This window comes from Vicugna pacos, chromosome 16 (genome assembly GCF_048564905.1).
Source record: "Vicugna pacos chromosome 16, VicPac4, whole genome shotgun sequence".
Lineage (NCBI taxonomy): Eukaryota > Metazoa > Chordata > Mammalia > Artiodactyla > Camelidae > Vicugna > Vicugna pacos.
Genome location: NC_133002.1, coordinates 15,997,570 through 16,062,770, shown reverse-complemented (window position 1 = coordinate 16,062,770; position 65,201 = coordinate 15,997,570). Strand labels below are relative to the sequence as shown.

Below are 65,201 nucleotides of genomic sequence, written 5' to 3'. Positions count from 1 at the left end.
TGGCACAAGCGCCTGTTAAAGAACAAAGCTGAAGTGTAATTCCCGAGGAGACGGCGATACGGCAGAGGGCTGAGGGCACACACACTGGAGGCAGCCAGTCCAGAGTTTAAATCCTGGCTTCAGACTTACTAGCTGTGCACTCTCGGGCAAGGTAGATGATCTCTCTGACCCCTCGCAGTAACCTTCGGAAGGAGATACTACCTCCATTTTACAGATGAGGAAACTGAGGCTTACAGAATGTAGGAACTGACCCAAGGTCATGGTGCATCTAGTACACGATGGCTCCGAGATTCAAATCTGGAGGGCCTTACTTAGACTTACACTGTGGAGTACCACGTACATGGCTTCCCCAGTTACTTTCCCTAGTTACCTAGGGCACTGCCCAGTAACCCCTCGTGTCTGTGTGAGCCTCCTTGTACGGTCAGGGTTGTCCAGAGAAACAACCAGTAGGAGATATAAATTATGTCTATAGATTTGTATCTATGTTTGTATCTTATGGCTATATTCCTTGAAATAAATTCTGTGTGTCTGTGTGTGTGTGTGTATACAGTACACACAGAAACAAAGATTTATTTCAAGGCATCGGCTTACGGAACTTGGGAGCCGGCCAGGCCTGCTCAGTAGGGTGGGACAGCAAGCTGGGGCTTCAGTCTTGAGCCAACATTCTTCTTCCTCTGGAAACTCAGTTTTGCTCTTAAGGCCTTTTAACGAATCTGATGAGACCCGCCCACGTTATTGAAGGTCATCTCTTTAACTTAAAAGTCAACAGACTGTAGATGTTCATCACACCTAGAAAATGCCTTCACAGCAACACCTAGATTAGCATTTGATTCAAGAACTGGGTACTGTCACCTGGCCAAGTTGACACCTAAAACTACCCATCGCATTTCTCCACGTTGCCTGTGAACTGACAGCAGAGAGCGTCTCTCTCTAGGTGACTGGAGCCGGGCACCTGGCTGCACCCAGTAAACTTGGAGTGTGTACACTACGCACCCTGTCTAACAGCCTGGGCAAAAGTGAACTTTCAGCAGCAGGCCTGGCGAGGTGCAGACTTCCGGTGTTCTTGAGTGACGTGGTACTTTTCTTCGGGGCCCCCTGGGTAGCACAGCAAAGGATGACGATGAAGGAACTGATGGGCATGGCCAGCCGAGGCCACGAGCAGGGCTGCCGTCCCAGGAGCTGGTGGAGGTCCTGGTGGGACACTGTGCTGGCTGTCTTCTCTGTGTGCGACTTTCTGCTGACACCTGTTCCCGGCTCCTGCTGCTGTCCGCCTTTGTCTCTTGGTGAAAGGTTTTCAAACAGCAGAATCTGTATGGTTGGGCAAGAGTGAGTAACTGTGGGGCTGTGAGTGCCTGTGGCCGCACAAAGACCAGCCCTGTCGTGCCCTTCTGAGGCTTGGCAGCCTCTTCTGACAAAATACAGAGACGGGAGAGTGGGTGCCGCCCAGACGGTGGGAGCATCCACCAGAAATTAGGCTGCAAGTGCGTCCACTTGGGGAGCCATCTCGGTGTCTGGTTCCACACCTCCCACCGCTGGAGAGAGAATGGCTTCACCTCCTCCTTGAAGAGCCTTCAAACGCGTCTTGGAGCACGCGCTCACCCTCTCCGCCCTCCTCTCTCTGGGACCACCTCATGCTGCCTCCTAGAAGTGTGGGCGCATCCCTTCCTCAGCTGTCTCTACAGAAGTAGGCTGACGACAGCCAAGCTCGTCCTGATACTCTCATCCTGAGGACAGGGGTGGGCTTGTGGCCCATGCTGAGGACGGGCACAGATTTGGAAGATCGTTTAATAAAACACAGCTGTTGGGGGTAGACTACTTGGCAGGACTGATTCGTGTCCCCTGCCTCCCAACCAAATTCTGTGTTGAAGCCCTAAATGCCATTACGACCTTTGGAGATAGCACTTTAGGAGGTAATTAAGACTAAATGAAGTCCCAAGGGTGGGTCCTAAGTAGATAAAATTGGTGGCCTAAGACTAGGAAGAGAGAGAGCTTTCCACGTGCACACACGCAGCAGAGGCCACGTGAGGACACGGGAGAAGGTGGCCATCTGCAGGCGCAGAAGAGAGCTGTCGTCAGAAGCTGAGTGGGTTGGCCCTGTGATCTTGGACTTCCGGCATCCAGAGCTGCGGGAAATGAGTCCCTGTTGCTCAAGGCCCTGGTCTGTGGTGTTGTGTCACGATCGTCAGGGAGACTGAGACAATACTGATCATAAAGGACTGTAGGCTTTTAAAGCTTGTCTCATAGAGGATGTTAAGCATGAAGGAAGGAAATGCTAATTTTCAAGGAGTCTTTTCCACATCCAGGAAGAAAATAGGGAAAGGGCATTTTAAGTCAAAAGAATTCCTTGCGTAAAAGTGTGGAACGTGGCATGCAGGTGCGCACGCGCACACATGCACATACACAGAACGCTTTATGCTGCAGCCACAAGAGACAGCTGGTTGCTCTCCAAACATGCCAGGCTTTCTCCAGCAGGACATCTTTTACATATTCTGGGTAATTCTCCTTTGTCTGTGACATGTGTTGAACATACTTCCTTCCAGTCTATAACTTCATTTTTAACTTGGTTTTGGATTTTTTTTTAAACTTACACAGCTTTTGAAAAATACAGAGTCAAATTTGTCCACCTCTCCTTTTATGACTTGACTTTCCAGTATTCATTTAAAACACAATGTTTTACATCAGCTATACTTCAGTAAAAAAGGTTATCCTCCATTTATAGTTATTGTAACATATTGGCTGTGTGCCCTGTGCTGTGCAATGTGTCCGTGTAGTTTATTTTATACGTTGTAGTGTGAACTGCAGAGTCCCCTCCCCCTGCCCTCTCCCCACGGGCAACCACTCGTTTGTTCTTTACATCTGTGCGTCTGTTTCTTTTTTTAAAATTACATTCACTAGTTTGTCGTATTTTTTAGATTCCACGTGTAAGCGATGGCATATGGTATTTGTCTGACTCTAACTTATTTCACTAAGCATAACACCCTCCAAGTCCAACCGAGTTGTTGCTGATTTTGTATTTTAAAAGTTTTTTTTCACACATGGTCATGAATGAGACTGATCTGAGGTTTTGCTTTTCCAAGCTAGTGCTGTCGAGCTTTGATAACACGGGTCATGACCGCCTTGTGAAGCGAGCTGACAGGCGCCCCTTCCTCCCCGGACGGCACACTTTGTGTAACATCGGAGTCACTGCTTCTTTAATGGCTGCACAGCATTGGAGGAACTGCCCGAGCCTGGCGTTTCCTTCGTGGGAAGGCGTCAGGGTCAAGGTAGCCTCATAAAAGCAGCCTGGGAGCATTTCTCCTCCTTTCCTCTGGAACAGTGGGTGCAAAACCTAGATGACCCGTTCCTTGAATGTTTAGTAGAAACTGCTTGTCAAACTCTAGGCATGGTGATGGTGTGTGTGTGTGTCTTAAATTCCTGATTTGATTACTTTTATTTTTATTTGGCTTTTCAGCCAATCTGCTTTTCTTGAGTCTGTCTGGTTTGTTCGTTCTTTCTTTTCCTTCCTTCCTTCCTTTCTTTCTTCTTGTCCCTTTCGCCCAGTTTTGAAACACGGGAGTGAAATGTGATCAGGCTGGAAATTTTAGAAAGCTCTTTTGGCCAGGTGTAGTTGCAGGCGCTATAAGGCACACGTGTTTTCGGTGGAAACGTTAATTCAGGTTCGTGTTTGGGAGGTTGGGACTTGGAGGGAGGCTGTCTGTCTTCGTCTTACCTGGGCCCACCTTCTCTGTTTCCAGATTCCCTTCTGTGGGTGGGGGCCCCATCCCTTCTCACCTTGCTGATCTCTCTGAGCCTCACCTGGTTTCCTCAACTGCCAAGTGGGGATAATACCACCCACCTGAACTGTGGGGATGAGATGGTAATAATGGACCAGCGCCAGCTGATAGGCTGATCCAGATTCAGACGTGAAGACCTTCGGAGAGCTCCCGGCGCAGGCAGCCCCGCCCGTGGTGGTGGGGCCCTCAGCCGGGCGCGGCTACAAGCGCTCGGCAGTAACTGTCAGAACCGCCAGTGTTCCAGCCGTGCTGTGGTGACGGGCTGGGCTTAGCCTCCTGGGGTAGATGCTGGTGAGCTGCACGGCACGCATAAAATAACTTTTCCCCAGGCATCAGACCGCAGGCCGCGTGAGACTGTGGTGCCCAGAAAAGGGATGGACAACCAAGTGAGCCTTCTGTGCCCTGGCTTTCTTCCTGGGGGCAGCTTCTGCCTGCGGATTCAGGGAGGCTGGCGGCCTGTCTGAGTTGTGGAGATCGAAGACCATCCAGAGCAGCCTGCCCAGGGCGAGTCAGGTGAGCTGAGGCGTCCGCTCACCTGGACCGCAGGGGGAGTCCTGGGGCGGCCTACCTGCGAGTGGGAGAGACTCGGGCACCTGGCCTGTGGAGCAGGATCACTCATCCTTGCGTGGCCCTGGAAGACAGAACCTGGAGGTTGAATGGAAATTAGAAAAAGAGGCTTTGGGCCCAGCCCAGGGGAGCGCTTCCCAGTAACCGCGGTTGATTGGGTTGGAGGGGCTCCCGGCCCCGCGGGTCCGCCCGAGGGCCTGGAGAGGGGCCACTTGTTGTGGAAGGAACTTCTGCAGCGGGCGGGGGCTGGGCTCGGGTGTGTGCAGTTTGGTTTTTATGGCCTGGCTTCTGTAAGAGGCAGGGGACAATGACAGACTGAGTTTTTAACATCGAGAGAACTAAAAGCCCTGAAAAACCTCATCCCATTAAAAAAAGAGAAAAAAGAGAGGTCACAGGGTTTGAAAATAGAGCAGATTTCCCTACACATCATTTGTATTTATACTTTTTATTCTTCTTCCTTTGGGACCGGAGAGAAGGTCATTAGGTTTACTTGTTTATTTATTTTAAGGGAGGGCCTGGGGGTGGAACCCAGGACCTTGTGCGTGCTAAGCACAGCTCTGCCCTGGGCTGTACCCTCTGCCCTTGTATTTATATTGTCATTTGATTTCTCACCTCTGTGCGTTTCTTCTTGGAGGCAGGACCGTGTCACACCCATGTTTTCATGCCCCCCCCCCAATAAACCCGTGGATACCAGGTCCCTCCTCAATAGCTGAGCATTTGCATGCACAGAAGTTTGGCCTGAGGAACGGCTGGCAGACGTGCCTCTCCTGTGCTGCCCTCCCTGCTGTGCCCCCAGCACACTTCACTGGCCAACCAGGAGCTCTTTTCCGCCGAGCTCAGCCTTAGCCAAGGCTCTAGGCAGTCTTCTGATGACCTGGAATTAGCACTGACAGCATCTCGCTGCTGGCCCTCCTGGGCTGAAGGAGTGCTCGGGCTTCGGTAAGGCACAGCGACATCCTGTCCTGGTCACCGTCTGTGCTCTCCACCAGCCGCCGGGAAGCCCCGCCGTCACCTGCTGTCCAGGCGGAGGGTTCCCATGGGCACTGCTGGCACGCTGGTGGTCCGGCTGAGAGCCAGGGGGGCACTGTAGGAGCGTGGAATGCTGGTGCTGACGTAGCGGAAGGGCTGTTGAGTTGGGATGTGAAGTTGCTGCCATGTCCAGGGCTGCAACCCTGCAGGGTGGGAGCTGGGGCATGGCCACATCTCTGAGCCCCTCATTTCCGGGGCGGAGCCCGATGCTATCCGTCCCCACCTTCGGGCTCTCAGTGCCTGTGGGGTCCCCTGGGATGCCTGCAGCCGCCTTCTCGGCTGTGGTATCTTCAGCCCAGATTGCAGTGCAGTGGAGAGAGAGCAGGGGTGAGACTCAGCTCTGAGCTTGCCTCCTGTCTCTGCCGCCCGCCAGTGGAGCAGCCTGGCTTCCCCTCTTTAAGGAGGGGGTGGCAGCATCCACTCAGTCATTTGGAGCTGACTGGACCGACCTCGGTAACGCGTGGAGCCCATAGGCGGTGTTAGGTGTGACCGGCGCTCGCATACTGCTCGCTGTGCCCACGTGCTGCCCCGTGAGGCGTGACCAGCACAGGTGTCAGCTCATTCATCGCTCATCACGACGCTGTGAGGCTCTGCGAGTGTCTCCCTAAGCGGATGAGTCGAGGACACGGAGGCTCAGAGCACTAGGTTCTACCCAGGGTCACACGGCCAGTGCTCGGGAGAGACGGGTCTGACCCCGAGCCTGTGCTCCGACCTGCTCCGCGGTGCTCCCAGTGGAGGCCAGGCCCCGCCTCACCAGCAGGGCCATCAACACATAGTCAGTGGCCGTCTGCTCCGGGCAGGATGCTGTGTTAGGTGCTGGGCGGGTACAAATACCAAGAAGCCGTTGGGAGGGAATGAACGGGGATGTCAAATCGAGCAGCACACAGTCCGGGGCCCACGGAAAGCTTGCGATGGGTTTGGGGTGATGGGATGGGGGAGAGAAATCCAAAGAGCAGGAGAGATGACTGGCTCTCATTATCCTTCCAGAAGTCTCCGTGAGTAGTCACTGGACAGGCACTCTCACTCACAAAGCCACCTCTTCTGAGTTTGCTGGCTGTGCACTGACTCCCTGGGGCTCGGTCAGCACTTGGTGAACGGCTGCCGCCGAGTTCTGAGCTTGCACACCTGGGGTGAGGTGCTCAGCCTGCTGCTTCCCTGGGCAGCGCACACCTGAGGTCCCGAGTCAGGCAGGCAAGCCGGCTCCTTCTGTTTTATGCTGGGATCCAGGCGGTGGTTCACCTGCTTCAGTTTTCAGGATCATGAACTTCTGCCTTTCCAATGTCCCCAGATATATTTCAGTGTGAATGAGGGAAAAGTTTCACAGACCCAGATATCCATTTTACCTGCTTCGGACCATTTACAAATCTCTTGCTCATGTCTTGCTGGGAGAAGGCAGGCAGTTTCAAGAACTAAGTGTTTGGTAGATGCCAACTCCTGCTTGAAAAGAACCCTTTGTCCTGTTAGTTGTTGCTGGAAAGAGGATCCCAAACTGTTGGTCAGGAGGAGAAGAACGCACTTGGCCTTCTTGCTTTGGAAATGTAAATCGTCTGAAACATCTAACATTATAAATCTTGGGCCTCTGGGTAGAATCCTGGCTGCTTGGATAGACTCTTAGGACTGGACGGCCCTCTGGGCCCTGACATCCAGTCCCCTCTGAGGCTTGAACTGCTCTATATTTCTTATTATTTCCAGTAGAGAAAACCTAAATAAAGAAAACGCATGACTGTTTTAAGGAAGAAATGCCCAATTGTTTTCACACAGAAAGTTTCTTAAAGCACAGTTTAAAATTCAGTCCACTCTCGGGATATTTTTAGTCTCCTGAGAATGTTCCAGATCGCTGACTCAGTAAACCCAGGCTCTTGAGAATGTGTGGTGTTAATCCCCACAATGTAACATTGTCTAAGCTCCTTGCCATTTGAGTCTGGCTGGACGGTCTGGAGTCGGCCCTGGTTTCCTAGGGGCCGTTCTCAGCCTTTCCAAGCATCCAACACCCCCCAACTCAAATGTGATGAAACAGCCCGGAGAGAGGGGCACCCGGGGCGCATGTGAAGGGACAGAAGGTGACTGTGTGTGGGCAGCAGAGCCGCCAGGCTCCTGAGCTTATGCCAGTCACACCCTCGCTCCGCGAGGGAGGAGTGGGAGCCCTGAGGGCCCGGCGGGCTGCCCGTTCCTGTCCCCTCCTTCAGCCCTGGGCTGGGGCACGGGCCAGTCGGCTCCCTCTGGATTCCGTGCAGCTCCTAATCCCAGCACCTTCCCCTGGTGCCACTAGGTGTGGTCACGGTGGTGGCTTTGGTTTGCTTGACACACGTGGCTGCTTTAGGAGGTGATGAGAAGGAAGTGTGGCCCTGTATTTCCAAATCTGAACTGTACTGCATTAATTAAAAGAGCTCAGTGATCTTCTGCGGGCTATGTAAAATTATCTATGTATCTATGTATCTCTGATGTATCTATCATCTGTCTGCCTGTCTGCCTGCCTGTCTCTCTATCCATCCATCCATTCATCCCTCCATCCCTCCATCCATCCATCCACGCAGTAGTCAGTGTGCACAGTGGGAATGCTCCCAGGAGTTTCAGATTGTAGCAGCGCAGATCACTTCCCACTCAGGGGCTGGGTGCCACCAGATGGGGCAACTTCGTCTCCTTTTTATGAACCCCGAGTGTGGCAGGGGTTGTGTGGGCTCTGTCACGGTCACCAGTGCTGGCGAGCCCCCCTCCCCCGAGCCTTGGCCTCTTTGAGCCGCACCAGGGAAGGTCCCTCTGGGATCCCAGGGAGACAGACAGAACTTGCACTTAAGAGGAACACCTTGGGTCTCATGGTTTCTAGCCCGCTGATGGAGAGTGCCAGGGCAAGTAGCAGCCTGACGCAGAGACACTGGCAAAGGTTCTGCACGTGAGACCTGCCCAGTCTGTCTCCCCTAGTCTCTTCCTAACCCCGGCTCCTCTGTCCGTAACAACCCACAGCCCAGGAGAAGCAGAAGAGGAGGCTTCAGTGATCTGTCTTTCCCGGCTCTTCCAATAACCGTTGTTTACATCAGTAGTTCTCAAAGTGGGACCCCAAGACCAGCAGCTCCGGGGTCCCCTGGGAGGTCCTGAGAAACCCCAGTCCTGGCATCCCACCTCAGCCCTGGTGGATCAGCAGCTCCCAGATGGGGCCTGGGGGTCTGTGTTGAGCAAGTGATCCAGCGGTCCTGACGCTCGCCGGAGTCGAGAACCAGGACTCCGGATGACCACAAAAGGGGAAGTGAACAGCGTAGCAGCAGCTCCTGGGCCGTCAGCTGGAGCCTAGGGAAGCCCACCTTGTACACTCAGGGCCATTTCAGTCTGGAGAAAGACAGGGACTGAAATGAGCTTCTGATTAGAACAAGGAGAGGGGGGGATCTGCGGAAACATTTGGGGTGCTTTTCTATTAACGACTTACGACTTGGACGTTCTCTGAAGGCTTCCATGGGGGCAAATTTATGCCTTGAGGTCAGGGACTCTGTGTCTCTTCTGGTGATACACAGAGTGAAGCAGGGCCCTTGTTCTCGGTGGCAGTGAGCACTTCCAACTCTGTAGTGTCATTGTTTACCATAATAACCTCTCACATTTGTCTGGCTCCACGGTTTTCAAAGCTCTTTGATGTTCAGTCTTGTATTTTGTCCTCATGAAACACCTCCGATGTGGATGGGGTACCTGTGAGTAACTCCTGTGACCCTGTTTCCTTAGCTGTGAAACGCAGAAAGTGTCAGTCTAAGGTCACGTGACCCAGGGGTGGAGGTGCCACCCATTATCCTTCTTAAAAGAAAAAGGGCCAGTGACACTGGCTTTCCATTTTTAAAGAAAATACATTAATGTGTGTAAGAGCGCTGGCGTGCAGTTAGGACTCGGTAAAGGTCAATTGTTCCGAACTTGTATTCGTGCAATAGGGGGCATGTCGGAGGGATGAAGTGGCTTTCTGGGGACACCCAGGCCATCACAGAGCTGGGACTGTGGCTGCGGTGGCTGGGCCCTGGGCCCCAAACTCTTTCCCTGAACCACGGGGAGCAGACATATCTGACGCATGAGGGGGGCTTCCCGGGCTTCAGCTTGTCTTCCTGCAGCCCCGGCTCTGCTCTCCGACTTCCTCCCCTGGACGCCGATGCTGGAACCTCTGACAAAGCACGGAGGTATTTACAGGACACGTACTGCATGCACAGCACCGTCCCAGACATGGGGTAATGCACGTACCAGCCGGGCCCCGTGTGCCATCAATTCTGAGTAGCACTTAAGAAAAATTCCAGCATCTCTGAAATCAGGGAGAGTTGTAGGCTGTGGCAGGTTCCTTTCTTTCTTAGAGCTGCATAAAATGATGATGCATCTTTTATCTTTGGCGCTGGCTTACATCTTAGGTGTGTGGAAATACAGCTTTTCCTCTCAAGGAGCTTAGAGTGCTTCTTTAGGGTTAAAAGTTAGAGAGAGAGAGAGAGACATGGCAGGGACAAGAGGTAACCATGTGGGGCGCGGGGGAACACAGTAGGTGCTCAATGAGAGAGCGCAGTATGAGCGAAGGAGGAGGGCTCAGGTCTAACTGGGAGCCCCCCAGGGTTTTCTCTGAGGAGGGAGAGTGTGAACCAGGTCTTGCAGGATGAATGTTTAAGAGGTGGAACACGGTGGCGGGGCGCTTCACCCTCAGGGAAAGCACAGGCCCAGGCTGCGACTTGCGGCGGTGCAGCCGAAGCGAGCCCCTCGCTGGAAGGAGGGTGAGGCTGCAGTGGGAGTGGACGTGACTGGCAGCTGCCCCATGTCACCCAAAGTGCATCCCTGACACCGGGCTGCCCCTCTGTCCTCCGCAGTCAGCAACTGAAGGGTTAATGCGGGCTCAGCCCTGAGCCTCCTGGTCCTTTCTGATGGGGGCTGGGGCAGTGACAGGTGGTGTTCATACCACCCTGGATGGACAGAGAACCCCCACCTCCACCCCAGCCAGACCGGAGAATGGCAGGCAAGAGCAGTGGTCCAGCCACCAGGTCACCAGACATTTAACGTTGTGCACCTCGTGTTTGCACACGCACCCCAAAAGTTGTGCGCTGATTTCTGGATGTAAATAAGTATCATGGAGCTCTTACGTAAAACCTAAAATACACAAAAGTGGGAGTTAAAATTAGAGAAAAACAAACAGAAATTGAAGTTAGAGCATCTTCTGACCGTGGTGATGCACCTCGGGCCCCCGCCTTCCCCATCCCACCCCGGTGAGTCCACCCACTGGCCGGGGCGCCATCTAGACTTTTTGGAGAAGCTGGGGCTGGGCAGTGAATTTACCCTTCACACTAGAAAAAGGCAGGAGGAACTCAGGAGAGAAAATGGCTATAACATAGGCCCAGAAATGCCTGGAATGTTTCTACACATTGCAAGGATGTCCTGTCCTGGACCCAGTTGTCAGTTACCATTGGGTCTACGATTGGGCCATTTTCCTGGCCCCAAGGCAACATCTCAAGGTGCAGGTGCATGACTCACTAAGGTGATGGAGCTCTGGGCACAAAAGGAACAACAGGAAGCCACGGGGAGGGGCCCGGCGCTTTGGAGCCCTGTGGAAGAGCCGCTGGGAGCCAGGAGCCCAGGGTGTGAAGGAGGGGAGGGCGGCTCCTGGCCAGGCTGGAGCAGGCACGTGGGCAACTCAGGGCCTGAGCAGGACAGCCCCCCTGGCCCACGTGCCTGGGGTCTGGGTGGCCTGGCCGTCTCCCCGCTCCTTCAGAGGCTTTCTAAGGGCGCAGGCCCACGTGTACTTCCCCTGGCTGAATTTACTTCGGATCCCCTCCTCCTCTGCCAGCGAGGTCTCACCAGGCTGCACGCACAGCAGTTAACTTGCACGGAGTCTTCTCGTCTCGTTTTGTTTCACACAGGATCAGAAGCGCACATCTCCACCCTTCAAAGGACTGGACGCTAGAAACAACTCAGCTGGGCTCCAGACTCGAATTAAAAAAAATAGCTTAATAGAACAGAAGGAAGTAGCACAACAGGGTGGTCCTAACGCCCGATGCGTCTTTAGCCCCCTTCGTCGTTCATTCCTAAGGACGGAAGCGTTCTAACTCACCTAACCTTTCACCCCGAGGACTTTCCATCGGACAAACGGGATTCTCCCACCAGGACCGGCGAATTGTTGCCGGGAGCCTCCCGCCCCGCCCCCAACCCCCGTCCTCCTGGCCGCGCCCCAGGCTGCGGCCAGCAGGTGGCGCCCCCGGCCCGCTGGGCGGGGAGGCCGGAGGGCCGCGGTGCGGAGGCTGCGCCCGGGGGAGCTGCGCCCTGTCCTGCCGGCATCTGGAACGCGTTAGCCGCGGCCCGCGGAGCCGAGGCTCGTGTCCTCGGAGGGGAGTGAAGGCCTGGGGCGGGGCGCGGCGGGAGGGCGAGCCGCTGCCGCACCCCCGGCACGTCCGCTCCGCTCCGGGGGACGCGCGCGGCCGCAGGAAGGAAGCGGTGCGCCGGGGCCTCCAGGCGGAGGACGGCCGGGCGGCGGCGCAGAGCGCGCGGCTGGCCAGCCCTCCGCTTACGGCACGGCTGACCCTCCCAGGCGGGGCAAAGGGAAGGGTGGGGGCCGGCCACCGTCCTGCTCTGCGTGACGTGCCCTTTCTTCCGAGGGTGACTACGGGCGAGGCTGGAGGGGTCCGCTTCCAGAAAACGTCCGCGTCCTTCAGCCACCCCTCCCCGCCCTTGTTGTCCCCTTTTACTCTTTTCTGGGCCTTGAGGATGCAAACTGGTCCTACTTAGTGCTGGGCGGGCTGCGAGATCCAGGGGCCGGGAGGTCCAGGCGCCGCTCCGGGTGGGGGCGGGGGCCAGAGGGGGGCGGACCTGGAGGCTGGTGGGGGGGCCGGGCCAGCCGTCACCCTCTCGGGGTTGGGAGTGAGGTCAGGTTCTCCCTCCCAGTGCTTCAGCCGGAGCCGCCTTCGTGGCCAAGGTGGACTGGAGCTCCGCCTGGGGCCCCGCCCCTGAGGGTGGCCGCCGCTGCATCGCATCATTCCGTACCTTTCCACATAAACCACATTGTTTGCAGCTGCAGAAGCTGGCTGCCCCGCCTGGACGGCCTCATCGTGTGATCTGGGGGGAGGGTGTGGAGGAAAGTGTTTAGAGCTGTCGCGCGCAGGGCCCCCAGGCCAGGCCCTTCTCTGTCCCACTTCCCCAGGGCTCCCTGAGGAAGGGTTACTAGCAGCAGGTCAGGAGACGGAGGCATACTGCCGCCGGCCCCACAAATGTGATGTCCCCTCAACCCAGTGAATGAAATAAAAACTGCTGTTAATAGGTCGCCAAGGTCAGCTCAAGATTGGGGAGGTAGGCTGTGTGTATATGGAATTAAATGATCTGCAAGCGCTCGAAATGAACTCCAAGTGGAGTAGAGGACAGGAGAAAACGATCTAGTGATCACAGTGGATCCCAAGTTGAAATGAGTCATTGGGATGGGACAGTGATGACTAGGGAGGGACACTGGGAAAAGCGCAACGGAAATGCTTCGTCTGCACCCGGCACCTCCCCTCTGTTGTTACAGGACGCCCAAGTCCTGGTCTCAGAAATTTAGGGGAAATATACCTTACACGATAAAACAAGTCATAAGCTCCTTGAGGGCAGAATTGTGACTTACTTCTTCTGCGTCTCCCAGTCTTAACATTTACCAGTCGTGTACAACCTCAGTCGTGTACAACATCATTTACAAGATGTTTTCACTCACGATGACTTTTCAACAAATTCTTATTGAAAGAACGAATGAATCAATCCCAGAATGAAAAACAATTTTGCATGTTGAAAGAGGCTAAATCATTAAGAATCTACTGTGATGATAGTCAGACATCGTGTGGCCTGGATGGTCAGCGCTCCCATTTGGACTGCATGCAAAACAGATTAGTCAGAACAAATTGTAACCTGCTGGGTTGATGTGCTGGACAATTAAAAAAATCAAAATAGAGGCAGAGAGAGCTCATAAATCTCCTTCTCTGCGGCTGGGGCCCTAGTCCAGGCTGGCTCCCCAAGCAAGATGAGGGCTCAGACCAGCAGAGGCTTCCCTCTGGAGGAGGGGTCGAGGCCAGCAGAGCAGGGATGCTCTGTGACCCCGGGGAGGCCTGAGTCTTTCAGTGTTAATTACCCCCCGACAACGGGTCCTTGAGGAAGGTCTGTCCGTCCACTCTGATAGAGGACTTGGCTGTTTCGAGGTGACAAGACACAGCTGCTCAGGGATTTCCCTGGGGCTTCGCGCTGTCAGGTCGGGGCAGGGGGTGGGGGTGGGATAGGTGGGCCCCAGAAGGGTTTGAAAATCCTGCAGGAGAGAGAGCGCGCCTCTGCTCTCACCTGGGCCCGCGGGCTGTGCCCCACTTCCACACTCCCTCCCCTCCAACTGCAAGTGCAGCTTCCTTGAAAATCCATCCTCAGTGACATACACCACCCTCGGGAGCTACTTGCAATCCTGCAAATGATCTTTCCTGGATGTATATTCACCCAGAAAGCTTAAACTTAAGTACTCCTTTCAAAATGCCAGGGAAGCACTTCCCCTTGGAGTGCTTGCCTTCTGCAGGGTGGAAAAGGAGAGCCTTGAACTTGGGCTCATTTCCTCGCAAGGGGAGCTTCCAAGGTGAGCTTTCAGTGACCACGCATTGACCGTATTTACCGTTTCCATGATTTTCTTCCACGCTGAGTCATGAGCGGCAGGTAGGTGGCCGCACCCCCAGCTGGGCACCGAGAATCAGAACGGAGTCACCATCTTCATAGTAACACCTTCTCCTCTACAGCCTGGATTTTCAAGAAAAGAGAGAACAAAGCGTCTTCCCATCCTTCCTCTCTCTCTTCCTATCGCTCCATCTACCTATGCAGCTGAACCACTTTCTGCTCATTAGTGGCTTAGACCAGAATTTCTCAACTTCGGCATTACTGACATTTGGGCCAGATAATTCTTTCCTGGGGGGACAGCCTTTGTATTGTTTTAGCAGCATCCCTGGTTTCTACACACAGACGCCGGGAGCACCCTGCTCTCTGCCGGCTACAACCACCGCCAGCATTTCCAGCTATTGCCAGCTGTCCCCTGGCGGGTGGGGGGGGGGGGCGTGTAAAACCGACCCCAGTTTAGAACCACTGGTTTAGACAAATTAAAAATGGAAGTTTCTGCTGTCACACTCAGTAGTAACTGTTCTCACACGTTATCACGACAGCTGTGGTGTCCCCAGGATCACCCGATAAAGGGATTTATTGATAAAATAAAAGCACGCTTCTCTTCCAAGGCCAACATTTGTCATTATCTGTCTCCCTCCGCCCCAGCATCTTTGAAACAGTGTGAACTGTTTTGCTACTCAGAATGATGTCTCTGTGTTTTGGTCTCTACCATTAGTGACAAAATAAGTTTATTTTCCTTGGGAAACATGCTTTTGCATTTTTTTCTACAAAAAATTGATTTACTTGGAAGTGATTTAAGAGTTTCTTAACTGCCAGTCTGCTGGAGATTGGGATGAACCACTGTTCCAAGGAAATTCAATTATGAAATGTAAAGTGCCCTAATTCCGATTCATGTGTTAGCGCTTTTCCCGGTTTTCTCTTTTTGGCAATCTGTTGGAAGTTAGTGAGTTCAGATGTGCCGGTCCCACTGCTTACAAACTCTGGTCCAGATTCTCCTCAAGGCCAGGTTTACAGTCAAGGACTGTCGTGTTGTCCCGAGACGCGGTCTGTGTGTCAGTCACGCTGTTCTGTGGATGCTGGGTGCCCTGCTGTCATCCTGACCTTGTTCCCCCGTGAACTACTTCTGGATCCTTGATCCATTTTGTGCTTTGGGGCTATTCCACGAGCCTGTCGTTACAACAACAGAAAGGAAAGCTAAACGTGAGGAATAACCTGCCGATAGTGAGAAAGGGTTGGTGAGAAGAACCACACCTCGGCGGGTGAGCGTTAGCCAGGGTGAGTGAATAACCTGTGCAGCCGTGTCAGTCCCCGCCGTCTGACGATTCAGGTTGTGACAGTGACTAGGAACGCACCCCTGTGGTGTCACCTTTCACGTGTGGGAGATGCGGTGAAGGATGCTTTCAGGACACTTTCCCCCAGAATAGCGCCGCCGGCATTACGGCCTTCAGGCTCCTGCCAGGCGGCCTCCTGGAGGACAGGTGGCGTTCAGCCCCTTGCAGGAAAGGCTGAGCTCGAGTCAACAGTGTTAATTAGACGAGGATGGCAGAGTGAGAAAGCACTTTGTTCTTGTGACTCCGGACGCTCGGGGGTCCTTCCCCTGCGGAACGGCAGGCCCCCCGTGGGCCGGAGTCTGGCTCCGGGAGTCTCCCCGCTGCGCGGACTCCCGAGGGGCTCTGGGCGGAGGAGGGTGAACGAGGCTGCCGCTTCCGCCCGGACGCTGTGTGCCCGGAGGGGCACTTTCAGCAGAGGGTGAAGCCTGGAGCTGAAATGCGGGCGGACAGCTCCACAATGCCGGGCCCTGTGGGTTTGCGCCGCACAAATCCGTTCTTTTGACAAAGACCAATGTGCCGGGGCGTGGGACAGCTCAGCAGTGGCCCCACAGTGGCCCTAGGCGCCACCCAGAGCCAGGGCCTCCGGACCCCCAGCCAGCGGCTCCCAGCCTTCGGCCCAGAACCAGGCTTGGGTCAGGGGGCGCCTGCTCCCTCCGGTGCAGGGCCTCCAGGAACATGCCTGTCCCCGACTCCCTCAGCCCCGGGGGCTGCCTGGTCGCACCTCCACGCCCGTTTCTCCCCGGGCGCGTGGGTTCGTTGGCCGGGGAGGGTGTGGCTGTGGCATCAGCGCTCCTTCAGATGACCCCCAGGGGACCCCCACGGAGCGGGCAGGATTGCAATGGGCTGTTTTCCCTCTTTAGCACAGGCAGGTCTGGGGAAATGGACGCGAAATACTGAGGTAGATTCATTTGAGAACGATTTTTATCTCACCTCCATTTTTGAAAAGCCTCACAGACGGGTGGAGCGCGCTGGCTGGGGGGTGCCTTAGCCGTGGCCCCCGCCCCCCGGGAGAGCTGCGTGCACTCGGCCACTGTTAGCGCTGCTCTTGCCACTGTCACCGGCTGACGTTCCCGCGCGCTTGCAGTTGCCAGACGTGGTGCACGGGCTCCTCCGTTCCTCACCGTCCTACCACCATCCCCGCTTGGTGGCTGAGGAAACTGAGACCTGACAGGCTGGATGTTTGCCCAGAGTCGTAAGCGGCGAGCTGGGGTTCCGGGCACCCCTCCTGGCTGTGAGGACTTTGCTAGGCTGGGGCTGGTGGTCTCCCTGCTGGAAGCCCCCGGCAGGCTGGCCGACCTCCAGTGGCTGCTTTTTGCCCTCACACATGTTCCCTTCGGTCCTCATCTCTGGAAGCCCCTCCCCCAGGCCACACCCTGAGAAACGTGTGAAGTGGAATCTTCCTCCCCGAGGCTTCGAGGCTTCACCCGGGCGGCTCCAGCCCCGAGGGGAGCCAGTGCCTTTGTGGAATTTATGGTTAGTTCTGCTCCGACCCTTCGCGGACACCACAGAGGACAGGAATGGCCACAGCTCCAAGTCATTTCCTTCCCACGCAGTGATGGAGTGTGGCAGCGTCAGCCAGCAGCCAGCGCCTTGTCTGCAGGCGGCGTGACGTCCTGGTATCAGCCCATTCCTAGGCGTCTGCTTTCCCCAAGCCGTTCCCTCCTGCCCCCACCCCTAGTTAGGGAAATGAGGACATCAAGGCTTACAGGGGACCTGGACCGCGACTGCCAGTGGCTGGCAGACCTGGGCCAGAATTCAGCTCCCTGGATCCCCATCGGGAAATCCCACGGAGGGGTGAGTACTGTGAAGCTTCTCCCACCCCAGAATGTTCGGTTCCCGGCACAGGGTGCTATGGGGGCTGGAACATTCCAGAGGAAACACACACAAGATGAGAGACAAAGATCTGCGAGCACCAGACTCACCAGAGTCCGGGTGAGGGTGGCCGCCCAGGTCAAAGGACTCCCGCAGGAAATGCTGGCTCCCAGGCCTGCAGGCTGGGAGGAAGCCCGGCTTTGTGCCCTGTCTGCGCTGCTCAGAGCGCTCCCTGCCTCCAGGCAGAGTCAGCCCAAGGTGACTCAGACTTCCTGAGAAGCCTCTTATCTCAGCCCGCTCGGACATCTGCGCCTTCCTCGCCCAAGTGTCACCCACGCAGGGCCACCCCCTCTCCCAGCCAGATCAATGGCCCTTTGCCGCTCTGCAGGGAGGGTCCCAGGAACATCCCCATGACGAAGGGCTCGGTGACTGTCCCTTGAGGATTTCTGTTTGTTTCTGCTTCCCTGTCCTCCTCTCTCTGCTCAGAGGCTCCTGAGGGTCCAGGAAGAACTGACTCATTCTCCCCATGAACTTCTCGCTTGCAGGAGGAACAGAGCCATCGCTCTATTTTTTCCATTTTTTCCCCCAGACTGCATCAGAACGAGAGGCTGGCTGGGGAGAGTGTACTGGCGGGACAGGAGGACCACGCGCTGTAAACTGGCCTCATGGATGAGTTCTCTGGTTACGGCTCCCCGGGGGAGGCGGTGCAGGGCGGGGGCAAGCCGCACCCACGCTCCCTCAGACCTGAGCACGCGTGTCCCAGACAGAAGACTCCCGCACATCTCGTCAAAGGCCGTCTGTGAAGGGGCTGGCAAGGGGGACGAAAGTCCCTTCTGAGTTTTCTTGTTGATCAGGATGGTGGAGACCCTGGGGCTTCCCTGCACGAAAGGGTTCTGTGCGGTCATCAGACGCTGTAAGAGAAAGGCCTCAGCAGGTGTGTTCCCTGAGGGCTGTGCCTTCTCAGCTGGGCTTGGTCTTCTGCTGTCAAGGTTCCCCGAGGTCCTTTCATTTTAGAGTTGAGGACATTAGAGTCTCAAAAGAGTGAAGTGATTGACCTAAATCCTAACGACATTAGTGATGTTGTTCGGACTCAAAGTTAAGCTTCCCGGCTCTGGCCTGGTCCCTTTTCCAGCAGATCACCCCTCCTGCCGCGGAGCGGCCAGCTTGTCTTTTCTAAACAGCTCTCTTTCCAACGTGTGAGTTGCTGGAAGGCAAATGGTACCACCACTTTGGAGGACAGTGTGGCAGTTTCTTACAGAACTAAACATACTCTTACCATGTGATTCAGGAATTGTGCTTCTTGGAATTTTTCCAAATGAGTTTAAAACGTGTGTCACACACGGTCCTACACACGAATGTTCATAGCAGCTCTATTCAAAACTGCCAAAACCTGGAAGCAGCCAGTGTATCCTTCAGTGGGAGAATAGATAAATAAACCCTGGTCCATCCAGGCAGTGGAATATTATTCAGTGTGAAAAAGAAGCAGCTATCAAGCCATGAAAAGACAAGGAGGAATCGTCAAGGCATATTGCTAAGTGAAGGAAGCCAAGCTGAAAAGGGAACATCCTGTATGACACCGATTATATTGGATATTTGAGTATTATAGAAAAGACAAAACTATGGAGACAGTAAAAAAAAAAAATCAGTGGTTGCCAGGAGTTTGTGGGGGAGAGAGGGATGGGTGAATACATGAGACTCAGGGGACTTCTGGGGCAGTGAAATTATCCTGTGTGGTGCTGCAGGGCTGGCTATGTGATGTCACACTTAGGCAAATCCCACAGAACTGCGCAACACAGAGAGTGAAGCGTAATAATGTTTCAACACTGATGCATCACTTGCAACAAAGATAACCAGATGAGGGCAGGGTGTTAGGGGGAAATTGGGAGAGAGAGTGGATGGGAACACTGTATTTTCTTCTCAATTTTTCTGTAAAACTAAAACCACTGTAAAAAGTAAATTCTATTAATTAAAACAACAACAAAGCCACCAACTTACTTCTTAAAACCTGTTCCTCTTCCAACGTGCCTTGGCTCAATCAGCAGTTCCATCAGCCGTCCAGTTATAGGAGCCAGAAATCCAGAAATTGACCTTGATAACTTCTCACAAAAAATTCTGCAGCCAATCAATCAGCAAGATCTGCCGCTGTGACCTTGTGAATGATCCTGAACTTGACTCATTCTCTTCCCCTCCACCAGCAGCCCAGTTCCTCCGCCTCACGTGGGCGGCTACAGTGGCCTCTTCTAGCTCCACCTGCTTCCGCCCTGACCCGGCCATCTCTTCCCATGTTGTATCTCCCTTGGCTTTAAGACACAAGGCTGAGAATATCACTCCTGCTTAAATCCCTTCTGCCTTCTTATCGCTCCCAGGATGAAGACAAAGCGTCTTCGTGTGGCTTCCCTTCAGGGTCTGTTCCTCCCAGCCTTTCTGGGCTCATTTTCCACTGCACCCTCATGTGTGTTTCAGGCACACTGAGGGTCCTTCCCCCCTACCCCCACTATTAACCTTTGTGCATTTTGTTCCTTTCCTTGGAATGATTGCTTCTCCCTTCTCATCATCGGGTGCCTTCTGCTCCATCCTTTAAATTTCAGTTGAATGATCACTTCTTCGGAGACGCCGTCCCTGATGCCTTTGATTGGGTCAGATCTCCGTATTTATGCTCCACAAAACTTGATGTTGTATGTTTACTTATGGTTGATGGAGGCCAGCCTGTCGGCTGTACAGACTGTAGTAAGGTAAGACAGGCCGTAAGCTCCATGGGGTAGAGCTGGGTCTGTTTGTGCTGGTCACGCTCCCAACACAGTGCTCAAAACACTTTGTTGATGGGTGAATACAGACATAGGTAAAATGTCGCTGCTGATTTGGAAGGTGGTGAATTTCCACTGAAGCCTCCGCCAGTGGCACCGTCTTTGCCCTTGGTTTAAAGCAAACAAAGAGACTGTGTCCTTCGCCAGGGGAGCAGGGACCTGTTTGAGTGATTCAGAATTTCAGAGGGAGCACATGTATTCTCTGAGAATTCTGCTTTTTCTGAAAGCTCACCGACCCAGCTACACGGACTCACTCCATCCGTGATCTCATTAGGGAGGGAGCGTTTTGGATTGAAATGCATTTGGCTGTTGAAGAATCCTGATTGCAAAATAGGGTGACTTCATTCTCCTCTTTTTTTCCCTCAGAAGAAACACAGTCTTCACACTGGGGCGTCTGGGCAGGATTCCCTGAAGGAACAGAAAAACAGTGTTTCAGAGACACCCAATTTTTGCTCCATAAAAGGACCATTGTCAAGAGGGCTTTTTGTGTCCACTTTGGTCACTTTTCTGTGTGTCTGTCATAGAATGTCACACCTCCAGGTTTTGGGTTCTCCAGTTTGGGTGGTTATTTATTATTTATTGCCCTCCCTGGGGTTCAGAGCCCCACCCACCTCTCTCTGTACTGAAGTTCCATCCCAAGAGCTTCGGGAATCCCACAACCCCGCCTCCATGGGCTTTCGGACGCCGCTGAACTCAGGTGGCAGAGCCACTCATTCTCATTTCCACTCATTTATTCATTCAACAAACACCCAGAGATGGGATGACAGGCACTGAATTTGCCGCAGCGATTTCCTTGGCCTCAGTGACTTGCTCTTCCTCCCCCGAGGGTGTGAGCTCTGGGGGGCCTGGGACCCCATCCACTCTGCTCACTGGCGTGTGTACCGTAAGTGCCTCGAATGACGCCTTGCAGTCTGTGAACACTTGTCGGGAGGCTGTGTGAATCCTTCATGTTAGAGTGTGTTCCAGACACCTTCCTATGTTTTGCCTGCCTAGCTTTCAGCATCCGTTTCTCCCTTTTTGGGGGAATTAGAACTGTTGACATAAATAATCCATAAACAATCAATAATAAGAATAGGAAAGAGTTTTATCTGAGCCAGAGTGAGGACTGCCTGGAAGCCCGCTTCCCAGACAGCTCGAAGGAGCTGCTCCGGAGAAGCAGGGGTCTCGGCACAGCTTTGTGTCTTGTTAGAATAAAGGACTTCACAAGCCAGGGATACATTCTTTCAAGGTTTCAAAAAAAAAAAAAAAGGACCGACCAGCATGTCCACAGCGAGGCATGTGGCCTGGGCGCCTGGGAAGGGAGTCTTGTCATCAAAGGAGGACCAGCACTGGCGTCCCAGGAATAGGGGCATGTCGTCTTTAACACAGACATCCTTTACTTCTGGCCCAGGTGCCCTTTTCTTTAATAATCAAAGCAGATGTACAATGCATGTTTGATAGGCCACAAACAGGCTCTTCTAGTCAGCATAAAATTCAGGTTAACTCATGTGTAAGCCAGAGTGACTTCCCTAAATTTCAATATGTGAAAGTTTCTTTTTATCAGAACCCTGGTTTTCCAGGAAGAAAAGCTGTTATTCCACTGACTCTCAGACTCTGGGGTGTGGGAGGAGGCAATCTTACCCTCAAGATTCAGGTCACTAAGACTGGCTCCCAGATCTTCTGGTGGGTTTCTTGGGCAGAGAAGCCCCCACCCACACTCCGACCCCAGAGGACTTGAAACAGGAAGGCTGTTATGTCTGTCGCTGTCGGGGCCACCATGTAGTGGCAACCTGCCTGGGAGTGGAGCCCAGACGGGGAAAACAGTGCTTAGGAGAATCAAGGAAACCAGTTCTGATGACATTGCTGCTTCTGCTTCCGCTGGTGTCTTTCTGTGTCAGCTTCTCCAAGCTGTCATAACAAAGCACCACAAACTGGGTGGCTTAAAAATCCAGTCATTTTGGACCAGGGCCCACCCTAATGACCTAATTTTAACTTGATTACTGCTGTAAAGTCCCAGTTTGCAAATAAAGTCACACACGCAGGTACTAAGGATTGGAACTTCAGCATCTTTCGTGGGGGACACAGCTCAGCCCACGGTGCAGAGCAGCTCTGGCGGCTGAGAGCCTTACATGCTTACTGCTTCAGTTCCCTGACGCAGACCAAGAAGTACCAAGTTTGTCTTCCTATGGAAAAACCACCCTTTTCTGGCATTGGTCCGTCCAAAGAAAGTTTGCAGTTAAGTAGCAATTGATCAGCACTTACTTCCTGAGCAATTCTCTGATGGCATATAATGTGGATCATGAATCATCACTTTTTATCCCTGCATTTCCCAACCACTCTTGCGACTACATGGCCGTAAGACTCAGTTCTGGCCTGGAAAATGTAAGTGGAAGTGGTATGTGCAACTTTCCAGAAAGGTCCCTAAAGAGAGGGACTGTACTTTTATCCTTTCCTTTCCTCCTCTGTGATGCCTGGAATGCAGACATGATGGCTGGAGCTAGAGCAACCATTTTATACCATGTGATGACTTTGGGAATGGAAGCCACATCCAGCAGAACAAGACGGGGTCTGCGCTGTCCCTCGGCGGGGCTCTGCATGAAGGTCCTGCAGGGAACATCTGGAGGGGTGAGGACGTGTCCAGACAGCCAGGGAGCGAGGCTCCCTGGAGCCTCCAGCAGCCACTTCTCACCCGAGGAAGAGGGCTCCACAGGGAGATGGCTTATCTTGGGTTCTAGATGAGCCTGGAACAGCTTGTCGTCAAAATAGCAGGGATCAAAGATCTCTCAGGTCATGTCAGAAGGACTCAGGAACCAGAGTGAAAAAGGTTCTGACTGGCTAGAGAAGTGGTAATTTGAACATTCCTGAGAATAAGAGCTGCAATGAATTGAAACACTTCCAATATATTTAAACCCATGAATTCATTACAGAACCCGAGACCTCAGTCACTCCTGGGGCACGCAAAGCATTCTGAAAACTGGTAAGGGGAAAAAAATCCAGAATTTGTCCTGCTTTTCCCATGAACTGCAGCTCAAGGTCGCCAAAGAGTGGATGAGAAGTGTCCTTTATAGAAATGAAGATGAAAAATGAAGGAGTGAAGTGTTAGACTAGAGCCAATTTGAAGCTGCCCAGGAAATGGCTTTTCTGGTCACCCATCGTCCGCACTTGCTCACATCGCAAAATGTCAGACGACAGGCAGTACGTGCCACTGATGTTTACATCACCGTCTCTGGAAAAGTAAACCTGGACCTGGTTCTGGACCTGGTCGAGGCTCTAGACCTTACAGCCAGTTTATAGGGGACAGAGAGACGAGTGAAAGGACACCGTGGGGATGTGATCAGCACAATCCTTGGGAAACTCAGTTCTTTCTACAAATAAGGAAACAGTGAGAGAGGGAAGAGGAAGCGGACAATCAAAGAGACTTACAGGGGTGGGTGGCCCTGTGGCAGCCCGGGCCTCACCTGGCTCTGCCGCGCCCCCTCCTGGCCTCGTGCTGCGCAGGGCTTCCTTTCAGCCGGGCTCCCCCTGCCTAGTGCCGGGCCTGTCTTTACCTCCTCGTTGCATTCCCGGGAGAGCTGGCTTGGCCCGGGCCCTCTCTCTGTTCCAGGCCAGGCCGCAGGTCAGAGGCCGGGCAGTGGACCGCCTGGCTGGATCATCTGTCCATCTTCGACTTACTCAGGTGGCGGCACAGGGCCGGGGGGCCTCGCAGGGAGGGGTGACACGTGCTGGGCTCTAACCCGGAACGGCAGCGCGAGGACCCCAGGGGGCTGATCGGCTCCCACCGAAAGCGTTGGTTTCCCCCTGATTTTCTTCTTAGTTTTCATAGAAATTCTGAGTGCCAGAGACACACGTCTGAGACCCTTTAGCCAGTGATTTTGGGGAGGGGGGAAGGGAGAGGGGGTGGAGAGGAGAGGTGGGGTGGGGGTGGGGCCAGCCCTCCGCGGGTGTGGAGGGGGTTCTCCCGTTGCGTCGATGCAGGCGCCGCCTGGCTTCCCCTTCTCGGTGCCGTACGTGCTGGAGTTCGCACACCTGATTCTTCTCCTTAGGAGCTGTGTGTCCAAGTAGAAGATTCTGAATTTTGGATGGGTTAGCGCAGGAAAAGTCAAGAAGAGTCCTGGGCACAGGGGGGGGTGACCTGGAGCCGGCTTCCGACCCCCTGGGTGCGGTTCCATCTCATACACTGAGTGAGGGACCCTGGGAACCCTTGGTCGTCTGGCTGGGGCGCCAGGAGGTACAGAGGCTCGCACCGCAAGCCCGCGAGGCTGGTCCCTCTCGCAGTGACAGCAGTGGGCGGATGAGCCCAGAGGCCCATCATGCTGACTCGTGGGGAATTTTCTGCCCACAGAGGAGGGAAAAATGCATCTCCCTAAAGCTGACAGTCAAAGGCCAGGCAGGCCCTGTGGGAGGGAAATAACTCAGGCTGTAGATTTTCTGTGTGAGGCTTGGAGCCCCGCCACGAACAACATAGACACAGATGTGATTAGAGCATTGTGGCCTCCCGAGGCACCACCTGTGTGCTGGCAGGTGGCTGGGCCGAGGTCACTCCCAATGGCTCTTTAACTGGTTGGTCCGGGGGCCTGGCCCCCAGCTGGACCCTGGTCCCCGTCACCTGCAGCACTAGGAGCTCAAAGGGTCGCTCAAGCTGTGCAAGGCTTTCAGTCTGCGTCTTCGCGGGCTCTTGTGGAACTACGTGTAGGTCACCTGCCGCCCCCTGCCTGCCCACGACGGCTGCCCTGGCCCCTGCACACAGCGGGGCCCACCGTCTTCCCTAGATTCCCCCAGAGAGAGGGCACCACCTTCTGAGAGCTCGCTCCCTGCCTGCCCAGGCCAGGCCTGCAGCGCCCGCTGCAGCCAGGCCCCTCGGGCTCTGTCTCCTGTCACTGACCTCCTTGCTGCCCCAGGAAAGGGGAGAGCCAGGCCCCACGGACTCGGGGTTGCAGAGAGGGAAGGATTCCAAGGGAAGGATTCCAGAGGACTGAAGAAGCAGAGTCCCAGAGAGAGGGGAGGGGGAGGAAGGCTTCTGGAGGAGGAGGGGGGCCACCGGCGAGGGTCAGGGCACAGCTTTGGCTCGTGCGCGGGAGGGAACGTGGGTCCATCCAGGGAACCCTCAGCTGTGTGCTTTCCTGCCACTCAGCAAGGATGCAGTGACACAGAGACACAGCCACCTCCCGGTCCTGGGCTCTTTCTAGGATGTACCTGAGAACCCTGGAGATAGGAGGCGGCTGGAGTCGCTGTGAGGAAAACAAAGGGCTTGCTGGGGTGCAGAGAGGCCGGAGCACGCTGGACTCCTGGCTGGGCAGGCCGTGGGCAGGGGCAGAGCACGGGGGGAGGGCAGGCCGTGGGCAGGGGCAGGGCACGGGGAGTGGGCAGGCCGTGGACAGGGGCAGAGCAGGGGGGAGGGCAGGCCGTGGGCAGGGGCAGGGCACAGGGGGAGGGCAGGCCGTGGGCAGGGGCAGGGCACGGGGGGAGGGCAGGCCGTGGGCAGGGGCAGGGCACGGGGAGTGGGCAGGCCGTGGGCAGGGGCAGGGCACGGGGGGAGGGCAGGCCGTGGGCAGGGGCAGGGCAAGGGGAGTGGGTAGGGGCAGGGCACGGGGGGAGGGCAGGCCTTGGGCAGGGGGAGGGCAGGCCGTGGGCAGGGGCAGGGCACGGGGAGTGGGTAGGGGCAGGGCACGGGGGGAGGGCAGGCCTTGGGCAGGGGGAGGGCAGGCCGTGGGCAGGGGCAGGGCATGGGGGGAGGGCAGGCCGTGGGCAGGGGCAGGACATGGGGGAGGGCAGGTCGTGGGCAGGGGCAGAGCGTGGGTGTGGGGAAGAGGGGGTGCTGGGAGAGGAGTTTCAGAGGGACTACCCGGCGGCCTGGTGACTCTGGGGAAGAGAAGTCCAGCCTGGCCCCTGATGGCCCCGTGCTGAGCCTGCACGACACTGCTCTGTGCCTGCTCCTCCTTGAATCTCGGGGTAGGGGTTCCGGAGTATGAGGGGTTCTCCAGTGAGATTTGAAGCTGCACGTTGAAGGCTTCTTACTGAAACATGGACAGGTCACTGGAGTGGAAAGGGTGGGATGGATTCTGGAACAGCTTCTTGGTGACAGCAGTTCTCTGCTGTTCATCCAAAGAGCATCTTGTTTCCAAAGAATGCTGAAAGGAGCCTGTTGGAGAGGTGAATTCTCAGCCCCCACTCCAGATCTACTGAATCAGAAACTTGGGGGGGTGGGGGGGCCCTGGCAAGCCCTGTCTCAGAAGGCCTCCAGGTGACCTGGCACTGAGCCTGTTGGCGGCTGGCCTCCACCTGGCCAGGTCTGGCCCGGAGTGAGGGTTTGTATTTGCTATTCTGGGGACAGAGACCCCAGGTGAGGTCATGCACACACACACCTGGGCTACGGCATGGCTCACAGTGAACGACCACTATGGGGACAGGTTGGATTGTCCCAACACTGGGGTTTGAGGCCAGCGCCCTGGTGCGGGCTGAGCTCCCCTAGGAGGAAGAGAAGAGGGCAGGAGATGGAGGGGCGGGGGGAGCGTGGAACTGCTGATGTCACAATGCCCCCATTTACTCCTGACATCGGGCTCCTGGACCACCTGGGGCAGCAGAGACAGGACAGAGGGGGACGTGGGGTCGACGTGCAGGGGACATCTGCACCAAAAAATAAGCCCTGGGCAGGAGAACCCCCAGGACACTGAAGGAAGAATGGGGAACCACAGGCGCCTCTCAGGTAACAGTCGGGGCCTCCTCGCTCACCCGCTGGAACACCAGGTGTCCCTGTGAGACAGCTGGGGATGAAAGGAGAAAAAAGCGCTGCCCCAGCCACCAGGAGGTCGCGCCCTTCATAGCAGGAGAACCTGCGCCGGATCCAGGATCCCAGGGTCTCCGTGACCCCCGGGACTCCGGACTCTGTACAAGGCCTGATGTCCGGAGTCTGATTAACTTGGCAGAGGGTTCGTTTGTGGTTTTGAAAATGGTCAGGTACCTCCACAGTGCAGTCAGGGTGACAGCTCTCCTTGAACAGGGAAACAAACCAAAATGGGGCTCGCAGCCCGTTCCCCCAGAGCTCAGGACCAAGGGGATGTTAAGTAGGCTTGGTGATGCCCTCGCTGGTAAGAACCCGTCCGAACCTGCAGAGAAGATCATGGCAGCCACGTGAACAATGGTCTTTGAAAACGAAATGATGAGTATTCAAGTTGCTTATTTAAAAGTAGTTAAGAAGAGGAGTAAAAGGGGTTGGTAAGCAGAACAACCGTCAGTAAACCTTGTGATGGGGAAGGCACAGTGTAGATGGCAGGGCGGTGGGGAGGAGAGAGGGAGGGGCTGGGCCTGAACCCAGAGCCCCCGGAGGGGGGCTCTTTGCCTGCAGCCCTGGCAGTGGACGGCCTGGGGTTCCCTCCTCTCTCCAGTCTGAGTGGGGCCCTTGGCTGCCATATTGGAATGGGTTAGTGTGTGTGTGTCTTTGTGTGTGTGTGCATATGTGTGAATTTGTGCATATGTGTGTTTCTGTGTGTGCATCTGTGTATATACATGTGTGTGAGTGTGTGCACACGTGCGCACACGCCCACCCGCCTGCCCGCCTTCTAGAGCCCCTCCTTGGCTGAGCCGTCTGTCCTTCCTGCCGGGGGCTGTCAGTGGAGTCGGCTGCTGCACCCTGGGGTGTGAGGAGGGAGCAGCAGCTGGTACAGGCCACTCCCTGGGGAACTTTGGCAGAGAAAAAGAGGAAAATATAAGTCAGGGGAGCTTGGGGTCAGGGGAGGAATTTCTTGGAGGAGGAAGACTGGGGAGTGTTTGAATGTGGTGGGGGGAGCAGTTGGGAGATACTGGTGATGCGGTCGGGGGTCAGGCTGATGGGCGGAGCGTGTGGAGCGGGGGACCACGTGTGGATGGTTGGTGGGTGTCAGCGCAATGGCTCTCGATCCCAGGACTGGTCGCCAAGTGCCCAGATTGCCAGCATCCCCAGCATCTCGTGCTGTTGCTGGTGGGGACAAGCTCTGACCAGCAGAGGAGCGGAGGGAAGGTGCCAGACACCAAGCCGAGGTCGGGAGGATCTCTTGGGTCACAGATGTCTCAGTCTCTCACACCAGAAGGCTTGCCTGGCCCTTGGTCTTCCTCCCTCTCCAGTCCCCTCTCCAGCCCCATCCCCAGCCCCATCCTCACTTCACTAGAGAAAACCAGGGCCCAGAGAGGTTGATAACTTGCCCAAAGTCACACAGCTGATAAATACCAGGACCAGGCTCAGCCCCAGCACCCCCTGCCCCAGTATTCAAGCTCTGGACTCTGTAAGCACTGGGTTCCTGGTCCCTCTCTGACCCCTGACTCTGCTCCCTGCTGGATCTCCTAACATCGCTTTGCCTGCTCCTAGCTTGGTCCTTCTGTTCAAACCTCAGCCAGCCTGTGTCTCAACTTGGACGTCCCACCAGCTACTAGCCCTGGCCCCTGCTTCTTCCCCAGATCTCATGGGACATCCTCAGTCCCCATTTTCCTCAGGCCACTGTATCTCTGGTGACAGGGCATTTCCGGTTGGATGGGGACAATGTCATGTCTGATGGCTTCCGGGAAATGCGGTGGGGGGTCCGCTGCAGAGACAGGAGGTGGCGGGCAGAAGCCCTGGCTCTCAGAGGTCGGAGCTGTGGGGGATGTGCCAGGAAGTCAAGGAGAAAGGAAGGAATGGTCTGCCGAGTTGCGGTGAGCGCCTGGCTGAAGGCCGGCGTGGGCGGCGCAGCAGATCGGCGGCTGCCTGAGACACGTGGCCCGCTCTGATTTCCAGTGTTCATTGTTTATCCTTGATGTAAATATTTATTTCACCTTTGTAATTCTTCAGGTTTTTAGGAACATGGGAAAGAACAATTTTGTTCTGGTTTTAGACACTTTGGGCCTCAGAGAGACGAGAGCCAACTTGCTAATTACAGCCTAAAAGTCACCGGCGGAGGGCCAGGGCTGCTCCCCGCCGATGCGTGATTTCACTCGTAAGCACCCGCCCCGGGGCCCGCTTTCCACCACTGCTGATCCATTTTTCTCTGCTCCCCTCACCCTTCAGCCCAAGTCTCCACTGCTGCTACCGAGACTCTCTCATCCACCCCCGTGCCCCCCCGCCCCCTGCAGACTGGTGGTCCTGCCCTCCTGCCCTCCGACAGTGGCTGGGTCGTAGGTGACCCTCGGCCTGTCTACACAGTCTCCAGTCTTCTGTCTCCCTTTCCCCTTCCAACTTCTGCTCCACTCCCCCACCCGCCATCTCCCTCCCCAAACCCTCCCATCCTTATATTTTTTATTTTTTTGTTTTGCTTTTATTAGTTTTCTTTTACAGAAGAATTTTGTTTTTTTAAATCTGTTTTTATATATAGTGGTTAACATTTGCAAATCTTCAACTCCTAAGTTGATCCCTTCCCACCCCCTTTCCCCAGTAACCGTAAGATTGTTTACTATGTCTGTCAGTCTGGTTCTGTTTTGTAGATGAGTTCATGGGTGTCCTCTTTTTTCTTTCTTTCTTTTTTTTAACTGAAGTACATCAATTACAATGTGTCAGTCTCTAGTGTACAACACAGTGTCCCAGTCATGCGTATACACACATATATTTATTTTCATATTTTTTCCATTAAAGGTCATTATAAAATATTGAACATAGTTCCCTGTGCTGTATAAAAGAAAAGTTTTAAAATCTATTTTTATATGTAGTGGCTAACATTTGTAAATATCAAACCCCCAAATTTATCCCCTCCCACCTGCTTTCCCCAGTAACCATAAGATTGTTTACTAAGTCTGTGAGTCTGTTTCTGTTTTCTAGGTGAGTTCATAGTGTCCTTTTTTTTTTTTAGATTCCACATATGAGTGATATCATATGGTATTTTTTTTCTTTGTTTGATTTACTTCACTTAGAATGACCATCGCCAGGTCCATCCATGTTGCTGCAAATGGCGTTATTTTATTCTGTTTTATGGCTGAGTAGTATTCCATTGTATAGACATACCACAGCTTCTTTATCCAGTCATCTGTCGATGGACGTTTAGGTTGCTTCCATGCCTTGGCTGTTGCAAATAGTGCTGCTCCTTAGGTCTCTAAAACACTAAAAAAAATTTTTTTTGGAAATACACATCAAGTACACAAAGACATACACCTTTCATCTTTGTGATTTGTCAAAAGTGGCCGCCTGGTAACACCCACCCATGTCAGGAAGTGGGACTGTGCCGGCCCTGGGCACCCCCTCCGGCCCCTCCCATCCCTTCCCTCTCCTTTCATCCTCGGGGGTAACTGCTGTCTTGAATTCATGGGAATCAGTGATGCCCTCGCTTTACGTGGAGGAAACACAGTCCTAAATGCTATATTTTGCCCGCCTTTTGACCTTCATGTAAATGGACTCACATTCCGTGCGCTTGCTCATTGTTTCCTGGCTTCTTTCAGTATTTTGTTTGTGCGGCTCGTTCGTGTGGTTGCACCAGGGTGTAGTGTGTTTGTTTTCATTGCTGCGTAGTACCCCGTGGAATGACTGGACCGCTGTGTTATTTACCCATTTCACCTCAGAAGGCCATTTGGGTTGTTTCCAGTTTGGGGCTATTTTATAAGCAACGCACTTGTAAACATTCCTGACTCTGCACTTTCTTGCTACACGGCTCTGAACCTGGGTGTGGAATTGCCGGGGCACAGGGTAGGGGTATGTCTGTCTTCAGCAGGTGAAGTCATGCTGGTTTAAAACTCTCTCCCACTGCTGACTGTGAGCTTTCTCATTGCGCCCCATCTTCTCGGCATTGTCAGCTTAAAAAACTTCGGCTGTTCTTGCGGTGGGTCTAGCAGCATCTCATTTTAATGAGGTTTTAATGAGAATTTACCCAAGGTTGAGTACCTTCTCATTTGTTTGTTTTGCCATTTGAATATCATCTTTTGTGACATACCTAACACTGCTTGACCAATTTTCGACTCTTTTTCATCTTTTTCTTGTTGACCATAGGTATTTAGAAAAAAATTGAAACATACTCTGTTTAACAAGCCCTCTTTTGTTACATGGAGTACAAATGGCTTCTTCCTCAGCGAAGCGTGCCTTTTAGTTCTCTTAGTGGTGTCTTTCAGTGAACGGAAATTCTTACCTTTAAGAAACCTTTTCCTACCTTGAGGGTGTGAAGATTCGTTATCTCCTAGAAGTTTTACCATGTCCCTTCCCACATACAGAAGTGCAACCCACCTGGACCTGATTTTTGGCTGCCGTGAGAGGGTAGGAGCGACACGTGATTTTCCACCTGGGCATTCAAGTGATCCAGCACCGTTTCTGACAGCAGTGTCCTTGCCGTGCTGCTCTGCAGAGCCGCAGCGAAGTGGGTCTGTCCTGAGCTTTCTCCTCGAGGCCGGTGTCTGCTTGTCTGTTGTCGCACCAACTCCATGCGGTCTGGAGTATTCTGGCTGCATAAGTTTTGAAATTCAGTGCAATGCAGTCTAAGTTTGTCCGTCTTTAAGATTGCCTTCTCTGTCCTGAGCTCTTCCTGTGTCCATACACATTTTAAAATCTGCTTGTCAGTTTTGCAGACAATCCCGCTGGGATTCAGGTTGAGATGGCATTGAACCTACGGCCCAGTTTAGGGGGTGCTGACATTCTTACAATGAACGTGGCCTGTCCCTCCGTTTATTTAGATCTTAAACACGTTCTTTTCAATAATGTGTAATTTCTGCCAAGAGGACTTGCACATCCTTTGTTGGATTTCTTCCTAACTTTGGTTATATTTGAAGCAGTTGTAAATAGTGTCTTTTTAGACATTTGCTTATGGCTGGAATTTAGAAAAGCGAACGACTTTGGTATGTCGTCCTTGTATCCAACACGCTTGCTAAGTCTCGATCCTGATGGTTTATTTGTAGATTCATCTGGGTTTGTGCCCATACAGGCAGAGTCTTCCCTCCGTATAGTTGAGGGGTTGGTTCCAGGACCCCCTTGCTGTCGGAATCCATGGACGCTCAAGTTCCTCAGGGCTGGCCCCCCGTGTCTGCAGCTTCAGCACCTGTGGCTTCACTGGTTAAGAGCACTGGTTTCGGGGAGTGGGTTCAGCTCAGGGGCAGAGCCCACGCTTAGCGTGCACATGGTCCTGCGTTCAGTCCCCAGTCCCTCCATTAAAAATAATAAAAAAAAAACCCCAAACAAACCTAATCATCCCCCCCCAAAAAAAACCCAGCTCACTGGTTTCAGAATCAAATTGCCTTGGTTTTGAATTCCAACCTCACTATTTACCAGAAACAGGGCTTGGGAGGAGTGGCTGCACTTTCTGAGGCTCGGGTCTCCCTGGTCTAGGTGGGACACCAGGTCCTAGGTGTACAGCGGGCACTAGGTGGCACAAAGCAGGCCCCCCTGGTGGCCACGCTGGCCCACATGGGCCCCCATCTGTGTGTGTGAGTCCAGGCGCTGCCCCCCACGTCTGCGTCTCCCATGAGGGCCGCGGCTCTGCAGACTGGCCTGCCCCTGCCCTTCTCCCCCGTCCTCTCGTGGGCTCACCCTGACACGTGCTCCTGGTGTCAGTGTCAGCAGACTCGCTTGGTCCTGGAGCTTTAGGACTTCAGGCAGAATTTTAGGCAGAGGAACACAGTGACATGGTGACGTCTTTCTGGGATCCCCATGTAGCCCCGGGGAAAACCAGTGGCTCCTCTCCCCTCTCCAGGGCCAGAGGACACGGGGTGGGGCCTGGTTGTGGCTTTTGAGAGAGGGATTCAGTTAAGGTTCAGTTAAAGCCAGATGGATGCGGGTGGCCACACCCCACCCAGCACACGCATCTCCCGGTGGCCGGTGCTGCGCCCTTGCCGGCACACGGAGCCTTCTTTCTTCCTCGAGGAAAAGTGACTTCGTCACGGGCTGAGAGGCCAAATGGAATGGGAAATCCCAGCACATCCCAGGCCCCTCCGGCCGACGAGGACCTTTGTCTGCTTTGGCCCCTCCCAAGTCCAGGGACTGTGGGGGCCTTTTTAGGCGACTGGGGTCCTGCCTGGAAGGAGAGTGTTCTGGAGCCGGAGCCGTGGGAGCACTGCCCAGGTTCCCGAGGTGGGAGAAACCCTGTGCCCTGGGCTCGAGGCTGGGCCACATCCGGCGGAGCGCAGCCGGCGCCCCCCACCAGCCCTCCCGCCGCAGCCCGAGCAGAGCGGCGCGGCCACGGCTCTTCTGAGCAGCTGCTGATCTCAACCCCGCTGGCTCTGCATTCCTGGGTGATGAGGGAGGGGTTCCAGTGTTTACTCTGAACAATGTTTTCCTGTGTCTGAACCGACTGGGTGTTAAATTCTTCCAGATTTCTGGCTCCACGTCACAACTCCAACGGGACAGGAACAGGTTTACGGCAGCTGGCAAGGGAGCGGAGCAGGGTCCGTCTGTGCTTCTCCTGCGTCTGGAATTTCCATGGGTGGACGGGGGACGGCGGGGGCCGGGCTGCGGGCGCTGCGCCCAGGGGGGGCTGGTGGCGGCCTCGGCCCGGGGCCCTGCGCCCTGCCTGTCCCGCTTCCCACCCAAGGGCAAAGTTAGCCGTTCTCTTCTGAGACGGAGCAGGAAGTGAGAACACGCGGAGCTGTGGCTGCCGGCGCTTGCCGTGTTTTCTTGGTTGGTGTGCACCCAGCAGTTGGGCCCAGAAGGAATTCATCTGGTGGGAGACTGGGAACCTGTGTGCATTTGGGTCCTGGCGCCTGCTGTGCGGTGAGCTTTCAGAGACACGCAGGAGGTCAGGGCTGGATGGGAAATGAGACAGATTAAAGAAACAAAAACAAACAAACCTCTTTTCTCGAGAAATCTAGTGATGAGAGGGCTGGAGAAGCCCGGCACAGCTGGCTGAATCTCAGAGCCGTGCGGCCCGTGACTGTGGCAACCTGTGACAACCTGTGGCAACCTGTGGCAACCTGTGACAACCTGTGGCTGTTGCTGCTGTTTCTCACTGAGCAAGACGACCACCCAGCTACGCGGGGCCAAGGGAGACCCTCTTTTCTTTATTAAGTGCTGATCAATCAGTGGCTTTAAAGACAGAGACCTGCAGGAAACCAATGGGGTCAGCTCAGGGATGAAGGCGTGCTTCACCCTGAGCACAGCGACCCATCCCTTCGTTTTTGGTTCACAATGACTTGCTCTCTCTGGAGTCCCGGGTGCAGCGCCAGCCACTGGGCAGGTGCTGTTCTGCCTCTCAACTTGGGACAGCCTGAATCCAGTTAGGGCCTGGGGCCGGGACTCATGGCGTGCTCTCAGACCCTGGAGACCGTCTCCCGAATCCCTTTTATGCTGTGTGTGTGTGTGTGTGTGTGTGTGTGTGTGTGTACACGTGTGCTCGTGCACGCACAAGTAGGGAAGAAAGATCGGTGGCAGCGCACCTAGGTCTGGAGCCCAGACAGTATTTCTGTGGGGGGTCTGCAGGAAAAATAGTTTCATGATAGAACTCGACATAATCGGGCTGCTCTTACAAAGCCATTTTGATGCCAAAGTCAGTTTTACTTGGTCTTAAAAACAAACCACTGAAACTTTGGCTTTCTGAACCTCTCAAGTAGGCTCTAGAAAAGCCCCCTGGCACCATCTCTGAGCCCCCTCCCCACCTTGCCCCATCCCTCACTCCAACCCTGACCCCTCTGGCCACAGCAGGGTGTCCACTGTGTCGAAACGGCCTTGTTGAAATGGACTTTGTTAAAGGACGGCTTTGTTCCTATGGTGTTTGAGAGCCACAAATCCTCTTTTTCCTTCTAGTATATTTTTCTTTTTCTTTTTTTATAGATTTTTTTATTGCATTGTAGTTGATTTACAGTGTTAGCGTTAGGGGTTACAGCAAAGTGATTCAGTCATACATGTACATACCTGTGTATATTCTTTTCCTATACATTATTACAAGAAATTGAATATAGTTCCCTGTGTTCCACAGTCCTTGTTGTTTATCTATTTCATATTTAGTAATGTGTGTCTGTCTGTTAATCCCCAGCCCTTAATTCATCCCTCCCTGCTGTTTCCCCTCTGATGTGTGTATGCTCCCTTCTGGTGGGAATTGCATTGCCCCCAGGGGTGGGATCAGAGTGGAGGGGACACATGCAGTAGGATTTCTTCCACTGCTGGCAGCCTCCACATCTCTGTTCAGGCTCAGAAGCAAGATTTTTCCTTGGAGAGTCTGATAAGGGTGTTGTATCAATTATCTCCTGCTGTGTAACAAATTACTCCCAGACTTAGTAACTTAACAGACCAGTGTTATCTCACAGTTTCTGTGATCAAGGATCTAAGTGCAACTTCACTGAGCCTCTGTCTCTAGGTGTCTCTGGGAGGGCAGTCACGGCTTTGCCCAGGGCTGCGCTCCCATCTGAAGGGCTGGCTGGGGAGGGCCCACTTCTGAGCTCCCGCACGTGGCTATTGGCAAGATTGAGTTCCTCATATGTTGTTGAACTAAGGGCCTCCGTTCCTCATTGGCTGTTGGCTGGAGCTGTCCCTTGGTTCCTTGCCACTGGCTTCTCCGTAGGGCGGCTCAGAACGCAGCAGCTGGCTTTCCTCAGATGAGCATGAGAGAGAGAGAGAGAGAGACGGAGACAGAGAGAGAGCTCAAGATGGAAGCCACAGTCTTCCTGTGACCTGATCTCCGACGCTTTGACCACATTCCCTTTGTTAGACAGATGCTGCTCCTGCTCTGGCGGTGCTTCGTGAGGACGTGAGCACCAGGAGGGGGCCCCCTGGGAGCTGCCTACCACAGGCCTCACGGGCCCGGTTGTGGTTGAGTGTGTTCAGCCTGCGGACCCTGCCACCCCTGCAGTTCTGATGAGCCATGGCTGTGAGGGGCAGAGGGAAACGGGCTCCCTGGGCCCCCTCACCCCGCTGGGAGTGAGACACAGCATTCTGAAGACGTCTCAGGGGCCAGTGGTTCTGTTTCTACGCTTGTTACACCTCACCTCCACCCTCCCCTCCCAGCCCAGCTCCACTCCCAGGAAAGTGAATGAGCCTAAGGCAGTGTCCCCACCAGCCACCCCTGCTCCCTGTGGTCTTTGTGAATAAAGCTCCGTGACACAGCTGCTCTCTCTGGAATTCACCCCGTCCCTGCCTTGGGTACCAACGTTACATCGTAGTTTTGTTACCAACCTAAGCCCCCGTCATAAACCAGAGAAGGGAATTCATGCCATTAGCTCAGGATTCTTGGCGTGACTACAAAAGCAGACAGTCAGAAAGACCTCGCTGCTCCAGAAATACTCCCACCTGAGTTAGTCGGATCCTCGTAACGTCCTGCGAGGCAGTGTGCTGCTCGCGGGGAACCTGAAGCTCGGGAGAGTCCAGGATCTCAATCAAGACTGGACTAAACGACGTGCGGCTGGATCTCAAGCCCGTTCTCCTGACCTGAGCCTGTGCTCCCGTCCCCGCGCCGCACCCCCTTCCTGCTGCTCACATGCTTGTTCCAGATTATTCCCAGCGGGGGTCTTGGCCAGACTGCTTGGCCCGATGTCACTCACTAAGTCCTTCTAGGCCAGAGCCGCGGTGGCCTGGGAGGAGAACTGGAACTCAGCTGGGACGAGGGATGTCACAGCTGAGGGGCGCACAGCGGGCATGCCTGGGGCCGCCGGGGAGCCACGCAGGGCGTGTGCGGGTGTGCACGTTCACGTGTGCACGTGTGTAGGACACAGACCCCTCCTCACCCCAGGGACCAGGGCGCTGTGTGGATCTGCGCACGTGAACACACGTGTGGCTGAGAGGGGACCAGACGTCCAGGCCTGCCTGGGTTCAGCGGGGTATCCTTTCAGTGAGCAGATGGTGTGAGCGGGACCTGCTGGGACTTGAGGAGTGAGGTGGCTGTCGTGGGATGGGTGGGATTTGGGGACAGAGGTGTGGCAGCAGTCGTGCTGAAGGTCCCCTGAGCCCACCTCCTCGGCTCCCACTGCCCCAGCCTCTTCCCTGAGCGCCGGTCCTGTGTGTTAATGAGGAGAAAGATCCGACCGGTAGGCGCTCACCATGCGCCCAGGCCTCTGCTCAGTGCTTTATGTGACGCATCTCAGGACACACACCCTCGTGGCCGCCCAAGGACAGTTCTGCTACTGCCCCTGTTTTACACACCAGATCACTGAGGCGTGGGAAGTTTCAGTGTCTTGTTTCGCGTCACACGGCCCAGCAGCTGGCCTGTCCTTGATGCGTGCTCTTAGTTCTGGAGGTCACTCCAAACAGTCGTTTCGCACGCAGCTCTGTCACATTGGGAACCTTGGCTCGTTCCCGTGTCAGCTGCCTTCTTGAGCCATGGAAACACCTACAGGTAACATCACAGACACAAGACACACAGCCGGGGCCGCAAGGAGGGCCTGGCTTTCCTGTGAGGCTGCCCGAGGGTGGGTCTCCAAGGCCAGGCCTTCGCTGGAGAGAGGATGCCCCCTGGACACACCCCCCGGGGGGCCCGCTCCTGGGTTTTAAAAGCATTCTGCGCATGCCCCCCTGATGCCGAGGAGACACAGCACAGCCCTTGCTTCGTTGGATTTCTGACTCAACAAAAACTCCTTTTGTCAGAACCTCAGGATTTCCTGGCTTGTCACCCACTCCCACTTTCTGGGTGGAGAGCAGCTCTCGTTCACTGCGCACGGTTTGTGCACAGCTGTGCCTAGAAAGACTGATCTGAAACAAGTAACTCGGTGTTTCTCCCCCCATTTCAGAAGCCCCCTTTCCCCACCTCTGGGGGATGGATCGTTGCTGTTCGCTCTTTTAACCGCAGGCAGCAGTCTCCCTGTCTCTACAACTGGCCGTTTCCCCCCAAACCACCTTTTCTATCACATGTTGCCAGTTCACCTTCCTCATTCTGTGTTTCTCAGAAACCTCGTGAAATGAGCCACTTCAGGGACTTCCAGAGGCTTCCATGCAGGAGTGAGGACCAGAGGAGGTCAGAACGGGGTAAGCAGGCCCGGCCGCCGGTTCTGACCGCGGCCAGTCCTCCATGCAGACGGCACGTGGGCCGAGAGTTGACTGCAGTTTCAAGGTCTTACATCTGAGGCTTCGACACAATTTAGGGAGAGAGGGAGAGACAGACAGACACCAAGCAGTGCGCGGTGGGGTGCACGGCCCTGGTAGACAGGCACAGGCAAGACGCCTGGGAGGACAGATGGGGGGTGTGCACGCCCACCCAGTGGGCTGGCGGGCCTCCCCAGAGACGTGTGACTGGGACCGCCCTGGAAGGAGAGACAAATGACTGGACAGCAGGGCTATGGTCTAAATTTATCATCGTTCTGAGTGAAGAAAGGGCCGTTCATCCCCTCAGAGCAGATGGGAGCTCCCCTGGGTGCTGCATCCAGGTGGTGACATTGGCCACGTTTTGTGGGCGTGGAGGGGACGGAGCACGCGTTGGACCAGGTGGGGAAGGACATGGAGGCTCAGAGAAGTGGAGTTGGGCTCCAGTTGCCATTTGGCCCTTTCAGGCCCTGGGAACTTTTCATGTTTGACAGGGTTTCGGCAAAGCCTGAATTCTGAATCCTGGACTTCGTGGCCCCGAGCAAATGCCCTGTTGACTTTTTCTGTGCTGTGTCCCATCCAGTCTTCACAATAATCCTACAAAAGCGGGGTACCATTCCCATTTTATGGATGGAAAAACCTATGGCTCAGAGACGGGGAGGGAAGTGATTTCCACACTTAAGAGCAGTGAGTGCCAGTGCAAGGGGTCAAGCCAGCCCTTCCTGTGCGCCATGTTTGTCTGTCACATGTATCAGCTAACGTTCCATTTTTCGCCATCTGACCTCCAGTTGGGGCTGTTACCAAGCCAGCGCATCCATGGTCTCCTCTGTGTCCCGTACAAGGGGGGCTGCTGGACGTTTGGATTTCCAGTAACCCTTAGAGGTTCCTGGGGGAGTTGCCATGCTGACCACAGTGACATCCATGTATGGACAACTCTGAGCCCAGGGCCGGGGGACAGAGCAGGCACGCGATGAGGAGACCGCCGTTTCCCCCGTGTGTCCTCCAGGCTCCCAGCACTCCGTTGTTCCAGTGGAGCCGGACTTCCTCTGGCTGATTGACTAGACATTTGGGAAGCCACACATTTTCATGATCCCTTTGCTCCTGAGCCAGCTGTCCAGCCGAGCCAAGACCCTTCGTGTCTGGTTTCCGGAGTCCGGAGCCAGAGGGCTGGTTCCTGCTGTCTGTCTCTCTACGTCTTCCCTACCTGGCTCGCCGGCCAGTGTGCCCGGCTGCCCCAGAACGTCCAAGGAAGGAGCAGGTTGAAGAGCTTTCCTCGGGTGCTGCTTTGGCTTGTTTTGGAAATTTCACTGAAAAATTTGGGAAGGGATACATTGGGAGTTTGAGATTTGCAGATCCTGACTACAAAATTTAAAATAGATAAACAACAAGTTTCTTCTGTACAGCACAGGGAGCTGTATTCAATATCCTGTAGTAACCTGTAATGAAAAAGAATAGGAAGAGGAATGTGTGCAGGTGTATGTATGACTGAAATACTACGCTGTGCATCAGAAATGGATACATGGACACAACATTGTGAACCGACTATGCTTCAATTAAAAAAAAAAAGATTCCACACGCATATAAAAGAGAAAAATTTGGAACTTGCTCTCTAGACAGTGTGTGCTTTGTGCCTGATGGTTTTCATGTTGCAGCTTAACGTGGGGGTATTAACGTTTATAATCGAATGTTCCTCAGATAAACACACAATTCAGATTTGCAGTTTTGCCCCAGTGCCCAGGGCTGCCTCCTGCTGGGAATTTGTCAGCGTTGACTCAGACAACTCAATATCGTGGTTCCCGTGCAGAAACCAGGCCATTTGGAAACAGCCCATGTGATCGGCTCACTGGTAAAGGACGTGGCCCGGGGCAGAGAAGCAGTTCGCTCTGGATTTGAAACCATGGTGACCCCCTGCCCGTCCCCCGACCCCGGTCCTTCAAGACGCAGCACCACCACCCTGTCTCCTCGCCCCTGTTCCCTGACGCACGCGGGCCGAGTTGGGAAGCTTGCGTCCCCGGCACGCGCTGCAGGGCCTGGTCCTCGGGGACGCAGGCTACCTGTCTGCAGAGCGGCCGGTGCGGCTTTTTCTGGCCTCTGTGTGCGGACTTCTCTGCTTTTGTTTCTGATGACTTAGACAACATGGCTTATTCTTGTCTGATTTGCTATTGGCGTGGGAAACACGTGCTTCGGGGGTGCTTGATGTTGAGAATGTTGGACCCCCCAAGGCAAGAGGTGCGGGCCGGACTCACACCTTGCAGCAGTGCGGCTGGACCCGCACCTCGTACATGTTCGGTGTTCGGAGCTCAGTGCAGGTTTGCCGAGTGCCCGTGCACGAGTGAACGAGTTGATGCTGCCTGGCCGTGGGTACCTGAACTCTGTCCACTGTTGTGTCCTTCAAAGTACACACATGGTCATTAGTGCCCACACGGAGGGTGGAGGAGCCTTGGCCAGAAGCAGTGTACGGCCTGCTGTCCCAGTGCAGTGGTCGGTCGACGGAGCCAGGTCTGTGCCAGAAGACGGGCGCTTCCGATCAGACCCCGCCTCCCCGGCTCCGGTGTGCGCGGAGCCGCTGCCCCGCAGGACGAGGCCGGGTCAATGTTAGAACACGAGGACCAAGGCTACCCATCGTATGTAACTTGGCTTTTTCTTCTTTTCTCTTTTTTTTAGTTGATGTATAGTTGATTCACAATGTTGTGTTAGTCTGGTGTATAGAACAGCGATTCAGTTGTACATATATGTATGTTCTATTTCTGATTCTTTTTCATTGGAGGTTATTGCAAGATGTTGAATAGAGTTCCCTGTGCTGCACAGAAGGTCCTTGTCATCTGTCTGTTTTATGTAGAGCAGTGTGCACCTGTTGCTCCCAAACTCCTTACCGGTGCATCCATCGTCTGCAACTCGGCTTCTTAACAGAGCTCAGTGATGGGCTTGTTCCTCGTCCCCTTGGGGTGTGTGTGTTTGGGGAGGGGCAGCAGGAGGAAGAAAAGGTGGCCCGCGCCTTGTTACACACGGAGACGGGGAGGGGACACCCACTTGACCCTCCCCACCCGACTCCCCACAGTCTTAACTGTTCTAGAATTCTCCATGCTCCCAGCATCCATGTTCCTAAAGGCACATCACATCACCAACTTGACCCTCTTGTGTGCGCCCCCGCGGCCTGTCAGTTCTGGAGTGTCTGGGGGATGGGGCAGGGTCAAGAGGTGGAGGGGCTCACGAGAAGCCTTGTTGGGCTGCGGGGAACACTGCCTCTCCCCGGGTCTGACGTGCGAGGGGTTGGAGCATCCGCTCAGCCTGTGAGATGCGGAGCCCCTGGGGTGGAGATCAGCACACAAACTACATCAGTGCCGCGCTGACTCACGCCCCGAGCTGAGCCATGCGCCTTCCAAGACATTTCCGGCCCAAGTGATAGCTTCCTCTTCAGCCAAAAATAAACGAGGAGCAGCCAGAGGGCAGGGGAGGAAGTGGGAGGCTGCGGACGGCACCGTGCAGGGGGGAAGCAAAGGAACCCCGGCACCAGCTCCCCGTCCGGGAAGAAGTGCTTCTCCGCTGGGGCCGGGCAAGCCTCCAGCATGGCTCGGGGAGGAGGGAGAGCCGAGACAGAAGCCAGACCCGACGCCTGCAGCTCGGAGAAGGCAGAGGACAGACGCTGAGTGGATGGCAGGGGTCTGGTTTCCAGTGGGAGCGGGGTCCCCGTGCTGGCGTGGCTCTCCTGGGGACGGGCACCTTCACGGGGCCAACCTTCGGAGGCTGCTTTTGGAGGAAGTGAGTCACTGAACACCCGGCCGTAGCCTGAGCAGATTTGTCCTTCTGTCCTCTTCTGTGATAACGTTCTCTGATGCCAGGTTTCCAAACAAGGGCTGGAGAGGACATTGTCTCAGAATTCTCACACGCGTTTTCCTGGTTCCTGTTTCCATGAGGCGCCCTTCCCAATGGATGAATGATGAACGAACGAGTCCCTGGTCAAATGACAACAGGGGGTGCTGCCTGTCCGTCTCCCTTTGGGAGTTTCAGGTGAACCGAGTCCCAGCTCGAGTCCTACACTTAAGGAACTTAACACGTCGTTTTTCAAACTAACTTGACTGTGGACGGGCTTGCTGTTTTTCCATCAGAAAACAACGTAGACCTTGTGGATGAGGCCCCCTGGATTAGACAATCTGTGTGATCATAGAGGGTGGTCTTTGCCACGGGTTCCCCCCCTTTAAGTAACACCTACTAATGTCTTAAGAGAGTCTCACGTTCTGCAGGGCGCATCTGAAGACACGCTGGCTTACGGTAAGGTCTTGCCCATCAGGAGCGTGCAGACAGCATTCCCTTCACAGCATTTGTGGCGCAAAAAGTCTGAGTGGGTGGCCTTGTGCCCACTCACCCATCAGCCCGGCCTGGACCCACGAAATCCTTTTGCAAGATGGCTTCCCGAGGTAAGGATGCAGCTCGTGGCCACAGACAGAGCGTGATCTAGGTCTGCATGAAGCCGCCATCCGCAGCCCCGGCCTTCTTAGCTCAGCCCTTTACGGCCCTGATTCTCTAATCCCGGTCACTCCTGGTATTGGCAGGTGGCATTTAGCAACGTGGTCCTTTAAAACGTGTAAGTGCCACTGCGAGGCAGCCCTGAGCATAGACGGCAAAGAATTCGTGAATGTGCGTCTGAACTGACTGTGTGGATTCTTAAGTCTGTGTCTTGGAACGGCAGCAGGCCTGAAGTGAACCCCCTCTAAAGTTGCAGTGGTTTTTGGCTCAGACTCTGCAAAAGCGGCTCTCAAGCGTTGCTGCACCTTAGAATCAAGCTTCCACGTCTGATGTCTGTTCTCTCCCACTCCCATTCAGTCGCAACGCGGCGGCTGGGGACCAGATATTTGAACTTCTTAAAGACCCCCAGCGGTTCCAACATGCAGCAACGCTGCGGGGGCGCTGGTTTGGAAGTACTTTCAGTGCTTGTGTGAGGGAAAGCAGGACAGGAATTCATCCTCATCTTGTAAGTGAGACGGCAGAGGTCGTAAGAAGTGAAGGGACGTGACCAAGGTCACATGTTTGCATCGATTTCCAGGCACGTGTCACTCCTTACTGAGGCCAAGCCCAGAGCATCAGACTAGATTCTGGGGATGAGCTGGGGCCGGGGCGGGGACGCTGTGTGGGAGGCGCTGGGCTGTGAAACCCAGAGGACTGAGCAGGGGTGCCTGAAGGAGAGACAAGTGAACCGCTTCAGTCCTGTGCCTCCTGCCCCCGCCATCAGCACCGTTTCTGTCCGCAGACGGCTGCTGTGTGTGTCGTTTCTAGGGAGACAAAGCTGGACCTTTGCACCAGAGTTGGAGGAAACTGTAAGAGCACACAGTATGTCTTCAGACTCCATGTCAACTATTTTTTCTCCTTTTATTTTCAAACGAACGAGGCCTCCCCGTGACTACTGAGGCTGTTTCAGACATTTCCCCTCCTTGGTTTTACAGGATCCGAGTGTCTGCATCAGCAGGTGTGAGAAAACTGACCAGTGTATCGAATATTTCTATCAGCCGGAGAGGCTGTTGTGGGGACAGAGGGATGTGGTGAGCGGCTTTGAGAAGGATGCTGTTGAAACGAACAATTCACTAATAACTGGGCTTCTTTTTAAAAACATCTAAAAAAATTAAAAAAATTTTATTGGAATGTAGTTGATTTAACATGTTAGTTTCAAGTCTACAGGAAAGAAATTCAGTTACACTTATACTTATATATTTTTTTCAGATCCTTTTCCATTATATGTTATTATAAGAAATTGAATATAGTTCCCTGTGCTGTACAGTAGGTCCTTGTGTTTATCTATTTTATGTACAGCAATGTGTATCTGTTAATCCCAGACTCCTAATTTATCCCTCCCCTCCTTTCCCCTTTGATATCTGTAGTTTGTTTTCTATGTCTGTGAACCTGCTTTTGATTTGTAAATAGAATTTGTATCATTTTTAGATTCCACATATAAGTGATGTCATATGATACTTACCCTTCTCTGACTTGTCTCACTTAATATGTTAATCTCTAGGCAATCTCCGTATTGCTGCAAATGGCATTATTCCATTCTTTTTCTGAGCTGAGTAATAGTCCATTGTATATACATACCACTCTTCTTTATCCAGTCATCTGTTGATGGACATTTAGGCTGTTTCCATGTCTTGGCTGTTGTAAATAGCGCTGCTATGAACATTGGGGTGTGGGTGTCTTTTTGAAGTAGGGTTCCTTCTGGATATATGCCCAGGAGTGGGACTGCTGCATCATATGATTAGTCTATTTTTCATTTTTTAAGGAACCTCTGTACTGTTTTCCACAGTGGCTGCACCAATTTGCATTCCCACCAGCAGTGCAGGAGGGTTCCCTTTTCTCCACACCCTCTCCAGCACTTGTCATTTGTAGACTTTTTAATGGAGGCCATTCTGACTGATGGGAGTTGATACCTCGTTGTAGCTTTGATCTGTGCTGTTGAGCATCTTTTCATGAGCCTGTTGGATGTCTTCTTTGGAGAAATGTCTCTTTAGGTCTTCTGATAACTGGGCTTTGTGAAGCTTCAGGGTTCATTAGCGAGAAACTTAGAGGCAAGGGGGAAAGAATTTTCCCAGATCCCCCAGCCATCACCAGCTTAAAGCCTTTCCCACCATCTGACACTGCAGTTCCCTCCTATCATGCACATGCGGAGAAGGACACATTTCTAGCAGCTCTACCAATTTGGAAGCTACATGAGGGATTCCCTTTGATGGGAGGTGGGCAGACATGGACAGGTGATCCTGTGGATGACACGCTGTGTGTTAACTGCGGACTTGGAGAGGGTGGCCTGATGTTCTGGGATTCTATGGTAGATCTTAGATGGAGAAATACGATGCTTCAACTTCTATTTTATTATTATTATTATTGATTCCATGAAAGTGTCTCTAGTTTAGAGGACCATTTGGGCATTATTTCTCCCCTAGCTTCAGAAAAATGATATTGTGACTTCTCCTAATAATGTATTGTCATGAAAGACTGCCAACAAGACTTAACGGTAAGGACTGCGAGGCCTGGGTCTGAGTAGGTTTGACAAAAACTAGCTTTTTTTTTAAAAGGGTATGAATGAATCTCTGTACTTTGTCAGGTGTGTTATAATAAAATGGTGACATGGTGAGTAATTTCTGTAAGTACAGTGGAATTTAAGGTTTCCCCTGTCAGTAGCATCCTTGCTTGCAGTCCGCAGTGGTTCCTCGATTAGGAGAGGACAGGTGTGGAAAATCCGGGGCTTGCTTTCCTGAGGGGCGTGTCTCACACATGAGCAAGCCAGCGCTCATGGACGTTGCAGCTGAAAGAAAGATTTGGGACCATTACTCATGCAGCCTAAACCAGGCCTCCTCAGAGTGGGGTCCTCAAACTGGCCGCGGCTCCTGTGAGTCACTTGGAAATGCAGGTTCTCAGGTGCCCAGAGCAGACCTGCTGAATCCGCATCCCTGGGGGTGGGGCCAGTCGCCCAGGTTTTCACCAGCTCTCCAGGTGGTCCCCATGCTCACAGAGTCTGAGCGGCACTGCCCTGGGCTGATGGCTCTCAGAGCAGGGTCTCCGGGGGGGAGCTCGCCCGCCAGCTCATCAGACACCACCTGCACTCTGTCCCTGGGTGTCGGCAGGAGGTGGCAGAGATGCTCCTGCGGCTGCCGGTGTTCACAGGTGAACCTGTAAAGGAATGCATTCTCGGATGCACACTTCCCGGTTCCCATCTGTGTTCCAACAACCCTCCAGGTGGATGCACTTCGGCGTCTGAGACCCACTAGACCTCAGTTTCCATCGAACTGCCCACACGCATGGCCGTGTCCGGCATGAGGACTTCCCTGTCTCAGCCCCGCAGTGCCGGGCTGGGGGTGTGGCCCGGGGCAGGAACTCAGCCCCCTGCAGGGCTGCGACCACATGTGGGCTCTGCTGGAGAAGTCGGCCCGGTTTTGAAGTGAGGCCTTTTCACGCAGCCTCCACGCAGACTTTCCCTGCGCTTGGTCCTTGAAGACTCGCAGATGGAAGGCAGAGGCCTAGAGATGGCCCGACCTCGCGCCCGGTGCCCGGTTCAGCCTGTCTCCCCGGCTCCCGGGGCTCTTCCCCATCTCTGAGCCTCAGGACGGCCCCTGAACACGGGATCCCGGGAGGCTGCTGACCGCTTTCTCCCACGCCCCTCTGAGCTGGCCCTGGCTAACAGGTGTGTTTCCCCAAAGGTGTCTCAACCTTCGATGTGAAGAACTCTGTAATGATGGGGAGGACTGATGCAAGAAAGATGAAGACAGATGAAGGTAGGGCTCGGCCGCAGCTGGAGGACCTGGGGCGGAGCACAGCGGTGGGGCTCGGGGCAGGGGGCACTGTTGCTGTGACCGGCACACAGCTCGTTCCGCTCCCGTGGCTTTAGGTCCACCTCTGCCAGGTACCAGCGGATGCCCTAACCTGTAGGATCTTTGAGTTTTGCATTTGCTCTGGGAGGACAAGGATGCACACTCATGTCTGTGCTTTTCTAGTGAGAGGTGCTGTCCCACGACTGTCTTCTGCAGGCCGGGCAGCACACGGCTCTCGCAGGGCCATGGAACCTCCCTCAACACTCTTTCCTGGTGGATCTGACCCCAGATGATCTCTGGGTCCTGACATGCGTGAGGGAGGCTGGGAATGGCTTTAGCATCTGTGTCTTCTCTTGATTTATAGTATTTTTCACCGAGTTCAGGCTGGAGGTGGCAAGAGGAACCTCTTATATCCCCTGCCTCTCAAACTCCCATCCCAATGACCAAGGGAACATAAAGGTAGGGGAGGCAGGCACCACTCGAGCGAGCAGGCGAGGGCTGCCGCTGCAGGGGGCGTTTCTGCGGGACACAGCGCTGAGCTGCAAAGGGGAGCGGGAAGGGCTGGCCTGCCTGCGACTTGGTGTCCACGGAGGGACAGGCCGCTTCCTAAACTAGCGGGTGGATTTTCCAGTAAAGTGTCCTCCACCCCGACACCCCAGATTTCCGGCCAACAGCTATAGTGAAAACCTTACGGATGTTCGAGCCCGTTGTGCTGAATTTGAACCCAAGATTTGCTAGTTGTGCAAGGCGGTCGACCTGGGCCTCGCCCTCTGTGAAACGGGGAAAACAGGCATGACAGGGTGTGCGCAGGGCGAAGTGAGGCGGTGGGGCAGGGAGACACGGCGCAGGTGCTCGCGGTTGCTGCGTGCTGCTCTCTCCGTGCTGGGTGCTGCGCTGAAAGCCTCCCCTAAATGATTCCCTTTAATCCACAAGGCAGCTGCATGGAGCTGGCCTTGTTCTAGTCACTGTTTTACACGCAAGGCCACTGAAATGGAGGGGAGCCGGGGACTCGCTCGCGGTTCGCAGCTGTGGAAGGGGTGGGAAGGAACTGGGGCCCAGGAGTCCCAGGGCAGCGCCCCAGGCTCTGAGCCGGACTGCGCCAGGTCCTTAACACGTCGCCGTCTTAACCCTTCCACTCGCCCTGCGCTGACCGTTCTTACTGGTAAAGTAACAGAGGTTCAGAGGTTAAACCATCTGAGGTCTCCAGAGGTCGGAAAGCCAGCCCGCTCCACCCCCAGTTCCCTGCGCTTTCCCACCCCCGGACCGTTAGTGAATGTGCCCTGTGGGGCGTCACTCTGCCTCCCACCTTTGGGTTAGATTTTATTTGCACCGAATACAAGGGCTCTGACGCCGGTCCCGGTCGGGAGAACATCAAAACGTGCTTCCATCCCCCCGACCCGAAGCGCCGAATCCCTGCCTGTGGCGCCTCTGAAGCTGCCTGTTTCTCTTTGCTGGTAGAACTCACAGAAAACAGCGGGCTTCCCCTGAACCTGCTGGAGAGACACGAGCCCTGGCCGGCCTCCGTCACGTACATCTCCCCGATGGTGAAGGAGCTCATGGAGAAGAGCCAGGCGAGAGAGCTGGAGTGCGCGCAAGCCGCGGAGGAGGGCCGTCGGGCGGGCAGGCAGAGCAAGCCTTCCAGCGTCGTCCAGCTCAGAAGGAAAAAGACATCCAAGGTCTCCAGCAACATGATGTTCAAGGACCTGAGATTAGAGACCGCGGTGTCTGTGTGGGGGCCTTTCTCTGTGTCGGCCGCCGGCCCCCCTGTGATGCCAGAGCCCATCCACTTTCACATGGGTTCCCGAGGGAGCCCCACCGCCAACTATAACAAGATCATCTTCTCCCGAAAACCCACCACGAGGAGGCTTCCGTACAGCTCGCTTCTGGCCAGCAGGGAGACGCAGTCCAGCGTTTAAGGGCGAGTCCCGCAGCCAGCCCCCAAGACTGCACCGCAATTAAGCTCCCTTTGCTGCAAATTCCACTATGGCCTTTACGTTTGAACTGGCCCCTGCCTATGCAGAGGTTGGCTGAGATAAAGCAGGTTGAATGTGGGCCGTGGGTGGGTGCACCCCCTCCTGGCAGCGTAGGCAGACGGGGGCGGGAAGCCCCGGCTCTAGTCCCCTCCCCCTCCTTTGATGCTCAGGGCCCAGCGTGGGTGAATTCATCCCAGACCAGGCAGGAGATGAAAGTCACACCGGGTGTTTGACCAGAGATGCTTTAGTAGAAAGCATGACTCACCAGATGACTGGAGAGGCAGGGAGGGAGCAGAGGTACGGACGGAGGTGACACCTGTAGGAAGCAAGCTGGGGGCACGTAGGACTCAAGTGTTTCTGGAAGGAATTAGCATGGCCTGTGGGGAGGAAAGGATCCTGGGGGAAGCAGAAAGGGGCAGGAACCAGCAGGAAGCAAACCAGAAGCGAGTTCCCTCTTCTGCCTCCCGCCTCCCAGCTGCCTCCGGGCCCCTGAGGGCAGAGCCTAGCGGGCAGGGATGCAGGAAGGCGATCTGAGAAGCCCAAACCCTGCATCTCAAAGCAGAGTGCTCGAGGATGGACCCCAAGCCAAGGGGAAGACGAGCTCAGGGCCCTGCCCAGTGGGGTTCTGGGGGGCCTCACCTTGCTGCTGCACTTGGTGCCTGAACCTGGCGTGGGAACGTCTCCTTCCTTGAGGGCTTACAGAGTGGCAGTGGGGGGCCCAGGGGGCCCTGCTGAGAAACGGAGGACTTTCTCCCTGTGCTTGTTTAAGTCTTGCCTGTGGAGCAGACTTGGCAGTGGAGAAGGCCCCGGCCGGACCCCAGCTGTGGCTTGTCGGACACAGCTGGAACTGGTCCACCCATCCTCCGAGCTGCTCTCGACTGGCTCTGCTCCATCTGGAAGCAGGCAGGGTTTGTCTGTAGACGCGAGGGGGTCCGGTTAGGACAGGCAGGCCCGCCCGCTCTCAGATTTGGGGTTTGTCTGGAGAGCGTGGCCTCACTGGTAGCTTCTCTCTTCTGGACCCCACCTGATGTGGACCCTGCCACATGTGCTTACGTTTGGGATGCAGTTAACGCTCGCTCATCCTGCTTGCCTTGCAGAGGTGTAGAGGATGCAGGGAGCCAGTGACTGGAAGTGACGCTTGGGAGGCTGGATTCGCCCTACAAATGCATTCTTGCCACCCAACAGCCTCGTGGAGACGTCTGGGCTCCACTCTGGCGGCTGTGAGCTGTGTAGGGACAGCTGCACATATCAGGGGCTCCGGACCAGTCCTGGGTTCACAGCTCTTGGCCAGAATGCATTCCTGCAAAAAGGATCGGTGATTTCCAGTGACTCTGAGGGACTGTGTTTTGTGTCCGTGGAACAGTCAGAGATGTGGAGGCCGGTGATCAGTTCTCAACAGGAATCTGAAGGTTTTATCTCTTCCCTCCTTTTATGGAAGCTCATGGCCAGAGCACATTTGAGGAGCTATGGGTTGTGTTAGAGTTTACAGGGACTTGGAGTCGTCTCGTGCGATTCCTTTGAGGGCAGAGCAGTGGTACAGATTTGTTGCTTTTTGAGTTTCTAGGTGTTTGGTAGTTTTCACAGCAGTATACACTCCCTGAATTAAAATGGTCGTCGTACAGGTAGCATTGCTTAATTTAATTCTCAGCCTGTTAGAACCGCGCGAACGGGACCCGAGGACCTCAGCACCCGGTGCTGAGGTGCTTGTGCCTGGGGCCCAGACGCAGTGCCTCCCGGCGCCTTTTTAAAGAAGAAAAGGTCTTAATTCCTTTGCGATGGGGGCCTCTGTTCAAGCCCAAAGTGGGTTTGCAGGTCTGGCCACCACAAGGACCTCGTCAGCCCTGACAGTGTTTGCGTGGGGACCGAGGAGGCTGCCGGCAGCGAGTTCTCCCCGGGAAGCAGCCACCAGCTGGACCCGCGGTGAAGCCTCTGTCACGGGAAGGAGGTGGCCCTCAGTAACCGCACGGGCTGTTGCTTAGACCTGAGAGCGTGGAGGTGGGGGCCCAGGAGCCAAAGTCTAAGAGGAGTCTTTTGCTAAAATCCTGCAACAGTCCTGGAGCATCACCAAAACCGTAGGGGAGAGACAGCTTCTCCACCTCACCAGGCGCCAGTGGGCGGGGTCCCACTGCCCTGGGCGCAGCAGCGGGTCTGGTAGAGCCCAGCCTTGTTCATGAGAAGCTGGGAGACCTTCCCGGGCTCCCAGAGCGGGCTTGGGGCTCTTCCAGGGCCTGCAGTCGGTGCGAGCATGGGGGCCCGGAGCAGTGGAATGCGGATTCCTCAGGAACTTAAGCTCAGCTGCCTTCCACGTGGGGGCCGGGGAGGCTCAGGTTACTCCGGACACGTTGCACTTGGTCTCTGAGAGGGACGGCCTCGCCCTGATGGGCCGAGGCCCACGCCCGCCCCTCTGATTTATCCCCGCCGCATCTGGGATTTTCTGCTTGGCAGGAGCGTTGTTTCACTCAGTCTCCCTGCTCTTGTTGGTTTATGGAACATCAGAGCTTGTATTTTGTCAGCCCTTCTGTGTTGCTCTGTAACTCAGGCCCCGTCTGACACCTGTGGGGAGCTGTGGATTGGATAAGTCCTCTGGCCCCCGTGCACAGAGGACTTTACCCCTCGGCAGTTCCCACCGTTGGTGTTTAGACAGTGGGCGCGGCCAGCTGGGGCCGTCAGGGCACCAGCAGCTCCCCGTTTGCTAGGCCCCCGCCATGGCCTGGGGCCTGCCTTGTGGGACATTAGGCTGCTGGACAGATGAGAGGCTGCAGGAAGGTCCTCGGGGACCGGACTGCATAAACAAAGATTCCAGGGCTGGTGTGTGAGGGCCAGACGCTCGAGGGTGGCCCGGGAGCCCTCCGACTGGAGGCCAGGGTGGGGCCGAAGCCGGGGGCCTGTGGGAGCCCGGACCTGATTGATGGCACTTGTGATCGGCGCGGCGTAACCAGTGAACCCTGCTGGCCTGGCGTCCTTACACAGGGCACGGGGGTCTCATTGCCTCCTTAGTCTTTTTTTGGGTCAGGGATGAAAAATGGGCACCCCGAGGCCGGGATTTTGAAGCTGGGCTTCAATGGGGGCCCTGGGAAGTGGCAGGGGATACAGCACAGGAGTCCCAACCAGGGACCAGCCCCGTGTTCCTGGGGACCGAAAACCAAGGGCAGGAAGCCTGGCCCTGCAGCCTCGCTGTGTGTCAGCCGAGGCAGTAAGAAGATGGTCCCTGCCTGGACCTGCAGCTCTCTGTTCAGCGTTAGCCCAGTCATTCATTCCTAGAAGCTTCTTGGAGCGATGGGCATGCTTTCAGAGCCCACCTTTACGGGTGCCACGTAGGGCAGAAGGAGAGGTGAGGGAGGGATGGGAGCCGGGGGCCTGGGGTTTACTGCGATGTGATGTTGTCAGAGCCCAGAGCCAGGCGCAGGCCTGGGTGTCTGTCAAAAAATCCAGAAACCCTCCCTCTTTCCCCTTCCTCCCCTCCTCCACCTCTTACCAGGGACCCAAAGCCTCAACCAGCTACGTAGTTCCTTGGACATCACACTGCGGGTCCTAAACCAGTAGTGCACGGCGGGGCAAGGCCTGTTCCTGGCAGTGAGTGTGCACACGGAATCCTCTGGGTGCGGGGCAGGCCAGGCCAGCAGGGGGTGCAGGAGCACCCCAGTTTTAGGTGGGCCCTACTGCCACGCCCTTTTGTGTGCCTTGATCCCGACCAAGATCTGATCTGCACATGGGACGGGGCAGGATAAATAATGTCACGAAAAGGACATGGGACTTGGTGTCAAGACCCCCATACCTTCCCCCAGGCTCTCTCCTCCAGGGAAAATAAAAACTAGCCCCTCACCCCGAGGCCTTTCTAGGAAGCTTCTGTGGCTGGGGGCCCAGCCAGGCTGGTGGTTTCAACTCACTTCCTCCCAGACTCAGTTGTGCAGCCACCCAGAATCTCCTATTATTTTGGGTGGACAAGGCATGTGCTTGCTCCAGGCAAGCGCGGACCGTTTGTGTGGTGCCTGTCTGCCAGTGGGAGGATTCTGCGTGGAGAGGAAGCTACAGTGGGAAGGAGGCTCGCCCAGCACGCCCGGCCCTCTGCGCGCGTGTGACTGCAGACGGTGGACCTCGCTTTCCTGGCTGACCCTGGGGCGAGCCAGCCCCTCTGGGACTGGAGCACAGGCCCTCAGCTCCAAGACCAGGCTGTCTCTTCTTTACCCAGGCCCACCCCTCTGCTCCCACCCTTTCCCCCTCCCCCACTCCTCGCCCTCCTCCTCTCCTCCCCCTCCTCCCCCTCCTGCTCCCTTTCCTCCCCCTCCCCACTCTCTCAGTTTCATCAGTGGCCGTCCTGCCGTGTATCCTCAGGAGGGCAGACGTGTTCTGTCACAGGTTCAGCAAAGGCGCCTTCTGTTGCGAAGTGGCTCTACTAGAAGCCTGTCCTCCATGGCCCACTCACCCAGAGCCAACTCACCGTCCGCCGCTGGACCGGCAGCGCCAGGAAGGAGGCTCTGAAAGTGCCCTGCCGCCCGGCCAAGGTCAGTGGCGTTCACGGCTGTCTCCCCAGAGCCCAGCCGGTGGCCCTGCTCACAGCTGGTGCTCAGCGGCTTCCCGAGCAGGTGGTTTTACACCAGCAAGTCGCAACCCCACAAACAAAACGCCCTGGGAAGCGGTGGTTTCTTTTAGGATGTCCAGCGGCTGGGAAAACCACTTGACCAGGTTTTGTAGCCAGCCTGAGCCGTGGAGTGCGGGCAGCTTGGCTCCAAAGTTCCTTCTAGGATGAGAGTATGACTCCAGCGACCGACAGTGGGCCCCTTCGACGCCCCTTCCTTGTGGGGGTCGGAGGGTGGAAGGGACAGGGTGTCAAGCCTTAACCCTTAACGTCCAGTTGTTCTGTTCTTTTCAGGGACCAATTCAAGCCGCTCTGACGGAATTCCAAGCTAATTACACCTCTTTCCTCCAGCCTTGATCAGAAGGGACGTAATTTCCCAGACCTAAGATGGTCTCTCCTCCCGTGTTTGCAGCCTCACCGATGGGCACCCGACGGACTTGCCCTGGGGGCTTGCCGGCGCAGGTGCTGTGCTGGGGGCCTGGCCGTGGCCGTGGGAGACACTCAGGGTACGTCTGGCGGGGCCGATGTCGAACAGTCACGTTATCCAATCACAGTTGTGAGTGACGTGACGTAGAAGCAGAGGCTTCCTCGAGTGAGAGCCTCCTTGCTGTGAGCTCCTGACGGGTTCTCCCCAGGCGCACGAGCAAGGGTCAGAGAAGGAGGCAGGGTCAGTACCAGGACAGCTGCTCATAAAAAGGAGTGAGGTCATGGTGACTTTGGGCCAAACTGACATTTACTGGCTGGGCGAGCTCCGTGCGCGCTGCGAGCGGCCTGCCATCCTCGCCTGCCCGCCTTTCCTGTTTGTTTCTGTAGCGCCGTGGAGCCGTGCCCGGTCGGGGAGCTTCGGGACACGGCCGCCCCCTCCCACGCCTCTCAGCCACACACAGGCAGCGGCCACCTCTGCACGCTGCTCGTCCCGGGACACTCTCCTCCTGCCTGTCTGGAGGGCTGGGCCGGGCAGCTTCAGAGGAGGCTTCCAGCCACTATATTGTCCCCACGAGACCTCGGGCAGGGGCCCAGGTCCAAGCCTTCTTCCTGGGGCCCTGGCCCGTGAGCCTCCCCCCAACTTCCCCAGGTCTCAGAGCAAAAGGACCAGTTCCGTCCTTCTGCGTCATCTCTGCAGACCGCCCTGCGTTCCACCAGCTCGTCCGGGTTCTTGCCTTCCCCTCATAGACCGGGGCAGAGGGTGCCTTTCAGCCCAGGGAGAAGGCACCTCGTGTTTCACGGTCCCCCTGCTCTAGCCCCTTCCCCGCTTCCTCGTGTCGCAGGGCCCCTCCCCCTCTCCCCGCTCCCCACCTTTCCCTCCTTCCTTTCCATTTGATCTTATTGCTATTTTTTATTTTCGTGTCATTGCAAAACTAAATGACGCTTGTTTTAAGGGGCACAGGCTCCCTGCAGTGTAAGTGACCAAGTGGCCTCGCCTGCACAAACTTTAGGAAAAGCATGTCCCTTTGAGGCTCAGACGCTGAGGTCCTCGGGGAGGTCCCAGGTGCTCTCAGAAAAGTCTGAGGAATAGTCCACAAGCCCGCCCCTCGTGGCTGCCTGTCGCCCTGGCCGTTCTCTCGCCCAGAGCAGCTCCTTCAAGGTCTCAGGTCACTGCCGCCCTGCTTCTTCTCAGCCCAGCCAGTGGGACCCTGTGGCTTCCCAAAGCACAGCTCTCCTAGTTTGTGACATCAGCAAGTCTGCCCTGAAGGCCTGGGGGCTGCCGAAGCCCAGCAGAGTCTGTTACAGGTCCACTGGAAGTGTCTGGGGAGGGCCAACTCCACCTCCAACACGGGCCTCAGTGCATTGCCCCTGCTGGGAATGTGGGTCCAGTCTCCAGTCAGTCCTGGAGATCCTGGAGCCAGCTCCACCTTGCTTTCTCTTGTCAAAACCTCCTTCTCTTCTCCATCCTAGGCAAAACTGCCACTGGGATGCCGAGTGCCTGGCCTGTAAAAGGTGGCTGAGTTCTCCTGGCCTGTTGAGAACAAACCCCATGGGCGTAGCGTAACAGTTCAGCCCTGGTCTGGTAGGTAGAAATGGCTAGATGTTTAAAAAAAACTTCACAAGTGATTTTAAAAATATACACAGGAATCACTCCTCAAGTGGAAACTGTCCCTTTCCAAGTCACCCATGGGACTCAGTGTGAAAAGTTGTGTCCTCGTTCCAGAAACACTGGGCCTGCTCAGAGCCTTTTGGTCTCCATTTTTGGTCCTTATTTTCTGCGTCAGTCCGTACATGGGCTGTACCCAAGCCCGGCTGCTTTAGAATTACAGGTGGAGGGTGTGGAAGCGTTGCTCGAGCTCACTTTACAGAGATCCTTTAACCTCAGCCAGGCATTGTGAAGATAAGGAAACAGAGGGTCAGAGAGGCCCCGGGATTTGGTTGAGGCTTTGAATTCCGTACAACTAGGTCTTCCCGATCCACTGCTGACGTCCGTCATGGACCAGGGAAGGGGCCGTGTGGTGGGCTAGGGCGAGCGGGCGGGCGGGCTCCTGAAAGAGCTGGGCTTGAGGAAGGAGTCCGCTGCGAGCGAGGGTGGACGAGAGGGTGGGGGCGTCCCAGATACATCCCAAAGTGGACTGCTATCTACAATTCCTTTTCTTAAAAAAAACGGCAGGCTGTAGATTTTCCTCTGAATTTTGCTGAGATGTTTTTTCCCCACCAGAGCACAGCAGGCAGGTGTTGCTCACGTCCACGCCCTCATCCCAGGGTGGGCCTGCTTTCTCCCGCTCCTGGAGACTTGGGTTTCTCGAAGCTCTCTGAGCTCGTCTCCAAGCCCGCCCTGCCCCCTTCTGTTTACTCCATCTTCGTGTGAAACGAGTTAAAGAGCAGCACTCTCCATGAAGGTCAGGGTGAAAACCACCAGCGGGACACACCGTTGTCAGAGCTTGCTTTTTTTAATTGAGGTGTAGTTGATCTACAATGTCATGTTAGTCTCTGGTGTGCAGCATGGTGACTCAGTTGCACATACGTGTATACACATCTCTTTTTCATTATAGGTTATCACAAGCTGTTGAATATAGTTCCCTGTGCTGCAGAGTACAGCCATGTTGTTTGTTTGTTTTATGTATAGTAGTGTGTATGCTAATCCCAAACTCCTAATTAATCCCTCCCCTGCTTTCCCCTTTTGCAACCATAGTGTTTTCTATGTCTGAGTCTGTTTCTATTTTGTAAGTAAGTTCATTTGTGTCATTTTTTAGATGCCACATATAACTGATATCATGTGATATTGGTCTTTCTCTGTCTGACTTACTTCACTTAGTATGATGATCTCTAGGTCCATCTGTGTTGCTGCAAATGGCATTATTTCATTCTTTTTCATGGCTGAGTAGTGTTCCATTGTATATCTGTACCACATCTTCTTTATCCAGTCAGCCTGTTGTCAGTACTTTAAAGGGCAGAATGGGCTCTGTGGCAGGTGGTCCATGTCCCCTCCCCTCTCTGCTCCCTAGGCACCAACTCCACCTGGATCTTTCTGTTGATGCCCCAGAGGGGACAGGGAGTTAAAATACCCGGAGCTGCCATCAGTAATGGACAATAGGAGGTGAAGGACAGATAGCCCCTAAGTCGGCTTCTTTGCCCCTAAGTGGGGTGGATAAGGAGGCAAGTCCTATCCTGTCTCCAAGTTCCCAGCAGGATGGAGCCTCGGGTGCCCGAGTAGCCGTCTGCTGGAGGACGCCCCGTCCGTCAGCCTCCTTCTCTGTCCCCCTTCCCCGAGCTTCTGCCACTGTCTCCAGGTTTACGTCCCCAGTAGACTCCCTGCTCTTGAATCCTCACCTCAGGGTCTGCTTCAGGGGGAACCCAACCTAAGATGTCATCCAGGCAGCCCCTAGGTTACCCGGCCCCCCCGTTTCCCCAAGTCCTGATCAACACTGTGTACCAGTAAACGTTTTAATTTTTATCAACCTGATCAGTAGATTATGCATATTTCAATTTGCTGTCTCTTTTTTCTTTGCATTTGTTCGTATACCATTTGTATTTTTTCTCCTGTGTGTGTGTGTGTGTGTGTGTGTGTGTGTGTGTGTGTGTGAACCACTTGTTTACACGTTTAAGTAGTTTGAAAAATTGATTTGTTGGTCTTATACTTGTGGTTCACAAGTCCTGTGTTTATATTAAGCCCTTCAATCCTTTATTCATAACCTGTTTTTCAAACCTTTTCTCATCTTTTCATTTGTATTTTGATGTCATTTTAGTATTTTCGATATGGATAAAATTTAAAATATTTGTACAGTCAAACTCGTCAATATATACATTTTTGCTGGAGGTACTGGGGATTGAACCCAGGACGTCGCGCATGCTAAGCATGTGCTTTACCCCCTCCCTACCTCATGATGACTTACGGCCTCTGAGTTTTGTCTTAATTAGAAAAGCTTTTTCCTCTCCCAAGACTGTGTGAAAAAATTACCTCACGTTCCCTGCTAGCACTTTTACAGCTTTCCACCTTTTTAAATATGTATTTTCACCATAATTTATTTTAGTATAAAGACTTCAAGGAGGATTCAGTTGAACTTTTCCCCCAGTGGTTGGCCGGTTTTTCCAACAGTGTTTATCAAAGAATCAGTCTTTCTCTCAATGATTGGAAATTCGCGTTTCTTAGACAATAGATTACTCTATGTTTTCCAGTCTCTTTGGGGACTTTCTGTTTTGGCCCATTGATCTGTCCGTCTATTTGTAGGCCAGAGGCAAATGCTTTTCATTACTGCAGCTTTAGAATCTCTTCTACTGTCTGACACAAAGAAGCCCAGAGGGCCTTTCTGAAATTTTTCCTGATCACCACTGAGCCTTTTGGCGAGAGTGAGAGCGATATTCAGGGAGTAAAACTGCCCTCTATTCTCTTCGGTGACCAGCAGGGTGAGGGGAAGGCAGGCCCTCGATCCTGTTAACTGACAAGCCCCATTTTCCGGCTGGAAGGTGGAACGTCATAACAAGGCGATGGCAAAACAACAGCTCCGTGTATTCCTTCACTTTTGCGAAGTTGTGACCTGCCTGCCGCCTGCTGTCCTGAAGCCGCGCTGAGAGGCGCATCACCTCCAGCACATCTGCTGGGAAGAGTCCAAACTTGGACTTGCCAGTGCAGGTGGCAGTTTGAAGGCGTGCCCTTTTCCACTTAGAAAAATGATGCCAAAGTAGGAGACAAATGCAAATCAGAAAGAAGTTCCTCCCTTGTCGCCCTCGGAATAGGACGGGTGGGGACGATTTGGTCAGATATATAAGGAAACCGAAAGCATGAAGCAGGGGGCCCTGGCCGTGGCGCCGCCGCGCAGCCCAGATGCGCAGCCCGGCCTCCTCCGCCGGGGCCGCCGAGGTCACGGGGCCCCGAGGCAGTGGGAGCTTGGTATGGCGTTCATGTTTTCAGTGGGTGAGGCGTAGGAAGCCAAAACAGACACGTAGACATTTTTTCCTTCCCGGCTTCTTTCTCTTAGAATATTCCTGGCTTCCACAGGAACAGACCCCCATTGTGCACCCCTGCCCTGGGCGGCCTGGCCAGGGTGCCATCAGCCGCCTCATGAGAGTGTACGGGGCACCCGGTTTGCAGAGCTCGGCCCCTCAGAGAGACGGGACAGCCCAGACTTGCCTGACCTGGGGGAGGGTGCCTGCTCCCCTCCCCCAGCACCCATCCCTGGGGCATCACCCAGACCTCAGGGGTACCCAGGGCGTGGTACTTCCGAGCCCAGATGAGCCCACCTGTCCTCACACACAGGCCAGCGAGCTGCACGGACAGCTGGGCTCACCCCGTTCTCGAGGACCATGTTGAGATGTGTCTGGGCTGAGAAGGGCAGGTGGGGAGAGCAGCGGGTGAAGGAGCTCTAAGTCGTGGTCAGAGGAGAAGAGGGTCCCCTGCCCTCAGCCCAGCACCCCCACAGAGCCCTCCCCGCAGCTCAGGGTCGGGCTCAACCCACAGGTGTTTGTTTGCAGGACCTGCCCCGGGGCTGGGGCAAGACGGGCCGGCACACCTGGGAGTGGCTCAGCCAGTGGATGTCCTCTTGGGGCTGGTGCTGGGGCGGCCCTTGTCCCAGCACCGCTGCCCCAGGGCTCGGGCTGACCGTCGGGTTGGTCAGTGAGCCCCCGACGGCAGGCTTGTGACGCTCTTTTGGGCTAAGTGTGCTTTCCTGTTGCAAAAGGTCCCCATGAGCCTCGTCTGTCTCCTCCCAGAGTTCTCCACTTTGTCACCATGTTAGGGTTCTACAGAGAAACAGAGCGGTGGGTTGGGGTGTGTGTGTGTGTGTGCGCGCACGTGCGCGTGCATTATCTCTGTCTCTCTCTAGAGACTTGTTACAGGAATTGGCTAGCGCAGTCATGGGGGCCAGGAAGAGCCTCGGTCTCCTCTCTACAGCCTGGAGAAGCAGGAAAGACTGCCGTGTAGCTGAGCCCGAGTTAGAGGCCTGGGAGCCGAGGGGCTGGTGGTGTGAGTGCTGTTCTGAGGCCGCCAGCCCGGGAACCGGGACTGTGCGACGTGTCGGCCACGTGGAATCATGGCCACGGCGGGAGGATTTACACCACGGAAATCAGCAGACGCTACACATCAGGTTTTTCCGTTTTGCTTTGTTTTGTTTTCTGAAGAGCCTGCTGTACCACCATGACTACTGGTATCATATACTCCTGTGGACCCAGAGATCAGCTTAGGATCGGCCCCTACTAACACCAGCACCACCGAGAGAGGACCCACCTGTGTCTTAACTGGAGGAAACAGCTTCCCTGTATAAATGATGAAGTCCAGTCAGGGACGAGTCTTACCCCTGCGGGCTTCAGCGGTGGCAGCAGGAGAAAATACCGCTTGGAAAATCTACTCTCTTCGTTCAAGTAAGGGGATTTGCTCTAGAAAGAGCCCCAGAAGCCATCTAGTCTGTCACAGCCACATACAAACCCTCTGTTCACAGAAAGCTCTGAGGACTGTCAGTCGCGGCAAGTGCAGTCACCATGATTTTCGTGACGTCTCCTTATTTTGGCATGAACCCGAGCGTGTGTCGGGAGGAAAGCGAGCTGAGCTGTGGTTCGGGTGTGATGGCTGGCAGGCCCTGTGCGTCTCTGACCAGGCAGTCGGGCCCAGGACCCTGGGGTTGTTGGCCCGGGGCCCCTCCTGTCCCACCGGCTGGCCATGATCTGTCATTTGCAGTGATCTGTTATCCTCCCCTCCCCCCCACCATGGATTAGGAGGTAGTTTGAGGGCAGGACAAAAATTGTATTCATTTCTTCATTCAACAAACATTCCCTGAAACCTATTATGTGGTACAGATGAGATTAATAGGGGAGAAGATAAAATTCTTTTGTTAGGGGCTCACAGGAGGGGGATGGCAGAAAGGGAGGGTGGGACATTGCCGGGGGCGGGGTCCTGGCCGGTCAGTGTAGCCTGAGAGTGCCCTGGAGGTAGAGGAAGGGCGGGCTGAGTGGAGGCGGGCTTGGGGTGGAGGGGGTCCGGCGTCTTGGGACCGAAGGTGGCAGCGATGCCGGCCCTGCGACTTCAGGGGGAGAAGCTCAGCAGCGACAAGGCCCCTGTGCTCACACGAACTTGGCTGTAATGGAGCAGTGAAAGGGGAGCCCGGGGCCGGCAGAAATAAAAGGTGTGTGTGAGGTCAGAGCCCCCAAAGCAGGGCGAGTGGCCCATTGGAGCGCAGCACGAGGTCGCGCGGAGCCCTGAAAGCTCAGCGGGCCGCTGGCCCCGCGGCCTGGAAGGGAGCAGTCCGGGGTAGGGGGGCGCCCGGGGCTGGGCCCCGACCCTGACCCCCGGGCCTGGGCCCCGACCCCGACCCCCGGGCCGGCCGGCTGCCTTGTGAGGAGCTGCGCGCGCCTGAGTGCCCGCTGTTAGCCGGCTGCTGGCTCACACCCCTCAGGAGTCACTGGAGACCCTGGAATTCGGTGCTTGGAGCCCCAGGCGTGCAGAACAGGCTGGCCGAGCAGGGAACATCGTGCCTCAGCCTTCCCCCGCCTGGAGCTGATGCCCGCTCCGCAGGCTGGTGCCCCCGAGCGCACGCCCGGGGAGTCCAGGCCCCGCCAGGTGGTGGGGAGCGCCCCGTCCTGAGGGCATCAAGAGTGCCAGCCGTGGGGTGTTCCAGAGAGGCGCCTTGCATCAGCCCAGGGCGGGGGTTCGTGGAGACGAAGGTTGCTTCTCACGCTGAAACCCTATCCTCCTGTGCAAAGGCACTTGTGCCGGCCAGAGATATTTATAGACCAGGAGTCCATAAAGAAAGCCTGGTACACGGAGGGCAGGGCAGTGTGCCCAGAAAGCCTCGCTAGGTTTCCAGTTGGGCCTCTGCCTCCCGTGGTGCCCCTGGAACTAGATCACCTCACACAGGGCGTTGGGCCCCTTCCCCAGTGACATGGGAGGCCCCCTGGAGGCCAAGACCCTTGTCCCCCCAGCACTGAGCTGGGGGACAGGGGCCCCCACTCAGGGCTGGGAGCAGAATTAAAGGGGGCCTCAGAGCTGGCAGCCACGCGCGGCTCCCCCCAGCAGCCCTGCTTACCGCGCCCCATCCCCACACGCGAGAACTTTAAGTCAGGAAAACGGCCCCTCGCCCTGCGTCCTTAGGAGGTGCACCTTTGCAGCTGGACCGCCCAGCTGTGGAGAGATGCCCAGCTCTGTGAGCACAGACCTGCCTTTTCCAGAAGGCGCTTTCTGGGGAGGCAGTGCGAGCTGTGGAACATCTCTGTGCTCGTGGCCTTTCCGGGGAAGAAGAGCTGGTCGTCTCAGTTGGCTTAACATTGAAGCATTAGTTTGGCACATACAGGGTCTGTCAAGAACATCCCAGCCAAAGCCTGTCTCCAACCACATAGTTCTTGTTTTCGGCGGCTGGAGCGTCTTCCCTGGGGACCCATCTCCTCTCACGCTTGAGCTTGTTTCCTGCTGTGTTGAAGGTGACTGTTCTCATTTCAGATGAATTATAGACACACATGTCGACTCCACGTAGCAGATGTGATTCTGAAGAGAGAGCACAGGTAAGCTGAATATTATACCTTGAATGATTTTATACGCACAGAGAACTCATTAGCTAAACCAGTGGCACATATTGCATGTTTACATATGAAGTACATAAAACAAAATATATTTTAATATATAAAATAATATGGCTGACACATACTATATTATATATAATATTTATCTACTTTTTGTAATCATTGATATCTTTCTTCCAGTGAATCGTGTTGGGGAGCCTGGTGTGTCAAACAGGTGAAAGCTGGGTGGTCTGCTTGGAGGCAGGGAGGGAGGAGGGGCTCTGGAGTCTGGTCCAGCTCTCTTCCTTTTCCCTGGAAGAGGCCACCGGAGCCTTGGCGTGAAGCCTTAGCAACACCCTGGGACCTCAGGAGGAAAACGACCAGTTTTAAGAAGCCCTACAATTATGAATCCTCTAAGACATGATTTAAAACATTTTCCAAATGTAAATTGCTACTGTCAGGCACCATGCTCCCCCCACCTGGTATTTCATGCTGAGGACTTGGGTTTAATGCAAACCTTTCGCTCCCTCTATGGAACCAGGAGGGGGACTCCTTCCTGCCTCTCGAAGCAGCACCACTGCCCCCCCACCCCCAGCATCCAGCCGCTCCTGCCAACTTTCCTCCAGCCAGAGCTCGCTGTGCACTTGTCCGCCCGGCTCCAGCCTTCATCCTAGGGGCTCTGGGTGGATCATGGGAGGGTCGTCCTTAACTGAGCTGAAACAATATTCTCTAGCAGTGCTGTTAATTCAGCCTTGTGGAGTCATGTTAACTTTCAGTTTAAAAGTCCAACATGTGCATATACCCAATAGCAGAGGAGAAAATGCTTTAAAGGGGTCTTTAAAAGTCTGCTGCGATGTACTGTGTGGTATTATGACATCGATCAGATTGTCTTTACACGGTAATGCCTTTTACATGTTTTTATTATATTCCAACTCAGTGCTTTGTAATCATATAAAACAGACAACATTTTTTATAAGGTGCTAAATAGTTAAATATGAAAATGTAATGTACCGCTTTGATCATGTACCCGGATTTAGGGAAAATTAGATTCTTTTATCTTTTATTCCTGAATCCCTAAAATAAAGAATGTCAGCGTAAGGAAAAAAAAAAAAAGTCCCGCATGCAACAGCCAGCTGCCCAAACAGTCTCCACGAGTCCCAGGGGCCTCTCGAGGGCTGTTGGGGTGAAACCTTCAGGCTTATTTTGCGGACACAGAAGATCCAGTAAATCTGGACAAACTTGAGGAAACACCCCCATTAGAGGGAACTTTTTAAACCAAACTTTCTGGGATTTTTGCATCACCACACAAAAATTTGCCATGACTGAGATGACTGAGAGGGAAAACAATGCTGTTTTTCATAAACACTTGGATCCCTCGGCTCAGGGGACGGTGATCGGGGAGAGATCATGGACAGAGCCCAGAGGTGCCCCCAGGCCTCTGCAAGGTCAGGTGCAGAACCCCCAGAACTGTCGTCCAGCACCAGTCCTGTGTGGCGGCTGGCTGTGGTGGAGGTGAAGACATGCTGTGTGTCTCACTCAGCGCCCTCCCTGGTGGCGGAAGGTGAACGCCGAGATACCTGGCATCCTTAGCGAGCGTTCCGGGCCGTCCGGGGCGCCTGGCCAGCCTGGGCGAATTTAAGAGGAAGGAGAGGGGAGGGTGCAGCTCAGTGGTAGAGTGTGGGCTTAGCATGCACGGGGTCCTGGGTTCCAGTGCCTTCATTAAAAAACGAATGAATAAAGTAAACAAGAAGAGGAAAGAAATCATTGTCTTCTGGGACACCCCCAATACCAGAAAGGGACCCTTGGTATCTTGTACTCTTCAATGGCTGGATCAGGACGACCCCCACCCCCGCCCGGCAGCTCCCTCCTCCCCCCTTACCTGTGTCTCAGGGCGACACAGAGGAGGGACACAGCAGTCATCTCCTGCGGGTGGTCACTTTCTCGGGGTGCAGAGAGAACCCCGCTCCACTAAGTGGGTCCGCTCACACCCTCCCTGTCCCGGGAAGCTCAGGGCTGCTTGACTCCACAATTAGGGGCTCTTAAGGTCAGTGCCCCTCCCCCCGCCGTATATTGTACAGGAAGATCCTGGCGACTTCAGAGAGATGGTACTGGGAATTACGCCCAGAGGCCACGCCCACCCCCATGTCACAGTGGATCCGATTTGTCAGTGAGGGGTTCGGTCTTCGCCGCCCCAGCCCCCTGAACTCCAGGGTTAGGGTACTTCCAGCTGGAGTTTCAGCAACCTGACTTCTGCAGTGATGATCGGGTTTCTGATCAAGGCCGCCTCTGTCAGAACAGGTTTTGTCCCACCTTTGGGTGGCATACAAGACCCGTCTGGGGGACGGATATGTCTGAGGTGAGGCCTGCCCCCGCATCCTGCACATGCTGAGAACACGCCCTGCTTCTGCGCCTCGCAAAGGTGCATCGCCCAGAAACTGGACGTCTGGTTCCTGCCAAGACACCCAATAGCTTGTTAGTTTCTTGTGAAAGAAAGCCCTTGATCTTTAGGTCAAAAGGCTCCGATCTTTTTAATTTTTAAAAATTGTGGTCAAATATGCGTACATTGAATAGACTGTCTTAGCCATTTTTAAGTGTGCAGTTCCGCGGCACTAAACCCATTCCCCTGGTCATGAAACTGTCACCACTATCCGTCCCCAGGACCCTTTTCATCTTGCGAAACTCAGCCTCAGTCCCATTAAACACTAGCTCCCCAGTCCCCCCTCCCCTAGCCCCTGGCAACCACTCGTCTACCCTCGTCTCTGTGAATTCGACTGCTCTGGGTATCGCATGTGAGTGGAATCGCATAGCAGCTGCCCTTCTGTGATGGTGTTTCACTTAGCATAACATTTTCCAGTTTCGTCTGTGTTGTAGTGTGTGTCAGAACCTCTCTCATTTTTAAGGCTGAATGATGTTCATTGCGTGTGTATCCACCACATTTGGTTTATCCGTTTGTCTGTGGATGGACATTTGAGTTGCTTTCACCTTCTGGCTATTGTGAATAATGCTGCTATGAACATTGGTGTACAAATATGGCTTTTTTTGGTTTGTTTTTTGGGGAGGAGATGGTAATTTGGTTTATGTGTTTTTATATATACACATATTTTTTAATGGCGGGACTGGGGATTGAACCCAGGACCTCGTGCATGCTAAGCCCACACTCTTCCGCTGAGCTATTACCCTCCCCTCGGCTTTGATTTTTCCTTTATTAAACATTTTTACTTGGAGATCATTGTAGACTCACACGCAGTGATAACGCAGGCCCGTTGTCCGAGGAGCCTGCTAATTCCGCTGATCTCTGCGACCACCTTGATGGGCGCTCCAGTGAGCCGCGCCTTGGGCCAGCTGGTGGCAGGGGCTCTACCAGGCTCCATCTTAGGGTTCTGCTGCCTTGGGGGTCTGGTGTTTATCAGCAGCCCGAGTTGGTCCACATCAGAGCTTGTCGGAGGGCCAGGGATGGGGTGGTTGGCCCCGAAACGTACGTGAACACCTTTGGACAAGACAGAGACAGAGTAAGCTAGTGGCTGCTTTGAAAGTGGAATTGCAGGCAGTTGGGAGGGAATGGAGCTCTGGAAGTTGGTGTTGTCCCAGAAGGAAGTCTGGAAACTGAATAGATGCCTGCACCCGAGGGGCTAGGGAATTCCACACTCGTCATCTGGGCTGACTCACTGGCCTCCGGCTTGAGGGCCAGCCCCTCCGTCAACTCAGGCACTTCT

The 65,201-nt window shown here is 54.7% G+C and overlaps 1 protein-coding gene and 1 long non-coding RNA gene across 23 annotated transcripts; one reads left to right on the top strand and one right to left on the bottom strand.

Moving 5' to 3' along the window:
• Window positions 1–8,492: 8,492 nt before the first annotated feature.
• On the bottom strand, window positions 8,493–26,363 carry LOC140686023 (uncharacterized). Of its 4 annotated transcripts, none has more exons than XR_012059448.1 (8): window positions 26,256–26,363; window positions 19,106–20,322; window positions 13,969–14,090; window positions 12,342–12,413; window positions 11,163–11,291; window positions 9,576–10,457; window positions 8,788–9,498; window positions 8,493–8,690 (listed from the first exon to the last, which is right to left on the bottom strand). It is a non-coding gene; the product is annotated as an uncharacterized lncRNA (long non-coding RNA). The 4 variants fall into 4 exon arrangements; XR_012059446.1 differs by having other exon boundaries at window positions 8,788–9,781; window positions 10,397–10,457; XR_012059447.1 differs by having other exon boundaries at window positions 8,788–10,457; window positions 19,106–19,222; window positions 19,613–20,322.
• An 82-nt stretch (window positions 26,364–26,445) lies between these two features.
• Window positions 26,446–59,486, top strand: CDRT4 (CMT1A duplicated region transcript 4). Of its 19 annotated transcripts, none has more exons than XM_072938430.1 (10): window positions 37,605–37,687; window positions 41,983–42,156; window positions 43,013–43,066; window positions 43,180–43,275; window positions 45,919–45,993; window positions 47,488–48,051; window positions 52,335–52,504; window positions 52,873–53,084; window positions 54,475–54,586; window positions 59,122–59,486. In XM_072938430.1, exons 5-6 carry the CDS (start codon window positions 45,951–45,953, stop codon window positions 47,943–47,945), a joined length of 501 nt encoding a protein of 166 aa, XP_072794531.1. In that variant the 5' UTR covers window positions 37,605–37,687; window positions 41,983–42,156; window positions 43,013–43,066; window positions 43,180–43,275; window positions 45,919–45,950; the 3' UTR covers window positions 47,946–48,051; window positions 52,335–52,504; window positions 52,873–53,084; window positions 54,475–54,586; window positions 59,122–59,486. The 19 variants fall into 19 exon arrangements, with proteins under 19 accessions (XP_072794521.1, XP_072794517.1, XP_072794519.1 ...); XM_072938431.1 differs by having other exon boundaries at window positions 42,987–43,066; XM_072938420.1 differs by lacking the exons at window positions 41,983–42,156; window positions 43,013–43,066; window positions 43,180–43,275 and adding an exon at window positions 26,446–26,596 and having other exon boundaries at window positions 37,609–37,687; window positions 59,122–59,361; window positions 59,439–59,486.
• The last annotated feature ends 5,715 nt before the right edge of the window (window positions 59,487–65,201 follow it).

What these genes read in the sequence shown, in the direction of transcription:
- CDRT4 (XM_072938417.1), top strand. Translation starts at nt 37,621, where the DNA reads ATGAGCCACTTCAGGGACTTCCAGAGGCTTCCATGCAGGAGTGAGGAC. An exon ending in CCAGAGGAGGTCAGAACGGG is followed by an intron (nt 37,688 to 45,918) that starts GTAAGCAGGCCC and finishes GTTTCCCCAAAG; the next exon opens with GTGTCTCAACCTTCGATGTG. An exon ending in AAAGATGAAGACAGATGAAG is followed by an intron (nt 45,994 to 47,487) that starts GTAGGGCTCGGC and finishes CTTTGCTGGTAG; the next exon opens with AACTCACAGAAAACAGCGGG.